The following is a 71,462-nucleotide window of genomic DNA, read 5'->3' on the forward strand; positions in this document are numbered from 1 at the left end:
TATTTCCTCACCAGACTGTGAGCTCCATGAAGGAAGGGGTCATGTGTGTTCCTTCACTCCTTTATTCCTAACTTGGGGGCACAAATAAGAGCAGGTCGCTGTCTGCAGGGGACTCACACTCTTATGGTAAAGGCACGTGCATGTTCTAATTGAACATCTAAGGCATCAAGGCTTTGAGCTTTGACAAGGTGCTAGGGAATGGCCAAGTTAGCCCAAGAGAGCTCCAGCTTCCCGGAGACGGCGGATGAACTGAGGTCGGTCAGTAGGCTGGCTATTTGGTCATGGTGCCTACTACACCTACAGCTCCTTCTAAGGGCCAGCTGCCCAGCTATGACCTGCTGAATGAGCAGTCATGACCTGTCTTACCCGACACCATTAACATTGCATGATCATGGGCGCCTGACAGAGGGCCACCACGCCCCTGGCTCTCCAGCATGGCATGGAGTAGCAATGCTCAGATTTTCGGTCTCGGGATACTTTTACATGATTAAAAATTATTGAAGACCACAGAGAACTTTCATTTATCGGGCTTATATCTATTAATATTTACCAAATTTTCTAATTCTGAAAATGTTTATTCATTAATTAACTCGAACATAAAAATAAACTCATCATATCCTAACATAAATAACATATCTTTATGAAAGACAACTAAATTTCCCAAAATAAAAAAAATGGCTCTGTTTTACATTTCTGCAAATCTCCCTAAGTCTGGTTTACTAGAAGACAGATTCTCATATTTGTTCCTACACGCAACCTGTTGTGATATTTTGTTTTGGTTGATACATACAAAGAAAATCCAGCCTCACATAGATATGCAGCTGGAAAAGAGGGGCGTATGTTAATAGCCTTTTCAGATTATTGTGGACAGCCTTCTTTAATACAATATCGAAACTCAACTCAAAGGTTTGTTGTGTTGTAGAACCTGAAACCGCATCAGTGAACTTTTCACACTCTGTTACATTCAAATCTATTGGTCTCTCCAGTACTTTAACTGGATCTTTTTACCCGGGCGTGATTGTGTAACATCCTGTCTTGGTCATTTGGAAAATACTGGTTTATTGACTTATGTAGATTTTTTCAAATGACACACTTTATTAAGCTATATCCAAAAAGTCACATTCATCAATATCACCACCCATCAGAAAAGTCTTTAAGTATTGGGAAGCTATCCAGTTCATGGTGGATACAAGTTTTCCAAAACCCTAATGTTTCCTCGGAACTTCAAATGTCATCATTGTCAACACCACCAGTTATTTTCTTGAAGTGGCAGGCTTGCTTCATCTACTTTCAAGAAAATATCTACAAAATATCAAATCTGAATAACCATAGTTTTTCTGTCCATAAATCTCACAAGTAAAATGATGTTCTATGAAAAAAGTGGTGAGTTCAGCTTGGAACTCAGTCACACAGTGCTTTTCCTGGAGATGACCACTGGACTTCAGTGTGTAAGAGAAGCACTATATGCGTCCTTCACACAGACTTAAAAAAGGCATGTTCTCAAGGGTCGAGATATAACCAAATTAATACTCTTTCCTGCTTCATCAAAGACATACTTTAGTGAAACTAGCTTTTTCTTTTTCCTGCGAGTGCATGGTGGCGAAAAATACGACTACTAGAATGGTTTGGTGGTATTGTCTTGATGTGTGCCAAGGTGCCAGCAGTTTTATCCATGATGCTTTTGTGCCATCACTGCAAGTACCACCACTGTGGAAAAGGCAAATGAAACTAGTATTATCATGAAAATGGTTTTAAACATATAGAACCCCTGAAAATGTCTCAGACCCCAGTGGCTCCATAGGCCATGCTTTGAGTACCACCAGCCCAGAGCAAAAATAATTACCTAGGACAACCAGATTCCCTCTCTGGAATTTTTAAACCAAGAAATACTGGGCCAATAAGGTAGTTGATAGTGAGAAGTGAACTTGAGAACAGCAGCACCCTTATATCAGAGCCAGCAGGGCCCCTATCCCAGGCCCCACACCTTAGGCTTCCTCTCTGATGCTTGAGACCTTTGGGGGCTAGCAATATCATCCAGCTGGGGCACCCCAAGCCTGGACTAGGGTTTTCACAGGCTCTGCTCCCTGTTTCTTTCCTTCAGAGTGCTCTAGAGCCTCCTATATGTGAGATTGACCAGATATCCTGAAAGCTAGAGGTCTTGCACCAATGCGATTGTCCCAGGTTTCCTAGGCAGGCCCAGGCTCCAGGAGGGCAGCCTGGCAAAAGCATTGCTTCTACTGGCCAATGTGGTATTTATTTCATGGGATTGTACAAAATTAGGTGGACAGAATGATACTGTCATATTTCTTTGGGTGACTCTCACTCATGTCAGACAAAAGATGAGCTCAGAACTCTACAGCACCAAAAATCCACCACCAGTCCTTGGGCCTGAAGGGGGCTGGGGGGGTATGCAACAGCTCTCACCCATCTGTATTCCATCCATGGTGCTGCCTTCAGTCTACAATACCCAAGGGCAATGGGGCACCCAAGCTCCCCTACCAGTAGCACACCACCCCACCCCACCCCACTCCCACAGATTCCATGCTTCATATCAGGCAGTCCTCTGGGGGTGGCTGACCCATCTCCTCCAAAGGTTTTAGGGATCACTGCTCCATATTGCCAATAGGCTTTTCCTAGTGATGTCCTCTCTTGATTCTGATGGATATTTCTCCAGGTTGGTCTTAAGCCAGCCCAGACAAAGGACTGCCCTTCCTCTTCCACTCACAGGTCCCTCATCTATCCTCCCTGTAGGTGGCATTGTATGGAATAGGAGTGAAGTCAATATTGAAAGAAATCATATTCTAACTTGCCAAGCAAAGTCAAAAGAAGGTATGCTTGTAAAATGTGCTGTTTAAAGTTTATGGTATAAAATTTCAAAGGATGAATTTAACGTACGTAATACAAAGTATTGTTCACAATCTCTTGAAGACTCTGGGTAAGACTTGCATTTGTGGTCATCATCAACAAAGCACAGTAACAATCTTTGAGAGAGTCATTAGAAGCCAGTACTCACAGGTGGTATGACAGATGATGCAGGGTCATGAGTAATGATGCAAACCAACCTTAACTACGTGGTATTAGGGAGTTCCAGAGGCAAGACGATTACATTGTTTCAATGAAAACAAGTTCCTAAGAGCCATGGAATTGTGCATAAAAATATCAAAGTTTCCTTTTTCTCAGTAGGAGATATAAAATTAGCCAGGAGCTGCAAATTTTACAATATAGAACACAAAGAGATGGCTCCTGGGCCTGAAGAGGAAGAGTTGATTATGAAGACTCTTCACGTGCCCAGACTGGACAATAAACAAATTCATAAGTACCTCTCCTTTTCCCATTATTCTAAATATTCACTGATAAATTACTGTACCTCATATGGGCCCATGAATTTTATAATACATTTTTACAATAGCTTTATTAAAATGTAATTCATATGACATTAAAATTCATCCTTTTAGAGTACACAATTCAGTCGTTTTTAGTGTATTCACAGAGATGTGCAACCATGAGAACTATCTAATTATATGACATTTTATCACCGCAAAGAAATCTTGTCCCCATCCTTTCACTCCCAAACCCTGGCAAACATTCATCTCCTTTCTGCCTCTGTAAATTTGCCTATTCTGGACATTTCATATAAACAAAATTACACAATATGCAGTTTTTCGTTTCTGGGTTCTTTCACTTAGCACAATGTTTTCATGGTTCACCCATCGTATAAGATGTATCAGTACCTCATTCCTTTTTTTTGACAAATAATATTCCATTGTGTGTTTATATCACATTTTATTTACCCATTCATCATTTGTTGGACATTTGGATTATTTCTGCTTTTTGGATACTACAAATCATGCTGCTATGAACATTCATGTATAGGTGCTTATGTGGACATATATTTTATGTACCTGTGAGTGGAATTGCTGGCTCATATGTTGACTCTATATTTTAGCCTTTTGAGAAACTGTAAAACTGTTTTCCAAAGTGGTTGCATCATTTTACATTCCCATCAGCAATTTATGAGTTCCAGTTTTTCTACATCCTCACCAAAACTTATTATTGTCTATTTTTTTTTACAACTTGTTTTGTGGACTAATATATGGTCTATCCTGGAGAATGTTTCACATGAACTTGTGAAGAAAGTATAGTTTATAATTGGTGGAGGGTTCTATAGATGTCTGTTAGGTCTAGTTCATTTATAGTGTTTTTACTATTTCCTTATTGATTTTCTGTTGAGCTGTTCTATACATTATTGAAAGTGGGTATTGAAGTCTCCAACAATTATTGTTGAATTGTCTATTTTCCCTTCAATTCTGCCAGTTTTTACTTCGTGTATTTTAGAGGTCTCTTGTTAGGTACATATATGTTTATAATTGTTATGTCTCCCTGAGGAATTGAACCTTTTCAGTATAAAGTTTCTTTCTTTGTCTAATAAATATTTTTGTCTTAAAGTCTATTTTATCTGATATTAATATAGTCACTCCAGCTCTATTTTGATTTCTTTTTGCATAGAATGTCTTTTTCCATCCTTTTACATTCAACCTATTGGTCTTCCTCTGTCTGACTTATTTCACTTAGCATAATGCCCTCAAGGTCCACCCATGTTGTTGCAAATGGCAAGATTTCACTCTTTTTTTATAACTGATATCTGAATTTTATATATAGATCCATATCGATATGTTATAATTTCTGTATCCATTCATCAATCGATGGACACTTAGGTTGTTTCCATCTTGGCTATTGTAAATAATGCTGCAATGAACACAGGGGTGTATATATCTTTTCAAGTTAGTGTTTTTGTTTTCTTCAAATAAATACCCAGAAGTCAAATTGTTGGATTATATGGTACTTCTATTTTTAATTTTTTGAGGAACCTCCATACTGTTTCCCATTGTGGTTACACCAACAGTGCATGAGCATTCCCTTTTCTCCACATCCTTGCCAATACTTGTTATTTCTTGTCTTTCTGATAATAGCCATTCTAACAAGAGTGAGGTGATATCTCATTGTGGTTTTGATTTGCATTTCCTTGATAATTAGTGATATTGAATATCTTTTCATGTACTTGCTCATGTATGTGATTTCTTTGAAAAATGTCAATTCAGATTTTCTACGTATTTTTTAATTGGAGTGTTTGAGTTTTGCTACTGAGATGTAGAAGGTTTTTTTTTGGTTTTGTTTTGTTTGGACATTAGTCCCTTATCAGATATATGATTTGAAAATATTTTCTCCTGTCTAGTAGGTTGCCTTTTCATTTTGTTGGTTGTTTCCTTTCCTGTGCAATATACAGGACTTTCACCTCCTTCATTAAACTATTCTTAGGTATTTCATTATTTTTGATGAAGTTGTAAATGGAATTACTTTTTAAATTTCTCTTTCTGATAGTTTGTTATTGTATAGAAATGCAACAGATTTTTGTGTATTGATTTTGTATCATGCAACTTTACTGAATTCATTTATTAGTTCTAACACTTTTTTGATGGAGTCTTTAGGGGTTTCTACAATATGTATAATATCATGTCATCTGCAAATAGTGACAGTTTTACTTTGTCCTCTCTGATTTGGATTCCGTTTATTTATTTTTCTTGCCTAATTGCTCTGGTTAGGGATTCCAATACTATGTTGAATAAAAGTGGCAAGAGTGGGCATCCTCTTCTCTTGCCATTCTCTGTCTTCATCATTTTGCCAATCTCTGCCTTTTGATTGTAGTGTCTAGTCCATTTACACTTAATGTAATTACTGCTAAGGTAGGGTTTACATCTGCATTTTGCTGTTTGTTTTCTATTCCTCTATTCCTCCATTACTGTCTTCTTTGCACTAAAAAGATATTTCCTAGTAGGCCACTTTGATTCCTTTGTTTCTTTTATTCTGTTTTTTGAGTTATTTTCCTAGTGCTTGCCTTGGTGATTACAATTAACATCCTAACTTAAAACAATCTATGTTGGATAAATACTAACTAAATTTCAATAGATTACAAAAACTGCTCCAATATAGCTCTATTCCTTGACCACTTCCTGTACTTTTACTGTCATACAAATTATAAATCCATTGAAACAGCCTTTATAAATCCATCCACCCTAATCTGAAAGAACATCAGTGAGGTAGAACTTGAGCCATGGCAAGCCAAAGTTATGAGGAAGCACAAACTATGAATAACATGAGGGAAAGGAAGCAGAAGCTATAGAGAGGATGAAAAAATAGACTATTGGGGAAGCATAAGTTACTTGGTAGAGAGTAGAGCAAGGAGTACAGTACAGAGAGTCACAGAGTCACTTAGTGGCCAAACATTAGAAGAAAGACACACAACTTTCTGCTGCTGCTGTCACTTCAGCCAGTCTGAAATCAGAACCACCCAACTGTTTTTCCTCCTTTTGAAACCTGTTCAGCCTCTCGTCGGGGTCTTTAAAATAAAATCCCTGTAAAATAAAGTAATTTGAGTGACTGCCTGTTCCTTCAAACCCAAAGAGGTAAATAAATCAGCCAGGAGAAAAAGAAAGGGAATTCCAGGCACAGAGTTCAGCATGTGCAACGAAACAGCCGAGTGATAGAATAGCTTAGAATGTTTTAAAAGATGAAAAATGAGGGCCAGAAAAGAGGAAAGGGCTGAGAAACAGAAGAAAAAAAGTAGAAAGGAAAGGATTGTATTTTGCAGTGCTTAGAGGAGATGCTGATGGAGGCTAACAAGAGTTTTCTCATGTAGTTTCTGTGAAGAGAGAACAAGGTACACAGCTTTATATCCTGGGTTTCCAGGAGTGTGTCAGGGTTTGACTCTCCCTTGTGAAATAAAATTCACATTTTATGGCAAGACAAGAAAAATTTAAACATAAAAAAATTTTCTCAGCCCTTTGGCCTCCTCTCTCCCCTCTGCTGTGCACTGTGCATCTGCATTATGCATCGACCAAACCTCTCCCATTGGCAGAAATACCTGCTGAACCATAAAGAGCAACATTCTCCTAGTACCAACAAGACGACTCCTTAAAAGAAAACATTCCTTCTTGCTTTTGTAAGGGGTCATGATGACCCACCACTTTGTACTTGCAGGTCTGAATTGTGTAAACTGTCAATAATACATCATTTAATATACAGACCTTTAAAGACACAGACATAGAGAATGGACTTGAGGACATGGGGAGGAGGAAGGGTAAGCTGGGACGAAGTGAGAGAGAGGCATGGACATAAACACACTACCAAATGTAAAATAGATAGCTAGTGGGAAGCAGCCACGTGGCACAGGGAAATAAGCTCGGTGCTTTGTGACCACCTAGAGGGGTGGGATAGGGAGGGTGGGAGGGAGATGCAAAAGGGAGGAGATATGGGGACATATGTATATGTATAGCTGATTCACTTTGTTATAAAGTAGAAACTAACACACCATTGTAAAGCAATTATACTCCAATAAAGTTGTTAAAAAAATATATATATATATATATAGAGAGAGAGAGAGAGAGAGACCTTTGTCTCAAAGGTCTCTCTCAAAAAACCTACATAACTGTGCTTTGACTTCTAATGGATGGAATTGTTCTCAGAGCTTTCTGAGATGCTTTTCCTGGGTTGTAATCTTCAATTAGGCTCGAATAAAATTTTCCATCTCTTTCTTAGATAGACTGATTAATTTTTCTTTCTTTCTTTCTTTTTTTTTTTTGGCTGCCTTGGGTTATCGTTACTGCACGCAGGCTTTCTTTGGTCGCAGAAAGTGGGGCTACTCTTTGTTCTGGTGTGTGGCCTTCTCCTTTGCAGTGGCTTCTCTTGCTGCAGAGCATGGGCTCTAGGCGCATGGGCTTCAGTAGTTGTGGCACGTGGGTTCAATAGTTGTGGCACACAGCCTTAGTTGCTCTTCGGCATGTGGGATCTTCCCAGACCAGGGATCGTACCCATGTCCCCTGTATTGGCAGGCAGATTCTTAACCACTGCACCACCAGGGAAGTTCCCTGATTAATTTTTTATTGACACCCTATATGGGGTTAACATCCAGAAAATCCAGACTGAAAGGACCTTGTTTTTTAAAGCAGAAATTCTCAAAGTGTGCTGCCCAGACCAGCAGCACCAGTGCCACCTGGGAACTCATTAGAAACGCAAATTCTCAAGGCCCACCCTAATCCTACAAAATCAGAAACCCTGGCAGGGAGGAGGGGTTGGGGGGCGTGTCCAGCAGTCTGCATTTTAATAATCCCTCCAGGTGATTCTGGTGCATGCTAAAGAACCACGGGTCTGTACGTGCAGGCTTCTGCTTGGATCTAATGGACAGAAGTCCAGGCAGAATGAAGGAGATACACATGCACAGAGCTTGGGAAGGTGATAACATTCGCCCTCTGTGGAGCCCACTGGAGTGTGACTGGAACTGAAGAAGCCTCACTCCAGGTCACAGGAGTCTGTGCATCTCTATCACTGGCTAAGTGTGGAAATGTGGAGGAAGGAGACAGAGAAGGAAGCATTGCGTGGGGTAAGGGCAGTGACCTCAGGCCACCTCAGTGAGTAGAGGGATCCAGGGATACAGAATATCCTAGATCCAGGCTCATCGTCACTTTATTGTAAGTTCCCACCTTAGCGTTCCACCTGATTGCAGGTGTACTCTGCTGATTTCAACATAAATTCAAGATTATAGATGCAGGACGCAAGTCCTCCTCCCCCAGGCTATGTCTCTTATCCCCTTAATCAGGAGCTGGGATGCTCGACCCTCCCACAGCCTTGGCCTATCCTGAGATGGTTCCACCCCTCTTCCAACCTCAATGGTCAGCCTCTGTGCAAGACCAGCTCACTCTCCAGCCTTCAGCAGCTTTGATCATGTAGTTTATTGACCACCAACATCAGAATCAATAGGGAAGCTTACCAATAAATTTGAAATCTGAACCCCATCCCGGAGCAATTAAATCAGAATTTCCGGAAGCAGGCCTGAAACCGAGCAGGACCCTGTGGGGCTCCTGGGCATGGAAGCCTTTCTGTTCCCTGTTTTTTGTAGGGAACAGACTCCAGCCTCCATGACCTTCCCTGAGTTCCAAAGGGCAGATTCGAACAATTGCTAATCAGGGAAGGGAGGGGATGCAGAGACAAGGGAGGAGCAGCCAGGAAACCACCTGAGGCCAGATTAAAGGAACCAGAGGAGCCCATCAAGATTAGGAGACACCTGAGACCAGATTAAAGGAGTGCAGACCCTGCACACACTCTTATCCTTATCAGCAACCCCACCCTTGAACCATTGTATAAAACTCCTCATCAGATCCCCTTGGGTTGGGACATACAGTTTTTGGGGTCAGGAGCCCACTAGTCCGCCTTTGCCAGGCAAAGAAATAAAGCTGTTATTTTCTACTTCACCCAAAACTCTGTCTCTGAGATTTGATTCGGCACTAGTGCGCAGAAGCCAAGTTTTCGGCATCAGGTCCAGCATTGGTATTTTTAAGGTAATTGCCAAGGTGATTCTAACATGCAACCAGGGTAGAGAACCACTGATGATTAAAGTTTCTGTATGAATTCCATCTTCCTTCCCTCGTCTCTGGTGCTTAAGAGAAGGAAGATCCCCTTTGACTTTGGGACCTAGATCCTTGGCAAGGCGGTCCATGAGACCTGGTTATTCTGCAGGCCATGACATAGCAAAAATGTCCAGTAATTAATATATATACAGGAAGTCCCCTACACACAAACCTTCAAGTTGCGAACTTTCAAAGACGCGAACGTGCGTTGCATCAACATCGGAGGTGAGTGAAATTGCAGCTTGCCCTCCGTCTCCTATTGCTGACGATCCTTCAGCTCTACCATCTCCCACCCCTCCTCCCTCCTGCAGTCAGTAACTCTTCTTGCCTCTTCACTCGATGCCAGCCCCTGGATGCCAGCTGTTGTACTGTACTACTGTACTTTTCAAGGTACTATACTGTAAGATTAAAAATGTTTTCTTTATTTTTTGTGTTTGTTTTTTATGTATTATTTGTGTGGAAAGTACTATAAACCTATTACAGGACAGTACTATATAGTGTGTTATTTGGGTAACTAGGCTAACTTTGCTGGACTTAACGAACAAGTTGGACTTACAAATTCACTCTCAGAACAGAACTCCTTTGCATATAAGGGACTTACTGTAATTACAGTTTAATGATATCCTTCATGAGGCAATCATTCCATAAATGTCTATTACATGTGCCGGACATTGGCGATACAGCAGCAAATAAAACAGACAAAAACTCCTACCTTCATGGAGCCTATGAAAATATATACTATGTTAGATGGTGATAAGTACTATGGGTAAAAATAAAGCAGAAAAAGGAATCAGGTATCCCCAGGGCTAGAGAGGGTTTGCTCTTTTTAGAACGGCGAAGACCTGAGGAGGGGACCCTGTGGCCATCTGGGGGAAGAACGATCCAAGCAGTGGGGACAGACCCTGAGTGTGGATGTGCCTGCAATGTGCTGAATTCTTTGCATACATCATCTTAGTTTATTCTCACAACGAGTCTTTAATGGAGGTATTATCCCCATTGTTACATATGGGATTCAGGAAGGATAAGTAGTCTGCCCAAGTTCACAGCGAGTGTCGGAGCTGAGATTCCAGGTCAGTGTGACCTCAGCGGCCCTGCTTTCAACCACCACTCTACTGCCCTGTCAGCATCACGCCTCACCCCTGCCAGGGGGTCATCACAGGTGACAATGTCTGGGGAGTGACGAGTCCCCCAAGGAGCAAGAGTGTGTGTACAGCCCCACCACCCCCATCCCCCCGAGTCTGGCTTCCACATGGACATGGTTGCTGCCCCTCCCTGCTTCTCTCCTCCTACTTCCCCATTTCCTTCCAACACACACACATGCAACTTTTTGAACAGACCCTGTCCTTCTTCCTGTCCTATCTGTCTATCCTGGTCTGCTGCCCACAGGGGGATTGCAGACCAGACAACCCAGTGTGTCACAGCTCACAGGGTTCCAGTGTGACTCCAGCATCTCAGAGTTTCTGTTTAGTAGGTAATACCATCCACTGGGGACTTCCTCATCCCCTTAGCAACTCTCCCGGGCCTCAGGAGGGGCACCTTAGGTGCAAGGCTCAGAGTACTCTTTACTCCGATCCAAAGCCGTCCCAAGCCATTTGATTCCCCACAAGTCTCTAAAGGGCAATTCCTCTAAAGGAAGGGCACCTGCAGCTTACTAGTCTCTAACAGGTCAGCCAGGGGACTGGCCCCAAGAGTGGGCACCTTCTCCTCTCACTCCTCTCTTGGACTTTCCTTCCTCCCTCTCTCCCCAGTTGGAGAATGGCTTCATGTCAGAACATGAGATGTGCTCTTAGGCATAGAGAAAGGTCATTTCCAGCAGGCACTTAATGGTGAAAACCCACATCGCCATCGCAGGAGCACAGGCAAGGGTCTCCATTTCCTAGGAAGCTGACTGGACACACTCAGCTCTCAGCTGAAGGCGATGAAACGAAGACACCAGTGCAAGGCACAGCCCTGGTCCCTTCCCTACATGTCCTCCAGACCTTCCATGCTCATCCAACAAACACTTACCAGGAACCAACTTGGTCCTTTCCACAGCTAGCTGGGAAGACAGAGTCCAACAAGGCAAAGTCCTTGCCTTCAGAGAGCACTCAGGACGGGAGGGGAGGCCAACAACCTCCCCTCAGAGGCGACCACCGTGACGCCCATGCAGTGTCAGAATCGTGTGAGCAGAGGTGCCAGGACACCAAAGATGAAGGTGTCCCGGGCGAGGGAGAAGTAGGTGTCAGGAAAAGCTTCACGAAGGAAGTAATCATTGACGAGTTTGAAGGATCGGTAGGAGGTGGCCTGGCAAAGGGAGGAGAGTGTGACACCGTCAGGGCAGGTGTGGGGAGGCAACTCTGAGAGCACACAAAGGGCAGCAGGTGAAGTTCAAGAGACGGAGTGAGGGAAACGGCACCAGAGAAGTAGGAGGACCAGATTTTGCAGGAGTCTGTGTACTTGGTTCAGGAGTTCTGACATTACCCTGAGGACACTGGAGAGAGCTATGGACAGACTTGAGACAGAGGAATGGCTCAATCCAATGTAGGTTTTAGGAAAATCAATCTGGTGGTGGTGTAGAGTGAGGGCCAGGTAAATCAGGGAGACCAGTGAGGGGGCTGAAGCCAAAAGCATAAGGGGAGATGAAGAGAGCCCGAGCTAAGGAGCTGTGAGAAAGAAGAAGGCTCCAGCTCAAGGACCATCAAGGAGGGATTCGGAGGACTCTGATGATTGGAGGAGGAAGGGAGGGAAGAGTCAGGATAACCCCAGGTTTCTGGCTTGGACACTGGAGGATGGAGGACGGAGGATGATTCCATTGGCTGGGCTGCGTGTAGGGACCGCCCTTTGTTGTCTGGTGCCCAGACCTGGGTGGTTAGTGGTCCAGGGTGTAAGAGCCCAGTAATGGAGCTGTTTGGGGCGTGGGCTCTGGAGTAGCTGGGTTGCATGTGAAAGGGGCACTTACAGGGGTGTTCTTTACACTCTCTAGGAACCGGCCAGCCCTGGGAGGGGCAACCCCCCCAGGGTCAGCGAGGCCCAGAGGTCAAAGCATCAGAAAATGAAAAGGTATGATTAATACAAGTGTCAGTTTATTTATCCCTGTTCTGTGTGCCTGGCACAGAGCAGCTGTTCAGTGGATGCTTGCAGAAGATGAAGAAAAGCAGCACAGGAAAAACTGTAATGGGTCTGGAGGACCAAGGGCGGGAATCGGATTGTGTTCTGTCCCCAACAGACCAGAAAGAATAGGCTGAGGGACAGGTGGCAGGAAAGGGGTGTTCTGGGAGGGATGAAGGCTCTTTAGAGCACAAAGTGTTTTAAGAGAGGGGCAGGGCTTCCCTGGTGACACAGTGGTTAAGAATCCACCTGCCAATGCAGGGGACACGGGTTCGAGCCCTGGTCCGGGAAGATCCCACGTGCCGCGGAGCAACTAAGCCCGTGCGCCACAACTAGTGGGCCTGCGCTCTAGAGCCCGCGAGCCACAACTACTGAAGCCCGTGCGCCTAGAGCCCATGCTCCTCAACAAGAGAAGCCACCGCAGTGAGAAGCCCACGCACCGCAATGAAGGGCAGCCCCTGCTTGCCGCAACTAGAGAAAGCCCACGTGCAGCAACAAAGACCCAATGCAGCCAAAAATAAATAAATAAATTAATTAAATAATTTTTTTTTTAAAAAAGAGAGAGGCAGTTTCAGTGGGACCCCACCACTAGGAAATACATGGAACATCTGGGGATTCAGGAGGGCTCCAAAGCCCATGGCCTCCTTCACTGCAGCCCTGAGCCAAGCCCCACTGAGTGGAGCCCCACAGGGCCTTCCCAGGGGTCCACATGGACCCATCATCTCCTTCTGCATAATTACCAACACCATCCTCCCTCCCCTATCCAATGTCTAGGATTCTGGCTAGAGCTGCGGTCCTCATCCCGGGGCCTGCCCTCGCCTTGAGCCCAGGCACCTTCCGTTGTTCCCTGGACTCGGCAGGCTGCCCAGGCCCTGAATCCAAAAATTACTTTCTTTCTTGTGCTGGCACAAAAGAAAGTTTTGCCTCTTAGATGGATTTTTCCCCACTCTCCCCCACCAGAACCAGACCAGCCCTGAAAGGAATTATAAACGACTTTTCTCTTGGCCGAATAGTGAGATCTTCATCGCATCTTTCAAGCCCATTTTGGGGATCAACGTTCTCCCCGAGATCCCCAGGGACGCATGTTCTGGAAGAGGGGAGTGAATGCACTGGGCAGTTTAATACTGATAATTCTGTCACCAAGAAGCTCCATGTGTAAACATGTCCCTGACGGTGACAAAGGGCTTCCGCACATTTGCTTTTCTCTGATATTCACAGCCTGGCGAAGGGGAAAGGGAGTGTATTATTCCCATGTTACCCATGTTGGAAACTGAGGCTCAAAACAGTCAAATAACTTGTCCAAGGTCAGGGCAAGGACTGAGAGCATCTGAGTCCTGAGGGGAACATTCCGGCCCTGGCCCTGCTGGGAGGCACTGCACCACCTGCTCCCGGGGTTCAGGAAAAGAGGTGAGCTTCTTGCCTTCTCCTCAGTAGGCAGGGGTAATGCAAAGAACACATTGCATTTGGGGCTTTGGGAACCCCCCAAAAATGTGTAGCTGAACGCTGTCTCTAACCCTCACCAGTTGTGTGATCTGGGGTGTGTTACTTAGCCCCTATGAGCCTTGGTTTCCCCATTTACACAAAAAAGAACAGGCTGCCCCCGGCAGGGTTTTTGTAAAGATTCAGTGAACCAGCATAGTTAACATGCCTGGCTCAAGTACCTGATACAAATGAGGTGTCCCCAAAAGCACTGGTTCCCTAGCTGTTCTGAGCCAGGGTCAGTGGTTTGGCCACAAGAAAAGGAGCCACACACTCAATTCTCAGAGCCATGGTTAGGTTGGAACCAGTTCCTTGCTCTTGCAGAAGCCTGAGCTTGGCATGACCTGGGAAGCTGACCCCTTGAGGTTTCTGGGCTGTGAGTCAGCGGTATGCAATCTCTGAGCACGATGCTCAGACTAAGCCCAGGAATGGGTACCGCACGCCGGAAGCTGAGAAGCCCTCGAGGGTCACTAGGCATCAGTGACTTGTGTCCACTTGGGTGCGCAATGGCACCAGGGGGCCAGGGGAGGGGTGGGCTGCTGAGCTTCACCGTGACGATCCCATGAACACAGGCAGCTTCCCTGCACCTCGCTGACTCCCCTTAATAGCCCTTTCCCTCCCGCTCCCCAAGAACTCATTAAATCCTTCCTTGATGCTATTCTCCCCCTCTGGCGTGAACACCAGAGATAACAAGCCCCATAAAATTGCTCCCAGCAGGAGATTCCTTTTGTTAGTCCTGAAGTAAACTCTTTCCAACTTCAAGGTGTGGAGACTGCTTTGAAACCTTGACAGACGGGTCAGCTGCCACCCCATGACCTGATTCTAGAGGGTGCTGGTCCTGTCAACCTGTGCGGCTCTGACTGACTTCATTTACTCAGTCTGTTCGCTTAGTGTTTGTTCTCGAGAACAGCCCGCCTGGCCTCTTGGGACCTTCCCTTAATAGACTGGGTTTGCAGTGGCTGCCCCCCACCACACGCACACACTCTGCTGTTTCCTATCAATTCAGCTGCTTTTCCTGTTCCCTTTCATTCCAGTCTCCTCTTACGCTTTGCAACCCCCTACCTTCGGTGGAAGCTTAATGGGCTCTTTCTCTTTACTTGGAAGGACCAAGGCCAGAAAAATAGTAGGTCTGAGGTGGATTCAGGAGCCAGGACCACATCACACCCACAGCCTCAGGATCCCACCAGCTTTCTGCACCGGGTCTGTCCCACCCTCTTGGTATCTTGGATCCTGCAATTAAAAGAGAAACAGAGGCTTCCTGGCTCATAGACCCACTAGGACAGTTTACTGACTTCATGATACCTGATACTTCATGATAGTATCGTGCATCCAGACCAGGGAGGGCTCAAGCACAGTTCCGAAGAGCACATTTCCAAAAAGTTCACATATATGTAAGTCGCCCTCCCCAACTGTATTGCATGTGGCACAGTTACTACTGAAACCCCATCCTGAATATCATCATAAGGACCTACCTTCTATGACTAGCACTGAGGGCATTATTGGGAAAAATTATGAAAAAATGCAATGCTCATTCCCAGTGATAAGATATTTGACCTCAGAGGTCTAATGTGAATTCTTATCTTCAACAGGCACCAGGGAGCATGGTGGTTAGGCATACAGGCTCTAGAGCCAGACCGTGAGTTCAAATCCCAGCTCTGCCACTTACTAGCTGTGTGACTTTGGGCAAGAAGATGCTTAACCTCCTGGTACCTCAATATCATCATCTGTAAAATGGAGATAATAAGAGCAATCATCCCATAGGTTGGTGCATACAAAGTACATAAAACAGTGCCCAGCATATAGTAGGTACTCAGTAAATGGAGCTGTTACCAGCTTCTTGTTGGTGGGCTTTTGTAGTCCATGGAATCTCCATAAGTGTATGCAGGTAGAATTTTCCAGATGGATGTGAGGTCTCTCAATAGCCTGACAGTTTGCTGGGATTCTCCTAAAGCCCGAAGATCATAGATCAGACAGGTACCAAGATTACACAAATGCCACATGTTGTTCATGGGAAAGACTAACCCTGTGTAGCCACCACACACACACACACACACACACACACACACACACACACACACACGCACACACATACATCCTGCCAGTTTTGAGAGAAGTGCCTCTCAACACCCACAACGAAGAAGTAGGTATTAGTGCAACTCTAACTGTCCAACTTCGGCCATGGTGAGGGCCAACTTCTGTCCCCCAGGGAATGACCAACACACACAAGCCACATAATACCCTTTAATCTCAGGGTAGGAATAATCTCGTGTATCTTCAGTTTCCATATGTGGCTCGGGATTTCTCAAATATTTGATTTAAATTTCATTTAAAATATATTAAAACCATCTAAAGCACAATGAAAATGTGATATGCCCAAGCTGGGTACATGGAGAACACCAGCCCATTTACTTAGGATGCCAAAATATCTCATTGCTACACAAGCCTCTGAGTTAAGTTTTCCCTTAATTAGAGACTGTCCTGAGACTAAAAGTCAAGCTGTGAAAAACCTACTGCTATTTACAACTGCTTAACTGTGAAAATCAGGATTTCTTGGTGCTATACGACTGTTCTGGACTAAATGTTTGTGTTCCCCCAAAATTCACATGTTGAAGCCCTAACCTCCAATGTGTTGGTATTTGGGGGTGGGGCATTTGGGAGATAATTAGGTTCAGATGAGGTAACAAGGGTAGGGCCCCCATGATAGAATTGGTGTCCTTATAGGAAGAGAAACCAGAACTCTCTCTCTCTCCATTAGGTGAGGACATAGTGAGAAGCGCACTGTCTACAAGCCAGGAAGAGAGGACTCACGAGAAACCAAACCCTTCTAGACCTCAGTCTTGGGACTTTCCATCCAGAACTGTGAGAAAATAAATTTATGTCGTTTAAGCCAGCTAGTCTATAGTATTTTGTTATGGTAGCCAAAGTTAAGATATTTTAACAAACTAAATCATAAATGAAAACACGTTTTACCATTTTGGGTACATTGGAGACCCTTAGCACATTAACTTAGAATACGAAATTAACACTTTTTTTTTTTTTCGGTACGCGGGCCTCTCACTCCTGTGGCCTCTCCCGTTGTGGAGCACAGGCTCCGGACGCGCAGGCGCAGCGACAATGTCTTGGGCCCAGCCGCTCTGCGGCATGTGGGATCTTCCTGGACCGGGGCACGAACCCGCATCCCCTACATCGGCAGGCCGACTCTCAACCACTGTGCCACCAGGGAAGCCCGAAGTTTTCCCCTTTTGATTAAAGAGTGTCCTGAGACTAAAAGTCCAGCCATGAAAAACCCATCTCTATTAGCAATTACTTAGCTGTATAAGTCAAGATTTCCTGGTGCTTTGCAACCAAACCAAAACCTGGATGTGAACTGGGTCCAGAAACTGATATAACTCTGCAATTTGATGCACGGCCTCTGACTTCAAATTCCTATGCTCGTCCAAACAACATTATTGCTCACATTGGTTTCATACTAAGTAGGTATCACCAGTTTGGTATACTAACAAAACATTGTTTCTGTCTCATCTATTTAAGGGTTCTAAACAAAGATTTTATTTTTAAAATAAGTTAGAAATCTGACTCTATCGGTTATGCTGGGTGCCTGCACCCACACGCGTGCCTCTCCCAGAGGAGCCTCTCCATTACATACGCACAGGTTCGCATAAGATCTGACTGTGACTCTCTCCGCCTTGAACGCTTTCAGTGACTCCTCCCCATTTCCAATAGAATAAAGTGAGGACTCCTTGGTTCATGCCCACATGTTGTTCACTGGCATCAGACCTGCTCCCGGTCCATAATCATAGAACCACTTGCACAGAACTACTTGGCATTTCCCAGAAATGTCAGCTATTTCACACTGTTCCCTTGACCCAAAACGCCCTCGTTCTTTCTTCCCCTCACAGCCACATCCGCCCCACCCCTGCCCCAACTCAGTTGACACTCATCAGTCAAGGTCCAACTCAAGTGGAATCTCCTTACCCAGCTCCATGCCTTATCCGTGCTCCTGCAGCACCTTATTCCTGGCCCTGTGCTGAAATGGTTGGTCCAAGTTCCCACGTGACTGTGAGCTTCTACTGAAATAGTGAGATATTTATCTTTACATCCACACACAACAGGTATTCAGTAACAGTGAAGGAAAGAGAGGCAGGGAGGAGGGAGGGAAGAGGAAAGGGAAGAGGTGAGAAGGGAGGAGAGGTAGGAGAGAGGAAGGGATGGTCCAAGGCCAGCAGGGGAGATCCGGCAGGACTGGGTCCTCCATGGTGACGGTACTGACAAGGCAGGCACAGAACTAAAGGCAGCCTCTCATGTCTTGCTGGCCCACCTCCTACAAGCATGGGAAAAGCCCTTCCGGAATGAGCTATGTTCCGGACTACCTGAACAACTACTCTGTTACTCTTTCAAGATAATAATACCTTTGATATCATTTCAGTCTCAAGACAATAAACCTTATGACGTAGTATTACTCCTATTATATAGATGAGGAAACCAAGACCCAAGGACATAAAGTGATGGGCCAAGGTTTGGACCCAGGGTTCCAAGAAGAGCCTGATCTGACCCCTCTGAGGGCCCCCGTTTACCCACCATTGTGTTTGTGTGTACGTGTACAGGAGCATGAACACTTTGGCCAGGCACTGGCAGTCCTGGGGGAGGGGCGCTTCGGGAAGGGAAGGGAGTTCATCTTTTCTATTAAAAAACATGATTCAATCAAGGCTAGCCATATTGCAAATTTGAGTCAGCATTTTGTCTTGGGCTTTTCATTCTCACAAATATGTTGATATGGAAACCACACTTCTGCAATTATGATCAAAACATTGTTGCCTCCATTGGCTTTCTTAAAACCTCACATGCTAATAGAGTAGGTGGGAAATTTCTACATTTACCACATCAATTCTTTCTTGGCAGCAAGCATCTGTCTGTAAATGGTAGTAAAGTATTTGTAGCAAACTCTTTCAAAATATTCCATATTTGTGCTGTTTAGCAAATAATAAATAGAACCCATTCTTAGTGTCTGTCTCCAACTAGATCATAAACCCTTCGAAGGTAGTGCTATTTTATTCAGTTCTGGGTGCTGAAGCCTTAGAAGGGTCGTGGTACCAAGAAGACATTCAATAAATGGGGTTTGACTGAATAGATATGACATCTGGCAGATTTGCCCCTACAGGTTGGAAACAATAACCTTTCACATTTGCCTAGCTCTATGCAATCTGAAAAGCCTTCTCATTACTTAATTTTACTGGTATTCCCATCTGCTCTGTGAGTTGCACAGGACATATATTATTAGTCCCATTACATAGAGGAGAAAATAGAAACTCAGCAAAGTCCAGTGACAGCTGGGCTCGGTTAACAAGCGATAGAAGACAGATTAGGACCCAGACTTCAGGGCTCTGGGGCCAGCACTCTTCTCTCCTCCCACCCAGCCTCCTCTAAATGCGTCCCACACGTGGTAAAAAGAATAACTGAGCCACAGGCTCCATATGAGACTGGAACACCCTGGGCTGCTCTTGTGTTGATTCTACTGTTTTATGAGTGTATTTTACAGTGGTTTAGTTTTCTATTAAAATGCTAGGGGTGCTGTAACAGAAAACCACAGACTGGGTGGCTTAAAGAACAAATCTATTTCTCACAGTTCTGGAGCCTGGAAGTCCAAGATCAAGGTGCCATCACAATGGGTTTCTGGTGAGAACTACCCTCCCCGCTGCCAGATGGCCACCTTCTCACCGTGTCCTTACATGGCCTCTTCTCCATGTGAATGAGGAAGGAGAGAGAGCTCTGGTGTCTGTTCCTCTTCTTATAAGGACAGCATTCCTATGGGATTAGGGCTGCACCCTTAAGACCTCATTGAACCTAAATTACCTCCCTAAAGGCCCTACTCCAAATACAGTCGCATTGAGGGTCAGGACTTCAACACATGCATTGGGAGCAGGGAAGTGGGGACGGGGCGGGGGTGGGGGAAGACACAATATACATCTATTATACACAAACCTATACATCCTTTTCCCTAATTAGCTTTGACTCTCCTTAGTTTTTATTGAATTCTGTGAGAGGCTTTGGAGGTACAATCTATTTCTACACTAGCATTTTTCTCCATGTTTATCTGAATTAATTTCTTTTTTTTAACATCTTTATTGGAGTATAATTGCTTAACAGTGTTGTGTTAGTTTCTGATGTATAACAAAGTGAATCAGCTATATGCATACATATATCCACATATCTCCTCCCTCTTGCATCTCCCTCCCACCTTCCCTATCCCACCCCTCTAGGTGGTCATAAAGCACCGAGTTGATCTCCCTGTGCTATGCAGCTGCTTCCCACTACCTATCTGTTTTACTTTTGGTAGTGTATATATGTCTATGTCCCTCTCTCACTTCATCCCAGCTTACCCTTCTCCCTCCCCGTGTCCTCAAGACCATTCTCTCTGTCTGTGTCATTATTTCTGCCCTGCCGCCAAGTTCACCAGGACCATTTTTTAAATTTTAGATTCCATATATATGTATTAGCATACAGTATTTGTTTTTCTCTTTCTGACTTACTTCACTCTGTATGACAGTCTCTAGGTCCATTCACCTCACTACAAATATCTCAATTTCATTTCTTTTTACGGCTGAGTAATATTCCATTGTATATATGTGCCACATCTTCTTTATCCATTCAACTGTTGATGGATACTTAGGTTGCTTCCATGTCCTGGCTATTGTAAATAGTGCTGCAATGAACACTGTGGTACATGACTCTTTTTGCATTGTGGTTTTCTCAGGGTATATGCCCAGTAGTAGGGTTTCTGAGTCAAATGGTAGTTCTATTTTTATTTTTTTAAGGAACCTCCATACTGTTCTCCATAGCGGCTGTATCAATTTACATTCCCACCAACAGTGCAAGAGGGTTCCTTTTTCTCCACACGCTCTACAGCATTTATTGTTTGTAGATTTTTTGATGATGGCCATTCTGTCTGGTGTGAGGTGCTACCTCATTGTAGTTTTGATTTGCAAATCTCTAATGATTAGTGATGTTGAGCATTCTTTCATGTGTTTGTTGGCAATCTGTATATCTTCTTTGGAGAAATGTCTATTTAGGTCTTCTACCCATTTTTGGATTGGGTTGTTTGTTTTTTTGATATTGAGCTGCATGAGCTGCTTGTATATTTTGGAGATTAATCCTTTCTCAGTTGCTTCATTTGAAAATATTTTCTCCCATTCTGAGGGTTGTCTTTTTGTCTTGTTTATGGTTTCCTTTGCTGTGCAAAAGCTTTTATGTTTCATTAAGTCCCATTTGTTTATTTTTGTTTTATTTCCATTTCTCTAGGAGGTGGGTCAAAAAGGATCTTACTGTGATTTATGTCATAGAGTGTTCTGCCTATATTTTCCTCTAAGAGTTTTATAGTATCTGGCCTTACATTGAGGTCTTTAATCCATTTTCAGTTAATTTTGTGTATGGCATTAGGAAGTGTTCTAATTTCATTCTTTTACATGTAGCCATCCAGTTTTCCCAGCACCACTTATTGAAGAGGCTGTCTTTTCTCCATTGTATACTCTTGCCTCCTTTATCAAAGATAAGGTGACCCTATGTGTGTGGGTTTATCTCTGGGCTTTCTATCCTGTTCCATTGATCTATCTTTCTGTTTTTGTGCCAGTACCATACTGTCTTGATTACTGTAGCTTTGTAGTATAGTCTGAACTCAGGGACCCTGAATCCTCTAGCTCTGTTTTTCTTTCTCAAGATTGGTTTAGCTATTCGGGGTCTTTTGTGTTTCCATACAAATTTGAAATTTTTCATTTTGTGAAAAATGCCATTGGTAGTTTGATACAGATTGCATTGAATCTGTAGATTGCATTGGGTAGTAGAGTCATTTTCACAATTTTGATTCTTCCAATCCAAGAACATGGTATCTCTCTCCATCTGTTTGTATGATCTTTAATTTCTTTCATCAGTGTCTTATAGTTTTCTGCATACAGGTCTTTTGTCTCCCTAGGTAGGTTTATTCCTAGGTATTTTATTCTTTTTGTTGCAATGGTAAATGGGAGTGTTTCCTTAATTTCTCTTTCAGATATTGCATCATTAGTGTATAGAAATGCAAGAGATTTCTGTGCATTAATTTTGTATCCTGCAACTTTACCAAAGTCATTGATTAGCTCTAGTAGTTTTCTTTTAGGATCTTTAGGATTCTCTATGTATAGTATCATGTCATCTGCAAACAGTGACAGTTTTATTTCTTCTTTTCCAATTTGGATTCCTTTTATTTCTTTTTCTTCTCTGACTGCTGTGGCTAAAACTTCCAAAACTATGTTGAATAACAGTGGCGAGAGTGGAGAACCTTGTCTTGTTCTGGATCTTAGAGAAAATGGTTTCAGTTTTTCACCATTGAGAACGATGTTCGCTGTGGGTTTGTCATATATGGCTTTTATTATGTTGAGGTAGGTTCCCTCTATGCCTACTTACTGGAGAGTTTTTATCATAAATGGGTGTTGAATTTTGTCAAAAGCTTTTTCTGCATCTCTTGAGATTATCATATTTGTTAATATGGTGTATCCCACTGACTGATTTGTGTATATATTGAAGAATCCTTGCATTCCCGGGATAAACCCCACTTGATCATGGTGTATGGTCCTTTTAATGTGCTGTTGGATTCTGTTTGCTAGTATTTTGTTGAGGATTTTTGCATCTATGTTCATCAGAGATATTGGCTTATAGTTTTCTTTTTGTGTGACCTCTTTGTCTGATTTTGGTATCAGGGTAATGGTGGCCTCGTAGAATGAGGTTGGGAGTGTTCCTCCATCTGCTGTATTTTGGAAGAGTCTGAGAAGGATAGGTGTTAACTCTTCTCTAAATGTTTGATAGAATTCACCTGTGAAGCGATCTGGTCCTGGGCTTTTGTTTGTTGGAAGATTTTTAATCACAGTTTCAATTTCAGTGCTTGTGATTGGTCTGTTTATATTTTCTATTTCTTCCTGCTTCAGTCTCAGAAGGTTGTGCTCATCTAAGCATTTGTCCATTTCTTCCACGTTTTCCATTTTATTGGCATATAGTTTTTTGTAGTAATATCTCATGATCCTTTGTATTTCTGCAGTGTCAGTTGTTATTCTCCTTTTTCATTTCTAATTTTATTAATTTGAGTCTTCTCCCATTTTTTCTTGATGAGTCTGGCTAATGGTTTATCAATTTTGTTTATCTTCTCAAAGAACCAGGTTTTCATTTTATTGATCTTTGCTCTTGTTTCCTTCATTTCTTTTTCATTTATTTCTGATCTGATCTTTATGATTTCTTTCCTTCTGCTAACTTTGGGGGGTTTTTTGTTCTTCTTTCTCTAATTGCTTTAGGTTTAAGGGTAGGTTGTTTATTTGAGATTTTTCTTGTTTCTTGAGATAGGATTGTATTGCTATACACTTCCCTCTTAGAACTGCTTTTGCCACATCCCATAGGTTTTGGGTCATCGTGTTTTCATTGTCATTTGTTTCTAGGTATTTTTTGATTTCCTCTTTGATTTCTTCAGTGATCTTTGGTTATTTAATAGCATATTGTTTAGCTTCCATGTGTTTGTATTTTTTACAGTTTTTTTTCCTGTAATTGATATCTAGTCTTATAGCATTGTGGTCAGAGAAGACACTTGATACAATTTCAGTTTTCTTAAATTTACCGAGGCTTGATTTGTGACACAAGATATGATCTATCCTGGAGAATGTTCCATGGGCACTTGAGAAGAAAGTGTATTCTGTTGTTTTTGGATGGGATGTCCTATAATTATCAGTTAAGTCAATCTCATTTAATGTATCATTTAAAGCTTGTGTTTCCTTATTTATTTTCATTTTGGATGATCTGTCCATTGGTGAAAGTGGGGTGTTAAAGTCTCCTACTATGATTGTGTTACTGTTGACTTCCCCTTTTATGGCTGTTAGCATTTGCCTTATGTATTGAGGTGTTCCTATGTTGGGTGCATAAATATTTACAATTGTTATATCTTCTTCTTGGATTGATCCCTTGATCATTATGTAGTGTCCTTCTTTGTCTCTTGTAATAGTCTTTATTTCACAGTCTATTTTGTCTGATATGAGAATTGCTGCTCCAGCTTTCTTTTGATTTCCATTTGCATGAAATATCTTTTTCTATCCCCTCACTTTCAGTCTGTATGTGTCCCTAGGTCCGAAGTGGGCTTCTTGTAGAAAGCATATATATGGGTCTTGTTTTTGTATCCATTCAGCCAATCTATGTCTTTTGGTTGGAGCATTTAATCCTTTTACATTTAAGGTAATTATCGATATGTATGTTCCTATTACCATTTTCTTAATGGTTTTGTGTTTGTTTTTGTAGGTCTTTTCCTTCTCTTGTGTTTCCTGCCTAGAGAAGTTCCTTTAGCATTTGTTGTAAAGCTGGTTTGGTTGTGCTGAATTTTCTTAACACTTGCTTATCTGTAAAGGTTTTAATTTCTCTGTCGAATCTGAATGAGACCCTTGCTGGGTAGAATAATCTTGGCTGTAGGTTTTTCCCTTCATCACTTTAAATATGACCTGCCACTCCCTTCTGGCTTGCAGAGTTTCTGCTGAAAAATCAGCTGTTAACCTTATGGGGATTCCATTGTATGTTATTTGTTGCTTTTGCCTTGTTGCTTTTAATATTTTTTCTCTGTATTTAATTCTTGATAGTTTCATTAATATGTGTCTCAGCATGTTTCTCTTTGGATTTATCCTGTATGGGACTCTCTGTGTTTCCTGGACTTGATTAACTATTTCCTTTCCCATGTTAGGGAAGCTTTTGACTATAATCTCTTCAAATACTTTCTTAAACACTTTCTTTTTCTCTCCTTCTTCTGAGACCCCTCTAATTCAAATGTTGATGCATTTAATGTTGTCCCAGAGGTCTCTGAGACTGTCCTCCATTCTTTTCATTCTTTTTTCTTTATTCTGCTCCCTGGCAGTTATTTCCACCATTTTATCTTCCAGCTCACTTATCCGTTCTTCTGACTCATTCTGTTATTGATTCCTTCTAGAGTATTTTTAATTTCAGTAATTGTGTTGTTCATCACTGTTTGTTTGCTCTTTAGTTCTTCTAGATCCTTGTTAAATGTTTCTTGTATTTTCTCCATTCTTTTCCCCAGATTTTGGATCATCTTTACTATCATTACTCTGAATTCTTTTTCAGGTAGGTTGCTTATTTCGTCTTCATTGCTCCTTCATCTGTTACATATTTCGTCTTACCTTGCTCCTTCATCTGTAACATATTTTTTTGTCGTTTCATTTTTTTTTTTTTTTTTTGGTGGGTGGTGCTGTCTTACTGGTTGTTTGGCCTGAGGCGTCCAGCACTGGAGTTTGCAGGCAGTTGGATACAGCTGGGTCTTGGTGCTGAGATGAGGACCTCTGGGAGGCCTCACTCCAACTGACATTCCCTGGGGTCTGAGGTTCTCTGTTAGTCCAGTGGTTTGGACTCAGAGCTCCCACCACAGGAGCTTGGCTGGACCTCCAGCCTGGGAACCAAGATCCAGCAAGCTTCGTGGCACGGTAAAAGTAAAATAAAGAAAAGGAAGAAAGGAAGAAAAAAAGGAGGAGTACAATATCAAAGAATAAAAAACAAAATAAAATTAGAAAGATAAAAAAGATATTAGGAAAAATAAAACTATAATTGAAACAACTGAGACAAGGTAAAAAAAAACCACAATAGAAAAAAGAAAAAAGGGGAGGGGGGAGAACAAGCCAAAAGGAGAGAACAATAATAAAGTATAAAGAATAAAATAAAAGATTTATTAGGAAAAATAAAAATATAAAAGAATCCACAACAATGAATCAACAAGGTAAAACAGAACCCCAATCTAAAAGAGGAAAAAAGAAAAATCAAAAACCCTTGGCGATGGGGGCAGAGTTTAGGCGGGGGGTGCAACTTAGGCAGGGGTGGGGTTTAGGGTCGGGCGGGACCTAGGTGGGTGGGGGGTGACGTTCAAGCGTGTGGCAGTGTCTCTGATTAGGACCTGCAGGGGAAGGGGAGAGGCGGCTCGTGGAAAGGAGGGCGTCTGGAGTGTGGCGTTCTGGAATTTGGAGGTAGGGCCCTGGGTGAGGGTGTGTGTGTGGGGTTTATGCCCAGCGCGTTGGAGGGGGTGTCCGAGTGTAGAGGTGGGGCCCCGGGTGGGGGTGTAGGGGCGGGGCTTGGGCTCTGCACGACAGGAGGGAGGCTCCGAGGACAGAGGATCAGGCCCAGGGGCCCAACAGGCTTCCTGATGCCTAAGTGGACGGGGAAAGCACTGGCAGCATTCCCTTCCGTTCCTTCGCGCCCCTCCCCCCTGTTGACGCTGGACCCCTAACCATGGGTGGGTCCCGCTGGGTGTAGGAACTCCTCCCCTCCCCCAGCCGCCCCTCAGGGGTGCCGGTCCCAGAGGTCCTGCCTTTACTTTTGCTCCCCCTTCCCTCCCTCCCCCTCCCTCAGGACCCACATAGCTGGAGGGGGCCTCGGTGGGCAGAGGATCAGACCCAGAACCCCAGCAGGTTCTCCTAGAGGCCCAAGTGGGCAGGGGAAACCTGGCCACGCTCCCTTTTGATCCTCTGCCCTCCCAGGGGTTCCCCAATTTCCCCCTTCGGGCGTGGGATCCCTTCCCCTCCCCCAGCCACCCCTCAGGGGCGCCAGTCCCGGCCCGCCTCCACTCCTCCCCCCTTCACTCCCCCCATGCCCCACGTTCTACCTGGTCACTGGGAGTTCCTCCCATACCCTTAGGTGTGCGTGGCCCCCACTGGTGCCTGGTAGATGCCCTAGTTGTGAGGAGACGCGAATTCCGCGTCCTAGTAGCCATCTTGACTCCGCCCACCTATCTGAATTAATTTCTGAGAGACCTCGTGAATGGGAATCATAAAGAATCACTCTGGGCATTTTTCCACTGGGTATGAGCCCAGGGACCATCACGGGGGCAGGGCTGATGGAAGTGGGGCTCCCTGAAATGTGGCCAGTTCTTCAGAGGAGAGAGGGTGCTCAGAAGAGACCATCTCCTTCTGGCATCTTACCTCTGTCTCACTTGATGGACCAGAATAAATTTCAACTCCCATGGAGACCAGACAAGAGAAGCCCTCCCTGCTCTGTGATGCTTACTTTATAGGACTGTGTCCTGTAGGGCCAAGACCAGGGTGAGGCAGGAGCCAGCTGGCCCTATGGGATGCTGAGAGCCATGCCTCACTTGCCTCATCCTGTCCTGGCCCTTTTTGACCAGACTCTCCCTGAGGGGAGAAGCTCACAGGACTGAGCTAATATGCCCACCCAGAGCCCATGTGCCCCCTTCTAGACCCTGGGATTCAAGTGGCCCTGAGATTGCACAGGCCTCTGTCCCTGACGGCAGACCCCACTGGTGGGCGCCCCCCTCAAAGCAGGATTAGTGCCTCACGTGGCTCCCACAAGACCCTGGGTAGGACCAGCTCTCCCGACGCCACCATGCTCCGGGACAGAATCCAAAGACGCAAGGATTCTAAATTCACATCTGGCCTTTCACATCCTTAAGAAAGTATATTTGTCATGGCAAGAGGAGAGAACTTTCTTTCCTTTTTTTATTTTGGCCGTATCCCATGGCTTGTGGGATCTTAGTTTCCCGACCAGGGGTTGAACCTGGGCCCTCGGCAGTGACAGCACGGAGTCCTAACCACTGCACCGCCAGGGAATTTCTAGGAGAGAACATTTTTAATTTAACAATTTTTTAGTTTGATGTCACTTTTAACTATTTAGCTATATGGTGTTTGGCCTTCTACCCACACAAATGGTAAAGTGGGCCCGAGGGAAGCAGTCTGGAGAGGGTGACAAGATTCAGAAGCCCCTTGGATTTCCCTGGTGGCGCAGTGGTTAAGAATCCGCCTGCCACGCAGGGGACATGGGTTCGATCCCTGGTCTGGGAAGATCCCACATGCCACGGAGCAGCTAAGCCCGCGAGCCACAACTACTGAGCCCGCGTGCCTAGCGTCCGTGCTCCGCAGCAAGAGAGGCCACCGCAATGAGAAGCCCGTGCACTGCAACGAAGAGTAGGCCCCACTCACCTCAACTAGAGAAAGCCCGCGCGTAGCAACGAAGACCCAATGCAGCCAAAAATAAATAAATAAAATAAATGAATTTATTAAAAAAACAAAAAGATTCAGAAGCCCCTGTGGGGAAATGACCGCACCCCTCCCTCCCCCCCACACACGCACTCACACACACACTACTACAAGTCTGTATTTCTGGTGTATGACCACTGTGGTTGATTCTTTCTGGTAATTTATGACTAGGTCTGCCAGGTTAGCGTGTTGAGGGGTGTGGGGTTAGCATGGTCACCCTGAAGGATGAGGACTTTTTGGTGAGAAAGAAGCATGGTAGTCTGCGTGAGAACTCCCCTGACATTGACCATGGAGGGGGCAGTAAAGGTGGTAGGGGCCCTGTATGTGGAAACTGGCCAGAGTCTTGAGGGTTAGGGGACAAATTCTGCAGAGCCTTCCCCAGACTCCTCACATTTCTCCTCCTCCCTCCTCTCCCCTCAGGTTTCCCACAAAACACACACACACACACACACACACACACAAATACACAGGCACTCACACAAAAATACACCCAGATACACACACAGACACATACAAATACACAGACGTATACCCAGACACACACAGACACAGAAACACACAGGCACACAGGCATCCATACACACACAGTACGGATGACATCCCCTCCCAGGGGCCACCCCCCGTCTCTCAGACATTCCTCTCTTCTCTCTCCCACCACCAGACCCATTAAAACTGACTTTGTACAAAAAGTGGCCCATTTTTGGTGGCCCCAAGAGAAGTACGATGTCATCAAGAGAGAGCTGGGTGGTGTAGCCTTGGACACACGTGCAGAGGCGACACTGGATCCTGTCCACAGCTACTTTCAGCTAAAAGGTTCTGGATCCCAGCCCCAGGCCAGGCTAGGCTGTGGTAAAAGTCATTTGCTGACTGTGTCCATTACCAGGGCCACGAGTGACAGCCGAGCCCACCCTGGGGCCCTTTCTTTCGGGGTCCCCACTGGCAGCACTGCCTGTCAGGCCCAGCACGTATGTGCCCCTGGGGTTAGAGATTCAAGGACCCAAGCTGCCTGCCGTTGGTTCCTGCAGGGGGAAGGCTGGAGAGTGGGGGGAGGGGCACTCTGGCCCCTGGTAGTTGGAGAGTTGGCCTAAGCAGACCCCTCCCAGCCTCACCTTCAATTGCACCCCACAGCCTTTGCAAAAAGACTGACAAGGGTCTGACTTTCTCCGAGCCCCAGCAGCATCCCCACCTGCTCCCGCCTCTCCTCCCCCGGATCCACTGTACAAATACAGGGCTACTGCCAAGCTGTGGGAACAGTAAATCTTCCTCACTCTTTTATTCATGCCCTCGCGTCTGCAGACAGTGCCGAGGAAAAACAAACCCCACCAAATCCCCACGGACTCCAGCAGTCTGGCAGCCTCTTCTTTGCTCCTCTCTGATCCCCTCCAGGAGGCAGAGGCCAGGAGAAGAGACCGACCCAGCTCTGATGTGGGTGGCAGCTCCCCCCGCCCCCTGCCGCCATCCCCTCCTCCTGAGGGAGCTCAGCGAGCACCTGTCACATGCTGAGCCCTGTACCACGCTCTGGGGAGCGGAAATCAGTGAGACCTGGGGAAACTGGGCGGTCAGTATTCCTGGCTTCCAGGAGAAGCTTGCTCAAAACATTTGGCAAGATGAGTTGCGGCTGCCCTGGGTGCCGTCTGAGGAGCCACCGAGGGGAAGGATGGGGAGCCAGGTCAGCTGCGGCCCCTGTGGAAGGAGGGACTCTCGCTCCAACAGCCTCTGGACCAAGGCAGCATCTCTGCAAAAGAGTCCAGATCTTGAGAATTCCTGGGAGCCTCTCCTCCTGCAACTCTGGGCCACCAGGGAAAGCTGCTTTTAAGCTCAATCAGACCAAAGGGGGACTGGAGGGGGCCAAGGGGAGCTGGATTTTGCCTTTTATACAGAAGAGAGGCGATGGACTTAGCATGACCCACTGTCTTGTTTGCCCAGGACTGCAGGGTTTCTGGGGACACGGGACTTTTGGTGTTACAACTGGGACAGTCCTGGGCAATCTGGGAGGGTTGCCCCCCCTAACTGAGGGGCCATGGGAAAGGCTCCACCCTCTGTGAGCCTGACATATGGCTCGGGACAGAGGACAGCTTGGACCCAAGCTGCCTGGTAATGGTTCTGCGGGCGGAAAACTTTCTTCACTACTGGGCCACGTGCAGGAGGAAAGGCTGGAGAGCAGGGGGTCCTGTGGGCAGCTCAGGAGCTGTCAAGGGAAAGTAGGCAGAAGAAAAGTGTCTGCGGACTTCAGGGCAGGGAGGAAATTCCCTCACTGTCTCTAGGGAGCTGGCACCCATGGGGCCCCACCCAAAGCCTGGGGTGCTGGGAAGTGAGCTGGGGAGCCCCTGAGAAAACCTGTCCTTGAACCCTTCACCAGTGTACATGGGACATGGGGAAAGATGGCTTTAAAATCTTCTGCCTGTTGCCTCATCCTCCCAGGACCCAGAGGGCAGTCAGAGTGCTGTCCTGGAGAGGGCCTGACACAGCAGAGCAAGCTTGTTCCTTTAGATCTGTCCCAGGGAACAAGCTCTTCTCCATGGGTGTCCCGACTGGATGTTGGGGGTTGCAGAGAGATGTCTCCAGAGGCAGCAGAGGTTTGTGTTAAAGGCGGCCTGATAAGGCAGATCCCACGGAGACGCCCTCACCCAGACACCTTATTTGATAGATGGGAGACCAAACTCCAAGAAGGCTGAGTCACTAGCTTAGGGCAGCACACTCTCCAGTGGTTAAAGACCCAGACGGGACTGTCCACCATCAGATGCCACAGCCAGAGATTCCTTGGAAGGGAGGATGCACAGAAGATAAGCCCAGGCCTGTGAAGGCCACCGCCTTCCTGTCACATTAGTGACAGATCACGCCTTCTGGAGCCAGGACTCCTCTCTCCATTCTGTTGAGTCCCCAGCGTGGTCCAGCCCAGCACCAAGCCCAGGAGAAAACCCACCAGCAGATTTCCCTGCACTGCTCGGCCCTGGGGCTCCGGGGCACAGGAAATCTGCAGAGGGTGCCTGCAGGCTCTGCCTCTCCCTTTCCTGGCCTCAGAATGTGTAAGAAAGACCAGCTTCACCTCTCAGTAGGAAGCTGCTCCCTACCTACGATAAGGAGCCTTCCTGGAGGTGGAGGTATTTAAGACACGGTTTAAAGGGCCATTAAGCATACTGGGCTGCAATGAGTTTAGCAGGAAGCAGAGCCCCAGTGACGCAAACACAAAGATACATTCTGGTGTGTCTAGTAGGGAGGTGGGGAGGGATCCAGACCCAGGATGACGAGGGAGGCGCAAGAGTGGGAGCAGGTGTAGGTGGGTTCTCTTTTGAGCAACCAGGAGGGTCCTAAGTACATGGCCAGGAGAGGGCAGAGAAGGAAGAAGAGAGAAAAACAGTGGAGAGACTCAGGAAAACCATCTCCTGACAGCTACTGTACCGCCCTCTAGCATTTACAGCATTTCCAGTTTCGTCCTATTGTGGGTGAACCCAACACTTCCAAAAATAAAATGCAGGAAACAGCCCGAGAAATGTTTCCGAGGAATGACAGGGCTGCCCCCTCGTTCACAGCAACTCTCCTAGGAGAAGCAGGACTCCATGGAAAGTCTAACAAGGAGAGAGAGCCTGCACCCCGCTGTACCCTCCAGACCCCCAAAGCACAGAGAAGGAGTAGATGAGAGAAGGGCTCTACCCTGGGCCTGGCAGCCAGGAGCCACCTTCCTGGGAAGTCTCAGGAGGCTGGCAAGCTCTGCCCAGGCAGGTGGGATGCTGAATCCCTGGGAAGAGAGACAGGTTTCCTGCACACAGAAATGCCCTGACTTAGTCAACAAGAGGCCCTTGGAGCTCTCTTAGCAATTACTGCCGCACCACTCAGCCTCGTGCCTGGCTAGCCGCTAATAATTTATTGCAAATACGTCTCATGGCTCCAATAAGGCAGCCGCTTCTCTGCCTCTGAATTCCCTGCAGAGCGTCACACAGCTGGGCACCCAGCTGGTCCTCATTAAAATCCTTCCGGACCTGCATCTTGTCACCCTTCTTTGCTCCCATCTCCAGCCCTGCCCTCCAGCAGCCGGCCCAGGGAACCCACTTTTCCTCACTTTCCTAAGGGCTGGATTGGTAGCTGCCAATACAGGAAGGGCAGGTGAGAGCCTCTGAGTCTGTAGATCTGACTCGTAACCTGGTGAAAGATACCAGGACCTTCCATAGGTAAACAGGGAATCGTTATTAGCAAATTCTCTAATTAGGATTCTCTTTATCGTCCTCCTGTGGAAAATACTCATTTGTAACATTTTAAGTCAGACCACGCAGAACTGGAAATCTGTAAGAACGTTGCCCAGGAAGGGTCTCTGGCAGGAGCCTCTTCCCAGGTTTTGGTTACCTCACCTATAAAAAAGAGGGATGGCAATGCCTTACTGTAGGCAGGTGACTAAACCAACCTTCCCATTCTATACTTCTGTGCAATATTGGACCATCTCGTTCATCCGTGTGCAAAACAATGATGTGGATTTGGCGTGAAAAGACTCGAAGTTCCCATCCTGGCTTTGGCGCTTATTAGCGGGCTGGTCCTGGGGAAGTCACTTCAGCTTTCTGAATGAATTTTCTCACCTGTGAAATGGGCACGATAATAATATCTTCACCACATAGATGGTGTGAGATCTAAATGGGATACCACGTGTGAGCAGGATTGATAAACCGTAAAATAGTATCCAAGTGTTACTGGTTATTAACAGATCATAATGACTGTGGTAAATAAAAAGCTCCCTTTAAATAAGCAAACGCCTATGGGCAACAACAGAAACACAAAAAAGATCATCGCTGATGGATTTGCTGGTAACTCTTCCCTGCCCAGGGAGATCGGCAGCCCTGAAACCGCCTCTTGAAGTGGGGACCCACCAGAGTCGGGTAGTAAATGCTGATCTCGGGATGGAGGCTGGAGGTCGGGGCTCTCAGAACACAGGGTCAGACTACCCACCACCTGCCAGGGCCTCACCCACGTTGCTTCTGCAGTTGGGCAGCAGACTCCCAGCAGCCACTTCCCCAGCTGTTTTTAAACGACATTAAATTGTGGCCCTTTTTTTTCTAATGCACTTCTTTGCAAAGGAAGCAGACCCTCCAGGAATGAATATTCATTTGTACTACCCCTCAAAAAAATGCTGATAAACTCCCAAAAAAGTTGTGTTATTGCTAAACGCTAATTGCATTTCCTTGGGTAAGCACCATAAAAAATTCATTGCAGCTTTTAGAAATAAGATACCAATTGCATTTTAATCGCTGGAGAGGAGAGAGTGGGGGAGAAGCTTAACCAGGAAAATGCTAACTGGGCAGAAACTCAGAAAGACATCTCCCGAGCCAGAAGGCCCAGTCCTGAAACAAGAGCTGAGGAGAGATGGGTCTCGTGGGGAAGCCAGACCCTCCCGGAGGGCGCACTGACTCAGTGGCACTCAGACTTGCAGCATCAGAGCACCTGGAAGGCTGGGGCTTTCTGTTGTCAATCATGACATGTACATTTAACAAATGTACAGAATTATATGAGCAGGAGTCAGTTCCAGAGCTTTAAGAAACATGTATGGGAGGAAAATTGTAATTCTACTACCCCTTAATGTGGGTGTGAGAGAAAGAGAGAGAAGGGGGGTGGGGGGAGGACGGGACCAAGGCCATACATCATTTCACTTTAATACCAGAAGACCTGGACCAGTTCACAGAACTGTCATTTAAAACCTACACCCTGTTCCAACACCAAGCAGAGGGTTCTTACAGTGCCCCCGCCCCAGCAGGGCCAGTCAGAGCCAAGTGAGAGCAGGAAGTAGGTGAGATCGACAGAAGAGTAGGGCGGATCCTGACTCCATGGGCTTCACCTGGGCTGGTCCAGCCTTGACCCCATCTACCCAGGAGCTTCCCAGCCTGGGTCTGTAGGGAGGCACTTCCCCCACCTGAAAGCACAGGGAGAAGGCAGGCCCAGGGCATCCCTGAGCATCCTCCCAAAAGATGCGCACAGGGGCTGGTGTGGGCGGGGGGCAGAAGGGCAGGCTCCCGACTGCCGCCAGCACCCTCTTCCTCTCCAGCTGCTCCCTCCCCACCTCCCGGCTCCCCGACCTTCCCAACCCAACCCCAGCTTCTCTCCTGTCATTGAGGCTCTCTGGTGAGATAGAGGGGCTGGAAATCAGGGCTGGAGGGGAGAGGCCCTGTGGCCTGGAGGCTGGCCGGTGGGTGGTGACTGTCTCTTGTGCAGTGATAAGAGATCCACACCTTCTGCATCCAGGGCTGCTGCTTCTCCTCCATCTAGTGGACCTGCCAGAGACCCCAGGAAACATGAGGCTGGTATGCAATGAGACTGAGGAAACAACAGGACCAGGGGAGGGAGTCCTGGGCTGAAAGAGAAAGGAGCTGATCTACAGAGTGGCTCCACCCTCGGTTAGCCGAGTAACTAGCATTTTAATAAATCACTTGACCACTCAGAACCTTCATTTCCACTTCTATCCAATGGGGCTAAAACATCTGCTTCTCTAGGTTTTTTGTAAGGTTTGAATGAGAAGGTGGATGCGTAGGTCACCTGTAAACTCTACAGTTTATTATCTACCACCTGCCCTGAGCCCAGCCTTGCAGAAGGATGCTTCCCACGATCACACCCTGCATTTGTAAAGTACTTCATACAGATCACGTGCTTTTATACACATTCTCTCACTTGGCTCTTCCCCTGAACGGATGAAGTGGAGTGGCCGGCCCAGGATCACACAGTTGCTGAACTCAAACTGCTAAATGCTGAGCTCTCTCCCTAGGGCAGGGAGAGCAGGCACGACCAGGGATGAGTAATGGTCATAAGTAAGTACGTAATAACACCTGGATCACTCACTCTAAGCCTAGCGCTGGGCAGGCCTTAACTCATGTCATCGTCACATATGACGGCATATACGGTAGCCACGACGGTTACTACCAGGACACTGAGGTTTACCAAAGTTAGGAATTTGCCACAGGCCACACAGGAAATGGAAGATCTGGGCTACAAATTCAGGTTAACTCTTCCTTAGTGAATGCTTAAATTGATAGAATGGATTCAACGTTATAAGCATCACTTCTTCCTTCTCCCAGTCTGGGAATATTCCCCAGCTCCCAGCAGGGCCCAGGCCCGAGGGATGAGGGTCACGGTTTCCGAGGGTTACTGGTCCTTCACAAACAGGTCTGCCCCACCTGCCCCCCGACTCACCTGCGCCGTGTCCTGGATCCAGTCCAGGAATTCGGCAACCTTGGCGTAGACGCCGGGGTGGTTGGGCTCTGCGCAGCCGCGGCCCCAGCTGACCACCCCCACCAGGCGCCACGTGCCCTTGTCCAGGCACACCAGGGGACCCCCGCTGTCCCCCTGCGGCATCCAGGCACCGGGACACAGAGTAACAGGCAGTTAGTCCTTCCTGGTGGAGTGGCGGCAGACCACTCCCCAACCGCCGACCCCGGGTCTGGGAACACAGGCGGTCCTGCTTCCAGGACGATCCCGTCTTGCCTCGCGCCCCTCTTCAACCCGCAGCGCGCTGCCCACTTGCCTGGGCGCCCCGCTCGCGGAGAGGGTGTCAGCCGGGCGCCCGGCCGCAGGACCCGCCCACCCCACACAGGGCCCCCGCCCACCCACACCTGGCACGCGTCGGCCCTCTGGTCCAGGTAGCCGGCACACAGCATGCGGGGCGTGAGGGCCCCGCTGTACACGCAAGAGCTGTTGCAGAGCTGGGTGCTGAGCAGGGGCACCACCGTGTCCCGGAGCGTGTCCGACCTGTGGGCTGCGGGAGGCAGATGCGGAGATGGAGGGGCGCAGAGCAAGGCCCGGGAAAGCAGGGCAGCAAGAGGGCCTTAGAGGCCCCGGAGGTGCGGAGGCCCAAAGAGGGGAGCCCAGGATGGGAGCTGTGGACTCTGGGCGAGGAGGCAGGGGTCCGTCAGACTTGGGGGCTGGGAGCAAAGAGGAGTAGACCCCACACATACACCCTGATGCTGAGGCCGTGGCCCTCCTGGGAGAAGGGGAGGGGGAGGAAGGGGCCTGGGTTTAGGGGAAAACACCAGGTTGTTCTCCCAGAAAGACCCAGGCAGGGGAGACTGGGGCCCCTGGGTGTGGCCAAGGGTGATGCCAGAGGAGAAGGGGGCTGCTGCTGCCCTGTGGCCAGGGAAGGAGGAGGTGCCTCACCTTGGGAAAGGATGCCTCCCCGACACCCACACCCCTGTGCACCCCGGGCCCTGGGAGCTGACTCACTGTGGCTGGGGTCAGTGTGGCCCCAGCCAGACACCCAGCACTGCGAGCCCCTTGGAAAATCCTGCTCTTCAGCCGGCAGGCACACGGCGCCCACGGTGTCTGTGGAGAGGCAGGGGTCCCGGGTCCCACTCCGGCTCGGCCTCCCTGCCCGCGAGCCTGGGAAAAGGACCAGGGCGGGCGCGTCCTCCACGCCCCCTTCTCAAACAGTCCTGGCTCCGGCCTCCCGTACAGCCTTGCGGGTCAGGTACTGCCCCCCCGGGAGCCACCATTCACGCAGAGGACAGTGTGGAAACTGCAGTGTGCCTGGTGCCCTAGGCCGGGCGGTATACACACGGTGCATCCCCACCTAGGGCTGAGGGGGGATGGAAACTCCTTCTGGGTGTTTGTACCTAACTTCTCCTAATGAGGACCCATTTTGGATTTTCCCCAGGGTGTGTGGACCCTCTTGGGACATGGTTTCCAAAAGTGTGCGACCTGTCCTGTGGGCAGAGCCTGAACCTGATTTTACGTAATGCATAGACCTGCCGTTAGATAAATGCCACTTCGCTGGGAGAAAGTATTTCCTCTTCGGTTTTCTTTCAGCCCCTCTTCTGCACCAAGGAGAAAGCGTCTGTCTGGTGCTACTCTGTGCCTCTCTTCACGCCTGCCCACTCCTTCCAAGCACAGAGAGAGCGGCCTGACGCGGCAGTTCCGCAGAGCACAGCGCCTAGCTGGGACCTGAGCACTGTTTTGTTTTCACTCTGTGCATTTTTGTGGTTATTATCTATTTAATATAAGTCATATGGATTCTCCAATTAGGTAGTACCCTAACATTTCCCTTTAAACATATTCATGTCAATTTAGAAGCATTAACTGTTGAACAACGGTGCAGAGAGCACCCATATACGGTAGAATTTGTGAACGGCATAGAGCAACCACTGTTGCTGGGGAAACCCAAGGCTCCAGGTAGCAATGGGAGGAAGGAGTGCTGTGTGTGTGTGTGTGTGTGTGTGTGTGTGTGGTGTGAGAGTAGGTGTGCACAGGAGTAGGTGTGCATACTTATGTGAGCCTTGCATGAGTGTGTGAGCGTGTGAGGGCATGCACACGTGTGTGTGTGTATGTGTGAGCATGTGTGTCTGTAGGTGAGTGCACTTGGCATGTGCATGTGGAAGAGCTGCCCTTCAAGGGCAGATGCTGTGGAGGAGACGCTCTGCCCCGGGAATTGTTTGCCTCGTGAACTTGAAGAGAGTCAATTCGCTCTCTAAAGGTCAACATCCTTATCTACATACACCAGCCTCAGCTCCCCGTCAGGTTTGTTCTGAGGATGGGGTGAAAGAATATTTGGTAAGGTAAATCTTATTAACCGTAACATGGTGCTAGTTATTAACTGTTATCCTATTAACTGTCAATACATAGTTAACTATTATTCACTATAGCCCAGCTGGGACCTGGCACCAGCAGCCTGTTGGGAGATGGAGCCACTGAGAAGCTCTTCTTGGGACCTCGAGGCAAATCCCGCCTGCAGCCCAGATGGGAAAAGGGCCAGAACCTTTGTCCCCAAAAGAGTGTGTAGAAGCGTTGGCGCCACCCCAGGTCCAGGTGATGCCAGAGTCCACGACGGTCACCAAATGAAGTGAACGTTGGCTTCACAGCACAAGGGGGTCTTAGGAACTCACGGGGCTCTCGCACTCCCTGTGCCACCCCTCTCACCACAGCCTCACCTGAGAAGTGGAGCGGGGTCCGGAGCTGCAGGAGGGCCACGTCGTAGTCGTGGCTCTGGGCACTGTACAGAGGGTGGGCGATGATCCACTCCACCACAGCCCCCTGGTGCGGCCTGACCGTGCTGTGGCTGACCAGCCCCGCATGGACCCGCCAGCTGGACCGGCGGGACAGCCTGAAACTGCACAAGGGAGCTGAGCTGAGCCTGGGGGAGGAAGGGGCCGGAGACGTTGACATAAATGAGTTGGTGGGGGGAGGGAGCCAACAAGCACGGCTGTTAGTGGGGGCCCCATCACCAGGCTGCAAGCTCCCAGAACCCAGGCCTCTTAGAATCCCCCAGCAGCTGGCAAGACACTGGGCATGCAGTAGGTGCTTAAAAAATGCTCAGGCACCGATGGAGAGAGAAGTGAGACACTATGATCATTGGCCACCACCCCTGCACTCTCCGGCATAACCCCCTTCAAGTTTTACAGCAAACATGGAAGGGCCTTGTGTGATTATCATAGCTCTAAGCCCAGTCAGCAAAGCTTTCCTCAGTGCTGTCTCCCCACTTCCCAAGTGTGATGGCTGGGGAGGCACTTCGGCTCTCCCAGCCTCGGTTTCCTCACTATAAGATGAGGATTACATCACCTGCCTTGCCCGCCATCACGAGAAGAGGGCCGAAGAGCTCATTCATTCCTTCCAACCAGCATTTATTAAGCACCTACTATATTCCAGGCCACGGGGACAAGGCAAGGGAAAAATCAACAAAGGGATTCAGTGGTAAACAAGAGTCTTCCCTGCCCCCATGGAGCTTCCAGTGTAGAGGGGAAGAAAGACATTAAACAAATAATTACATGGAAATTGATTTAATTACAGTGGTGATAAACGTTAAGAAGCATGGAGGGCTGTGAGTGCGAAAGCATTTTAAAAACGTAAAGACTGAACAAAACTAAAGAACCAACAATTGTATTATGACTGCTATTTAGGCAGAGCTGTTCTTGGCACTGAACAGGGAGAATTTCACAAACACCGCCCGGGCCCACTCTCAGCAGACGTGGGAGGTGGACAGTTGGACATTGTATACAGGACACACCAACGGCCAAAGAGAAAATGCCAGGGGGAACCCTCCCCCCGGCAGCCCCCAGCCTTGCCTGTGCACACAGTGCGCCGCGGTCACCACCCAGTGCGGGGCCAGCACGGAGCCCCCGCATGTGTGCCGGGCACCCAGGGCCACGCTGGCCTGCCAGGGCCAGCGCCCGGGAGCCACCGCCTGCCCGCCCACTATCTGGGAAGCCAGGGGCCTGGTCCCACACTCTGCAAACAGACAAGCACGGGTGAGATGGAAAGAATGCGGGGTGGGTGTCAGCACTGTGCTGACTGTCGAGGCCTGTGGTGCAGCGTGGACGGCTCCCATTTATCATTCCTGGCCCTAAGCATGGGGCGGGAAGCTGGAAAGGTTGCTTACATCCACCTGCCCCACCAGGCGGTGCGCTCGCTGAGAGCAGGGGTGATGCCTGCACCATCTATGGAGCCCCAGGATCTAAGAAAACGCCTGTCCCACAGGAGGGGTCAAATGGTGGCATGTGGACAGACGCGTGCAAGGACAGATGAAGAGATGGCTAGATGACCGGGAAGGCGGGTGAAAGGCACTCTGCAAACTGTCTCTCACTTGGCCCCTCTTCCCCACCATCCTTAGTCTCCAGAAGCTGCTGTTTCCCCTTTCCCCAGGGGCCAGGGAACGTCGGAGGCCAGGGCGGGGAGTGAGGCAAGGAGGTCATCCACCCAAACCAGTGGCTGGTGGCGAATGGGACAGAGGTGTAGATGGGGCTCTGTTTGGGCAGAACTCTGTCTGCAAGAAGGGGCCCTGCAGGCAGGTGGGCAAGGACCCCTACCCCAGACCCAGCTGAGCTTCCCACTGGGGATGTCCCACCCTGAGGGCACGGGGGAGATGCCCTCCTCCCACTGCCTCCTTCCCGGACCCAGGACAGGACTCACCAGAGCATCTGAGGGAAACAATTTGACCAGAAGTACAGCTGCCCCTGCAAAACAGAGGCAGTGCCAGCAGGAAGCTGGGCGGGGCCCACCCCAGGCTGCACACCCACCCGAGGACCTGGGGGAGGGGGTCGTTGTTGGGGGAAGCAGTGGGGGCCTCTCTGTAGCCACAGCCACCTGCTTCCTGACCCCACCCAAGCCCCCAGGCCCCTGCTTGTAGCAGGCCTCTGGGACAGCAGCTGTGCTCTGCCCAGTGGTCCCGGGCACACAGGACTTCGTGGTCCTCCAGTTGGATTTGGGCAGGACCCAAAGTTACAAATGGAGCGTTCGTGAATGTGAAAATCCGGCTGTTCCCACTAAGGCCCATGAGTAATGTGTACTCAGCGGATGAGTGGGTAAGAGAGTGAGTGAATGGACTCAGTTCTTCGCCCCGTGCTGCGGCCTCAGATGACTCCACTCTCTCCCAAGCCCTTCGCCCGGCCCTGTGTACTCATATCCCTGCTCTCCTCTTTCCCCTCCTCTTACTTAGCATAAACCTCAACTCCTGGGAGTTCCCTGGCGGTCCAGGGGTTAGGACTAGACGCTTTCACTGCTGAGGGCCCAGGTTCAGCCCCTGGTTGGGGAGCTAAGATCCCACAAGCCAATAGTGCGGCCTAATATAAATAAATACATTTAAAAACACACTGTTAAAAAGGAAAAAACATCAACTCCTTTTGGAGCAAAGCCCTCTTTCTTGACTTCTCTCTTGCCCCCAGCATCCTAATGCCTGGATGCTACTAGTTTCCAAAATCCACGGCCCCCCGGCTCTCCTGGCAGAGTCAGTCCCACCCCTACTTCCCTTTGCCCATCAAGGTATCTAAGACAGGGACCCCACGTTCCCCTGATCGGCCCACAGGGGACAGGAGCTGGACAGGAGGGTTCTGAGATTCAGACGGGAACAGTGGTGAAGGGGTGAGAAGGCTTTAGAGCAGGGACAGGAGGAGGCTGCTGGAAAGCTGGAGGACACCGAGGCAGGGTGAAAACCCGCTCCGCTTGCACCCACCCCCAGGATTTGGGGAAGGGGCCATCCCAGAGCCCTCTCTTCTCTGGAGGGTCTCTAGGGTCCAGACAGTTAGCCATCTCTCTCCTGAGATAGCAGAATTATCCAAATAAAGTGCGGCAGTGGGGAGAGGGACTAGTTTGGAGACAGGAACCTCGTTTCAAGACTTGGTTTGGCCGCTTATCAGTTCTGTGACCTTGCACAAGGACCTTTACTTCATTGAGTCTCAGTTTCCCCACCTGTAAAATGGGAATAGCAGTACCATTTCAAATCCTCTGACAATAACACCCAATCCTGCCGTTCTTGCGAGGGGCAAATAAGATGATGTATGTGAAACTTTGGTGGGCGGGGCTCCTGTGAGCTGAGTCAGCAATTTCTAATTGGGAAATAGTCCTCTTTGTTGTCCTGTCTTACACCTCCAGTGTCCTCGCCACCAGGCTCTCATGATAGGAATATTTTTGCTGCATTGTTCACCGGGAAGTGAGGGGCATCACTCAGCCCCCTGAGAAGCCCTACCTGGGCTGCCATACCTCCTCCGGGAGGCCTCCCAGTCTAGGAGAGAGCTGAGCAAACTGCCTGGAGCTGTTGAGCCTGATGTCAGACAGGTTCACTGCCTTGTGGTCTGTGAGTCTTGGCAGGAGAAGGGAATAAAACGGGAGGAAATCAGCTTTAAACTGACGATCAGCGCGAGAGATGGGGGTTAAGTATAACCGGAATGTGATACTATACCAGTGAACAAGACTTTGACAATGACCTCTTCTGGGATTTATATTTGTTAAAAATCAAGGATGTTCAAAGGAGAGAAACAGACCGGGGCACCATCATGCCCAGAGGCCAGGAGATGACCAAAATGACCTCCTGAGTACTTCGATGGTGACAGACAGATAGAGGTCTTCAATGCTCATCCCCCACCCACCAGCTCTCCACCCACCCCAGGCCCCACTTCTGGCCCCAGCTACCTGAGATGCCCAAGGCTCCGGCAGATCCGTACCCCCAGGGCAGAGCTCCAGCCCTCATGGCAGACCAGGAGCCAGTCTGGCCGGGCCCTCACCTGCACTTCCAGCAAGAAGTCCTCGGTGTTTATTCTGAAAGACACTGAAACCACAGCATGAAAGCCACATCCCACCTGCTGCGGGATGGAGGGGCGGCATGGGCAGGGAGAGCCGGACCTGGCCACCACGGGACCTAAAGAGGCCTTCACGATAGCATCTGGGTCACCCCATATCGAGCTCCCTGTTCCCCAGGGAGCCAGCCGGTTCCGAGAGTAAAATAACCCCTCTTTGCGCAGCCTTTTAGGTTTGTGTTTTAACCAAGTGCTTTTAAACGTGCTCCATCACTAAGTGTCACAGCAACCCTGTGGGGTGAGAATTCCCATCCTCCACATTCTGCAGAGGGAAGTAAGGCACGGAGGTTAAGCGACCCATCCTAGGTCACAGGATCTGCAAGCGATGGATCCAGGTCTTCTGATTTCAAATCTCATGACAATACTAGGGATGGTTCCTGTTCGTTGAGCATCTGCTTTTTCCACGCTCTGTGCTAAGCCCTTTTATTTTATGCTCTTATTATGCTTCCAACTTCAGGCGGTAACTATTTTCATCTCCACTTCATGGAGAAGGAAACGGAAGCTCAAAGCAGTAATGGAACCAAAGGCACACACAGCTAGCAAAAGCAGGCTCCAACCTGACCCTAACTAACCTCTGTAACTGATTCTACCCGCAGCCTTAGCAGCACCGTATCTGCTGACCCTCAACTCTTACCTGGAGGCGAGGGGACAAGGTTTGGGTGCGGGATGTGGAGACAACGCGGCGAGACGTTCCCAGCCCTCTGTATGTTCTTTGCCCTGGACCCAGACCCTTGCCGGCCCCGCGCTGGCCCCCGCCCCCCACATCTGGCTTCTCTTCCCCACACCGCAGCCTCACGCTGCCCAAAGGGCGAGTCGCCATCTCTCCTGGCAGCCTGGGCTCTTGCCCATGCCCCCGCTAGAGATCAAGACCGTCCCCCAGGAGTGCTGAAAGCCCTAAATCAGAGATCAGCTCTACAAGGCTGGGCCGTGGCTCCACCCTCACAGTACGGGAAACACAGGTGGGTGGCAGCGAACTCGTGGCCCTTCAGTTTGGTCCTCTTGACCCAAGCCAGAAGGGAGGATCCCACAGCTGTGCAGGGGCCCGGGGCCCAGGTAGGAGTCCTGCAACCTTGGGGCGCGGCCCACCTGCTCTGGGAAGCGAGGGGAGCAGGGCTTCCTCACCGCTGGCCTCCGAGCAGTTTAAGCTCATATCCTCATCCTGCAGGGTCCCGGGAACAGGCTGAGGGGCAGCCGGCCACAGATACAGCGCTTCAGAGGACAAAGACAAGGAGAGGCTGGGGGAAGGAAGGGACTCCCCTAGGAGGGGGCCAAGGAGCAGAGCAAGGGACCTGCAGCAGAGGGAGGCAAAGGCAGCCTCGGGGGGGCTTCTCACCGCCCTGCCCGAGGCAGGCCCCCCGCAACGTGCAGAAGAGAGCCATTGCGCTCTCAATGTCTCTGTCTCTGTCTCTGTCTCTCCCTCTGACTGGGAAAGATCTCTTGGAGAAGTTTGACAAGGGCGTCCCTGGATCATCCACTTGAGCACATTTCTCACTGTAGGGCTGAAATGTTCTTTACGGAGAGCCCGAGTCCCTCCTGCTGGCCCTTCACCCCGTTTCTACGTGCTGTCTACTCAGACTAGATGGAAAAGACGCTCATCCCACCTGCCTTGAACACCTGCTCAGCATCTGCTCCACTCTCCCAGCATCCCCCAGATCCTGTTCGTTGCCCCTCCCCTGCCACTGAAGGTCCCAGCACTGACCTAGAAGCCAGGAGCCAATGCTTGCACCAGCCAGCAACGCCAGGGCTCCGAACGCCGCCCAGCCGCGCCGCCCTGTGCACCAGTGCCCTGCCCAAGAGACTGTGGGGGAGGAGGGCAGAGGAGCATCTGGGGACCCTGCCTCCGCCTGCCAGCCGCACTTCACCCCGAGGCACCACCCCGGGACCAGGCAGCCGCCGACTCGCAGCGGTAGTCTGCCCCACTGCACCTGCCCGCCTCCCCCGGCCCCATCATCCTGGGGCGGGTAGGGGGCAGAGGTCTGATCACGGGCGCCTCGGAGCCCACTCAAGCCCCCAAATGGAAAACAGCAAAAGCAAGTCTGTGATAAATAGTGAGATAGCCTCTCCCCATCAGTCATTTAAGGCTGACCTGGGAAGATCTGGGGAAAAAGAATCTGGAGGATGTAGGAAGATTGTCCCTTCACTGCCCCCACCCCGTCATTCCCCGATGGCCCAGTCTGGCCTACTGGGTTGCTGCTGGGCCTCGGGCCTCCGCAGTGGGTCTCCTGGCTCTGCTCTGAAGATCCAGGATCCTGGACTCTCCTCTGCATACTGAGCCTCCATGGGGGCTTGGCCATCCAGCATCAGGCTCTGGGGAAATAGCTGTCAGTCACTCACCAAGGAGAGAAATCACCACCGACCACAAGAAGTCCCCACTCTCTAACTCCAGCCGGGCCCTCGTTGCCACTTGTGAGCCTTTTTTCATCTTGGGGACTCCATGTGTGTTCCCATAGATGCCCCTAGGGCCTCCCTGCTCTCCTGGAGCCCCTAGCCCCACCCACCTTTCTCTCACACAGCCAGTAAGTGTCAGAGCAGAGACCTGAGCCCAGATCGGGCCAACTCCAACGCCCGCACTCTTCACCACCCCCTTGGAAGTGGTGACATGGTGGCATGGAAGACATCCACTGAATCCCTGAACATCCCTCCTCAGATCCTAAGATCCCATCCTTCCTCATTCCCTCCTATTTTGGAGGAAAAACTGCCCCTCCCCTACGAACCATGCATTCATTCACCCAGTAAATAGTGTTCAGCCCAAGTGGACAGTCCACGGTGGGGATACTGTAAGTCCAAGGTAAATTAACATGGACCTCCACAACCACCGCCTCAAAGAAGCTACCTGTGAGTCCTGAAGATAAGTCATGTAAACAAAGCAGCACAGGTTCAGTGACAGAAGAGGAGTTCAGTTTAACTAACATTGGAATTCCAAAGGAGAGCTTACTTCTTGTTGGGGAGATCAAGAAAGGCTTCCTGGAAGAGGCAGCCTCTGAGACAGGCCCTCATAGATGAATAGGGTTTGAACTGACATATATGGTCATTGGGTGTTCCAGGAAAAAGGTGTTGAGGAGGCAAAGGAATGGGAGTAAGAAAGCATAGAGTGGGGTAGGTCAGACATTTGCCTAAAATTCATGTGCCATGAAGAAGAGTAATGGAAAGTAAGATCTCGGCAAAAACACTGGACCAGCAGTTCAAAGCTAAGTCTACAGCCTACTATATGAACTTGGTAACTCATCAGCCCTCCAAATGTCAACTTTCTCCTTTATGAAATAAGACTGATAACCCCTGCTGCCCATTGAGGAGTCTCCCCCATCTAGCTTTGCCTCCATTCCTTCTCCATGCCAGAGCAATATTTCTAAAATGCAAACATTAGCAAGTTAACACCGTCTTTAGAGTATCTAATGATCTTTGTAGCCTTCAGGGCAAATCCAAATCTCCCTTGCATAGCTCACAGCATCCTCTGTGATCTCGCCCCTCCTCGCCTCTCCATCCTCACCTGGCAGCACTAACTCCTCCACGGCGTAACTCAGGGTGATACTAACACACATGCCTGTCCTCAGCATCCTCCCACTCTCAACACGGAGGCGTGGCACCTGCTGTCCCCTTCCCCGCAGACTGTCTCCTATGACCTTGCAAGATTCAGCTTAAGTGTCATTTTTCCAGGAAGCTTTCTTCAACCCAGGTAGCACCTATTGTGACCCTCTATTATGCTCATTTACTTCTCTCTCTCTCCTTCCTCTCTGGTCTAGGCATCCCAGAGTCTAGCTCAAGGCCTAGAACAAAGTGGGAATTCAGTTAATGCACACTGAATAAAAGGAAGGAAGGAAGGAAGGAAGGAAGGAAGGAAGGAAGGAAGGAAAGAAGGAAGGAAGGAAGGAAGGAAGAAAGGAAGGAAAGAAGGAGGGGAGGGAGGGAGGGAGGGAGGGAGGAAGAGAACAGATTTTGTGGCTGCAAGGGTTTTATAAAGTACAACACAAATATTAAGTATAATAAATAATATATTAATAAGAAATACATATAAACTATGGGTCCTTTCTTTAATGAACTTATAATCCAGTAAAGTAGAAAGAGTCACTTAAAGTTGAAGTAAGTCCCGTCTCCCCTGCAAACCACCTTCCCCTGTCAACACAGCCTGGTCTAGAGAGAATTCCAGAGCGTGCTCAGCCTTTCTTCCTGTCTCAGTATCAACGGAGCCTGGCTTGAAGTTCAGCCTCTGAACAAACTGGCCTCACCTTGGGAGCTGCCCCACTTCAACACTCACCTGTCCAAGGCCATGTGGTAGCCTGCAAAAATGGTCTTTAATGGTACAGGACTTCTTCGTCCTTTTTGTGAGGAGGAGTTCATGTAATAATGATTCGCTAAGTGCTGCCTACAGGCAAAGTACCTGGCTAGGCATATGGGGGACAAGAGTGGGAAATAAAAGCCACACCTGGGGAAAATCAAACCAGGAGGTTGACCACATGGGTCCCCTCTAGAGCCCCCTCTCCTCTGCACCAGAGCTGCCAGAGGAGATTCCTTCCAAGAGCCTAGAATTCCAAGGGTGGGGTCAGGGGTGGGAGTAGAAAGAAAGAGAGGGCAGAGCAGGGTATGGCCTTACCATATGGGTCCGTGGCACCAATGCAAAACCTCAAGGTCTGCTAGGTAATGTTCTGCTCCTGTTCTTGGATCAGCATTGATTAAATAGCCCGGCCAGCTTGGTTAGAAGATGAGGGCTCCCTAGCTCACACATGGCTTCTCCCTTCACCGTCCTCCACACACACACACACACACACCAGAGAGACAATGAACTCTGCTCAGAAACCATGAATAGATCCCTTGTCGCAGGAAAGGGAGTCAAGGGCTAGCCTGGGCTGGGCAGCCCCAGCCCCTCCCATCAGCTAACTGGAAGCTTAGAAGCCGAGAAAAAGGTTAGGAGGAGGAGGGGAAGCCAGCTACTGTTGCTTAGCAACAAGATCCCTTGTGCCAAAAAGTGTGCCCCATACATGCTGGCACAATCCCCCCACTTCCTGCTGACAGGGCTGTATTCAAGAGACTGATATTAGCATTTGTTCAAATGTTTGAGTCCTCTGGACGATAACTCAGTTCTGTGTGGGTTGGCTTTTCCAGCAGTCTGGGGCTATCACCATGTTGAAACTGGGATGTTGATGAGGGATCTTTGTGACCTGTCTCCTCAGGGCTGCACCGCTCACTCCAATGCCAGGGAAATGGGGCCTCTCCACCCCACTGCCCTGGGGACCAGTTCCTATAGGAGACCTCAGTGCTATGTTGCTTCAAAGCACAAGGTGGCCCAGCTGAGCCCAGGATGGGCTGGACACACCTGGGAGCCATATCTCTTTAGTCAAGGAGGAAGAAGAGGTCCCAAGGAAGGGAAAGACTGGTGTGGCTCCCCTTCCTCCAAATGCCTCTCATAGATCCCTCAGATGAGACAGTTAAGAACAGGGGCTTTAGAGTCAGGCCTTCATCCAACCCCAGTTCTGCCACTTCCCTTACTCAGCCTTACCTGTAAAGTTATGATATTACCTACCTCATAGGGTTCATGCTAGAATTAAATGAGCTATTGAATATAAAATTCTTAGCTTTATAGCTAGTATCTAGCACAGACTCTATTCAGTAAATATTAGCTGCTATTATTATTAACGATTACTGTTGAACCTCACTCACAATGAAGGGACAGAGGTCAGCTATGAGTCATAGAAGTAGGAGGAGAACATGGTGGCTGGAGCTGAGAAGCTCTTGGCTAAATGCTGAGGTCTCCTAGGACGATACTCTTCAGCCTACAAATCTGTATACTTACGGTGTGTCATGAACTAGCCTGGGCATGGGGAATGAATAAGTCACAGGCTAGGAGCTTGCAGGCTGGGAGGAGAGAGAGGAACAGATATAAAGAACTGTTGTTTCTTGTTTTTTGTTCTGTAAAAAGTGAAATAACAGAAGCTTGAACACAGAGGTATAGGAGAATAAAGGAATAGTTGACTCCTTTGCTCAGAGGACCCAGAGAAGCCTTCACAATGGAGGAGACATTTGAGCTCAGTTTTGAGAAATGAGAAGGCAATCACATAGAAGGGCATTTCAAATATAGTGCAGAGATGTCAGTGAAAATGGGCAAAGTTCCCCCCAAATTGTCTCCTCCATAGCAATGAGAAAACTGCAAAAAATTTGTCAGAATTAACTTTTTTAGAACTCTGGAAATTAACCAAAGGCTTATAACAATATGGGAAGAGTTTATTAGAGAAAAATGACAGACCACAGCTAACATCATACTCAATGGTGTAAAGCTATAAACTTTTCCTTGAAGATAAGGAACAAGGCAAGGATGCCCACTATTGCCACTTTTATTCAACATAATATTGGAAGTCAAGTCAAGTCAAACTGGGCAAGCAAAAAAAAAATTAAAGGCATCCAACTTGGAAAGGAAGAAGTAAAAACTGTCATTATTTGAAGATGACATGATATTATATCTAGAAAGCTCTAAAGATTCCATCAAAAAGCTGTTAAAATAAATGAATTCAGTGAAGTTTCAGGATACAAAATCAATAAACAAAAATCTGTTGTGTTTCCATAGACTAATAGCTATCAGAAAGAGAAATTAGGAAAATGATCCCATTTACAGTTGCATCAAAAAGAATAAAATGCCTAGGAATAAATTTAACCAAGGAGGTGAAAGACCTGTACACTGAAAACCATAAGACATTGATACAAGAAATTGTAGAAGACACAAATAAATGGAAAGATATTTTGTGCTCATGGATAGGAAGAATTAACATTGTTAAAATGTCCATACTACCCAAAGCAATCTACAGAGTCAACACAATCCCTATCAAAATTCCAATGGTATTTTTCACAGAAATAGAGCAAACAATCCTAAAATTTGTACAGAACTACAAAAGACTCTCAAATAATCAAAGCAATCTTCAGAAAGAAGAACGAAACTGGATTTCAAACTATATTACAAAGCTATAGTAATCAAAACAGTATAGCACTGGCATAAAAACAGACACATAGATCAGTGGAATGGAATAGAGAGCCCAGCAATAAACCCATGGTCGATTCATTTGTGACAAAGGAGGCAAGAATATAAAATGAGGAAGGGTAGTCTCTTCAATAAATAGTGTTGGGAAAACTGAACAGCTACATGTAAAAGAATGAAACCAGACCTTTATCTTACACCATACAGGAAAATCAACTCAAAATTTATTATAGACTTATATTTAAGACATGATACTGTAAAACTCCTAGAAGAAAACACAGGGAGTGAGCTCCTTGACACTGGTCTTGGTAATGATTTTTTGGATTTGACACCAAAAGTAAAGGCAACAAAAGCAAAAATAAACAAGTGGGACTACAGAAAATTAGAAGGCTCTGCACAGCAAAAGAAACCATCAATAAAATGAAAAAGCAACATGTAGAATGGGAAAAAAATTTAAAAATCATATATTTAATAGGAGGTTAATGTGCAAAATATACAAGAACTCATACAACTCAATGGCCAAGAAAAAAAAACCCAATTTTAAAGTGGGAAGAGGATCTGAATAGGCATTTTTCCAAAGAAGACATATAGATGGCCAACAGGTAGATGAAAATGTGTTCCACATCACTAATCATCAGGGAAATACAAATCAAAACCACAATAAGATATTACCTCACACCTGTTAGAATGGCAGGCAACAAAAAGACAAGAGATAACAAGTGTTGGCGAGGATGTGGAGAAAATGGAACACTTTTGCACTGTTGGTAGAAATGCAAATTGGTGTAGCCACTATGGAAAACGGTATGGAGGTTTCTCAAAAAATTGAAAATAGAACTACCGTATGATCCAGCAGTCCTGCTTTTGGTTATATACCCAAAGAAAATGGAAACAGGATATGGAAGACATGTCTGCACTCTCATGTTCATTGCAGCATTAGTCACAGTAGCCAAGATGTGGAGAAACCTGTGTCCATCAATGGATGAATGGATACTGAAGATGTGGTCTATATATACAATGGAATATTACTCAGCCATGAGAAAGAAGGAAATCCTGACATTTGCAACAACAGGAATGGACCTTGAGGGCATTACGCTAAGCGACATAAGCCAGACAGAGAAAGACAAACACTGCATGGTATCGCTTACATGTAGGAGCTAAATAAAAAGTCAAACTCACAGAAACAGAGTAGAAAAGTGATTCCAGTCTGGGGGTGGGAGAAATAGGGAGAGTTTAGTAAAAGTGTACAAAATTTCTGTTATATGATGAATAAGGTCTGAGCATCTTATTCCTCTTATAATTAATGTAAGTTATAACATGGATGACTATAGCTTATAACGATGTAATATATAACTGAAATTGGCTGAGACAATAGAACTTAAATGTTCTCACCAAAAATGAAAAGGTAAATATATGAGGTGATAGATGTATTAATGAACTAGATGGAAGATACAGATAGCAAATCATGAGGTACACTTTAAATATCTTACAATTTTATTGGACAATTGTACCTTAATAAGACATTTTTCAAAAGAGTGATTCTAGATTAAACTGAGGTTAGCCTCTTCCTGGCTGTTGTCTCTGCCTGGCTGTCCAAGAAGTCTCTCTTCTTTATCTCTCTGATACTCCTTCCATCCAAGATGAGCCATTCTGTGTTGCCCTGGCCATTTCCCCGGTTTGGACAGAATATTCACCTCTAGAGTGAGGTAGCAGGAGCCTAGGGTTTGAAATTTAAGGAGGCACTCACTAGCAAATGGACTGTCAGCCCTTAATTACCTTAAGAGTGATGCCTTCTTAAATCATGTGCCCTAGTGTGCCTTATCGGAAACGAGCTGAAGCAGAACCCCTCTGTGTTCTTCCCCTGGTAATTCAGATGCAGTCTCACATTAGTCCTGTCCCTGCTCCCTGGCCTCCTCCCCACTGATACTCCCTGACTCCCCATACTGTCTACGGATGAGCCTCGACTCCTGAGCCTTGACACACTTGCTTTCTCTCCTTCTTCAGCCACTACTCTCAAAAACAACAAGGGCCATTTGCAACTGCCCTTCAGCTGTGCTCTGACACCTCCAGACAGATAACACTGTGATCTTTCTCCTCCACCCAAATGGAAAGACCCACGTGCAAGTTATACAGAATTCTCAGACCTATAAAATTCTCTTTTTCTTTAACATCTTTATTGGAGTATAATTGCTTTACAATGGTGTGTTAGTTTCTGCTTTATAACAAAGTGAATCAGTTATACATATACATATGTTCCCATATCTCTTCCCTCTTGCATCTCCCTCCCTCCCACCCTCCTTATCCCACCCCTCTAGGTGGTCACAAAGCACCGAGCTGATCTCCCTGTGCTATGTGGCTGCTTCCCACTAGCTATCTGTTTTACATTTGGTAGTGTATATATGTCCATGCCACTCTCTCACTTTGTCACAGCTTATCCTTTCCCCTCCCCATATCCTCAAGTCTCTTCTCTAGTAGTTCTGTGTCTTTATTCCCATCTTACCCCTAGGTTCTTCATGACCTTTTTTTTTTTTCTTAGATTCCATATATATGTGTTACTACACGGTATTTGTTTTTCTCTTTCTGACTTACTTCACTCTGTATGACAGACTCTAGGTCCATCCACCTCACTACAAATATCTCAATTTCGTTTCTTTTTATGGCTGAGTAATATTCCATTGTATATATGTTCCACATTTTCTTTATCCATTCATCTGTTGACGGACACTTATGTTGCTTCCATGTCCTGGCTATTGTAAATACAGCTGCAATGAACATTTTGGTACATGACACTTTTTGAATTATGGTTTTCTCAAGGTAGATGCCCAGTAGTGGGATTGCTGGGTCGTATGGTAGTTCTATTTTTAGGTTTTTAAGGAACCTCCATACTGTTCTCCATAGTGGCTGTATCAATTTACATTCCCACCAACAGTGCAACAGGGTTCCCTTTTCTCTACACGCTCTACAGCATTTATTGTTTCTAGATTTTTTGATGATGGCCATTCTGACTGGTGTGAGGTGATACCTTATTGTAGTTTTGATCTGCATTTCTCTAATGATTAATGATGCTGAGTATTCTTTCATGTGTTTCTTGTCAATCTGTATATCTTCTTTGGAGAAATGTCTATTTAGGTCTTCTGCCCATTTTTGGATTGGGTTGTCTGTTTCTTTGTTATTGAGCTGCATGAGCTGCTTGTAAATCTTGGAGATTAATCCTTTGTCAGTTGCTTCATTTGAAAATATTTTCTCCCATTCTGAAGGTTGTCTTTTGGTCTTGTTTATGGTTTCCTTTGCTGTGTAAAAGCTTTTAAGTTTCAGTAAGTCCCATTTGTTTATTTTTGGTTTTATTTCCATTTCTCTAGGAGGTGGGTCAAAAAGGATCTTGCTGTGATTAATGTCATAGAGTGTTCTGCCTATGTTTTCCTCTAAGAGTTTTATAGTGTCTGGCCTTAATTTAGGTCTTTAATCCATTTTGAGTTTATTTTTGTGTATGGTGTTAGGGAGTGTTCTAATTTCACACGTAGTTGTCCAGTTTTCCCAGCACCACTTATTGAAGAGGCTGTCTTTTCTCCACTGTATATTCTTGCCTCCTTTATCAAAGATAAGGTGACCCTATGTGTATGGGTTTATCTCTGGGCTTTCTATCCTGTTCCATTGATCTATCTTTCTGTTTTTGTGCCAGTACTATACTGTCTTGATTACTGTAGCTTTGTAGTATACTCTGAAGTCAGGGTGCCTGATTCCTCCACCTCCATTTTTCGTTCTCAAGATTGCTTTGGCTATTTGGGGTCTTTTGTGTTTCTATACAAATTGTGAAATTTTTTGTTCTAGTTCTGTGAAAAATGCCAGTGGTAGTTTGATAGGGGTTGCATTGCCCACTCTCACCACTATTATTCAACATAGTTTTGGAAGTTTTAGCCACAGCAATCAGAGAAGAAAAAGAAATAAAAGGAATCCAAATCGGAAAAGAAGAAGTAAAGCTGTAACTGTTTGCAGATGACATGATACTCTACATAGAGAATCCTAAAGATGCTATCAGAAAACTACTAGAGCTAATCAATGAATCTGGTAAAGTAGCAGGATACAAAATTAATGCACAGAAATCTCTGGCATTCCTATACACTAATGATGAAAAATCTGAAAGTGAAATTAAGAAAACACTCCCATTTACCATTGCAACAAAAAGAATAAAATATCTAGGAATAAACCTACCTAAGGAGACAAAAGACCTGTATGCAGAAAATTATGACACTGATGAAAGAAATTAAAGATGATACAAACAGATGGAGAGATATACCATGTTCTCGGATTGGAAGAATCAACATTGTGAAAATGACTCTATAAAGTTCTTTTAAAGAGACCACTGAATCTACCATCTCTCCTATCAGAGGAGAAAACTGATGCTCTGAAAGGTGAAGAAGCCACAGCATATTGGAGGCCATCCAAGCCCAAGTCTCCTGACACCTGGTCCAGGGTCTTCCGCACTCCCATACATGCCCCACAAGCCACTTTTTCACTAAGCAGGCAGGCTTAGAGAGAAGAAATTCCGCCTGTGGACCACAGCTCTGGCCAGTGCCTATGGAGTTCCATCGTGATCATGATCTCCCCTTCGTGTCTGCAAGTGAATGACAGCTTCAATCCTTGTTTGTGGATTTAAGCCTGCCCGTGATCTTCTCTGACTGCCTCCCATACGGTTTTCAGACTTGCTTAAACAGCCTCCATAATCACTCTCTCTTTATCCTCTGGAGAGGGAAATGTTAGTGCTCCAGGTGGAAAGCATGCATGATGTAAGATGCAGTCTAGAGATTCTGGAACACTCTGTACATCCCCCTCAGTGCCATCCTACTCCCTTCTTTGGCTTTGTTTACCAACAATACATCCCCCATCTTCATCCAGTCTATCTGTAGCATGTATGCACAGTACCCCTGGATCCCCTCAAACAGCCGCCACCTCCTTCAAGTTCAGTTTGGGTCATCCCACTGAGGTTAGTTCAAGCAACAGACCCTCTACTGCCATCCCACAGCCTAATGAGGCCCAGGCACATACCCTTTCCATCCAGCCCTCTGGAGAGTGGTTTTCTCAATGAAGAAATGAATGACTCCTAAGTCTAATAAGAGGGAAGCTTTAATGAGTGAAAATTGGGAAAACGCTAGATCCAGTTACCTTATTCCAGACCATTACTGCATATCGATAAGCAGTGAAGAAACCCCAAGTGTCTGTTGCCATATTGCTTGCTTTGGATACAAAGAAATGGATAAAAGTGTATTTAGAAGGAAAAGAAATCTCTGTGGTCTCATATGGTAATCAGCTGCTTACTCATTAGCATGCTGTCTCTGAGCACTCTCTTCTGTCTTGTTATTCTGACTGAAGTCTAGAATGGGGATGCCCAAGGAAGTGTGGAGGGCAGCCCCTCAGAAGGGTCCTAAAGGGCCTGGAGGTGACACCTACTCAGTCTTCTCCCCTCACTGCCCCCTTCCCTCTCCAGCAAGACCCCACTGGCAAGAAGTTTGAATTTTTCTTGGCAAGTAGAAATCTGGAATATCTTGGGCTCATCTTTGCCTGCTCCCAACTCCTCACCTTCCATTAGTCATTCAAACTGGTCATCTCTCAAATCTACCCCTCTCCCAGACCCACAGCCCCCTGCATGACCAGCCTCCAGGATCTTCCCCAGAATGACTGTAACAGCCACCCAGTTGATCTCCTGCCTCCAGTCTATTCCATTCTAATCAGTCTGTACCTTTACTTCTTTTCAGCCAATCCAGATGCTCAAGTATCAATATGGAAGGATAAACTAAATGAAAATGGACCCTTCTTTTTTCTACCGTGCTGCCAAAGTAACATTTCCTAGAGCAAGTCTAAATAGATGAAAAACCTTCCATGGCTCCCCAAGCTCCCATGATAAAAGCATTCATTCATTTACTCATTCATTAATTCAGCAAGTGTTTGTTGGTCCTACCAAGTGCCAGGCACTGTTCTAGATTCTGGAGTTACATTAATGAATGAGTCAGGCAGAGCCCCTGCCCTCAAGGAATTTATAGTCTAGCTCTGTCAAGCCAACAATTAGAGTGCAGTCTCTGATGGGGAAGAACAGGGTGTGGTGGGAGCACCTAACTTGCACCCAGGGTGTCCTTAGCATGGCACTGAGGGTTCTTTCCAAGTTTACCCAACATGCTTTTCTAGCCTCATCTTTTTCCTCCCCTTAAGCCAGTCACTAGTCCTTCTTAGACTAAACCACAGCACCTGTGTTCATGCGGTCCCCTATTCCTGAAATACCCTTCCCCCTTTTACTAATTAATTATTTTAGTCCATCAGTCAGCCAATGTATATTTATTGAGAATGTACTATGTGCCAGGCACTGTGCAAACACCAAAGATGCAATGCTGAGCAAAACCAGACACGATCCCTGCCTGGTTGGAGTTTGCCGGTTAGTGGGAGGAGACCCACATGAATCAAAGGACCACAGAAAGTGCACAGTTACAGCTCTGAAGAAGTGCTATGAGAGGTACAAGGTGCTAATGAGAGCATGTAATAGACGTATGACTGAGTCTGAAGACTCAGCAAAGACTTCTCCAAGGAAGGGGCGATTGGGCTGGGATCTGGGGGTGGCGAGAGGGCTCCAAGCAAAGGCAACAGGCAAATTCCCTGTGGCAGGAGAGAGTGAGGTGCCCTCAAGGGACTGAAAGAAGCCAGAGTGGGTGAGTGAAGAGAAGAGATGAGCAGAGGCTGGAGCGGTGGGTAGGCCAGATTAGGCAGAGCCTTTAGAGCCAAGGTAAAGATCGGTCCTTATCCCCAGAGCAATGGCAATCATTTTTAAAAAGCAGCCCAGGGACATGATCAGCTTGCCACCATCCTTTAAGACCCAAGTCAGATGTCCCTCTACCTTCCCAACACCCCAGACAGTCCCCACCCTGGATCGCCCCTCTAGCAGCCCATGCACCACGCGCACATGTGACATGTGAGGGTTACTCAGTGGCAAGTCCTCAACATCAGGGACCCTGTCCTCCTCATCTTTGTCCTCACAGCTGCACACATCTCTAGCACATGGTAAGTACTCAGTAAAGACTTGTTGCGGCAATCAACCAATCAACATGTGTAGTTGCCAATTTTATTTCCTCCCCTCCACCGTCCTGCCCAGCCAGGAAGGTTCTACCCGACTGCCTTAGTTCAGACTCCTATGATCCCTCGCCTCCTAAGCAATCTCCCCGCCTCCCTTCTTTCCCCCTCACAATCCATCCTCCAAGTGGCTACCAGGTTTCCTTCCTAAACAAAGGTCAGACCAGACCACTCTGCTCCTTGCATAAGCCTTCACTGACTCCCCATTGCCTGCAGGATCAAATTCAAATTCTTTAGGCTAACTATTCAATGCACTTCATGATCTAATCTCAAACTAATCTTTCGGGCCTCATGTTTCATTGCATCCTTCCTTCCCTGGACCCTATATTCCAACTACAATCAAAATCCTAGAATACTCCTTAAGCAGACCTCCACTCCCACCCCCATGTCTCTGCTTGGGCTGTGCTTCCCTCATGTTTTCATAATTGGAAAACTGCTGGTGCTTTAAGATATAGCTCAACTGCTAACCTATCACAAAGCTTCTCCTCTCATCCCCCAAATCCAAAATGAATGGCTTCTTTTTTGTATAAATAGAGTTATTCCTAGCACCAGGCCCAGTAACCAACACATCACAGTCCCATTCTGTCCCTGCTCTGCACTCTCCCTCATCAGCCACTAAGGCAGTCCTGAAGAGTGGGAAGGACAGGAAAGCAGCTCTCTCTCCCCATGTGGGATCCTGCATTCCTAGGAGGAAAGAGAAACAAAGCCACCCTTGTTCAAATCTTCAGACAAAAAAAAATGACCCAACCCATATTCTAGGAAATGATTTCGAAGTCTACAAAGAACCATCCATTGTTTCTGAACGATTTCTCAAGCTCAGAAATAAAATACCAAGTTTGTAATTTACACACTATAAATAAAAGTGACACCCCCAAATTGCTCATTTTGTTTAGCAAAGACTTCTTTTTCACTTTGTTTAAAAGTCATTTACTTTGGGAGCTGTTCAAATTTATATCTGAAGACCTAAACTAAACCTAAATGCTCAGCTGAATATGGACTGTGAGGAGAATTCCCCACATGGTGAGTCAGTGCTGTCACTATTGGACACAAAGGACATTTTTCATCTGCTTTAATTAAGACACAAAGGAGTAGCAAAAAATATCAATTATGTGGTTGATTAAAAGTACTTTCCTAAACATCTGCTCCAGGTCAGCAATAACTAACACTTTAAGTCAATGTTTAATGACTGACATGACTGTAAAATCTCGTGCAGAGAAAATAAGTCACTCTCTCCATGTGCAACTTTCTTTGATACCCACTTTGGCACCCACTGGTCTTTTCTTCTCCAAGACTGGCTTTCATCAATTATCCAAAGCCCATCAATGGCTGACTGCATGCAATGGGGGTGGGGCGCTGAGCAAAGTTCTCTGCTCTCTTGGAATTCACAGTCCAACGCAGACACGCACATGCAGAACAGAGTCAACAAAATGGCCCCAGTAATATGTCATATTGTACATCTGCAAAATCAGATTTTTCTTTGTTTTTACATCATCGTGTGTGGAGACAGCTCCTTTGAAGTTTATTTTGTTTACATGACCACCCTGGGAGGTAAGCTAAGAAGGGACTTCTATCTCCATTTTTTTTGTTGTTATATTTTTAAGTAATTTTTATTGGAGTATAGTTGATTTACAACGTTGTGTTAGTTTCTACTATACAGCAAAGTGAATCAGCTATCTGTATACACATATCCCCCCCTTCTTTGGTTTTCCTTCCCGTTTAGGTCACCGCAGAGCATCGAGTAGAGTTCCCTGCACTATACAGTATGTCCTCATTAGTTATCTATTTTATACATAGTGTCAATAATGTATATATGTCAATCCCAATCTCCCAATTCATCTCCCCTACGTTCCCCCTTGGTATCCATATCTTTGTTCTCTATGTCTGTGTCTCTATTTCTGCTTTGCTAATAAGATCATCTATACCATTTTTCTAGATTCCTCATATATGCGTTAATATACGATATTTGTTTTTCTTTTTCTGACTTACTTCACTCTGTATGACAGTCTCTAGGTCCATCCACGTCTCTACAAATGACCCAATTTCGTTCCTTTTTATGGCTGAGTAATATTCCATTGTATATATGTGACAGATCTTCTTTAGACATTCATCTGTCGATGGACACTTATGTTGCTTCCATGTCCTGGCTATTGTAAATAGTGCTGCAGTGAACATTGTGGTACATGACTCTTTTTGAATTATGATTTTCTCAGGGTATATGCCCAGTAGTGGGATTGCTGGGTCATATGGTAATTCTATTTTTAGTTTTTTAAGGAACCTCCATACTGTTCTCCATAGTATCTGCATCAATTTACATTCCCACCAACAGTGCAAGAGGGTTCCCTTTTCTCCACACCCTCTCCAGCATTTATTGTTTGTAGATTTTTTTGATTATGGCCATTCTGACCATTTCAAGGTCACGCTGGTGGGCCAAGTGACGGGGCAACAGGTAAGCCAGAATCTTATGACTTTAGATCCAGAGCTCTCTCCCCCATCTCCAGGGCTGCCTCCCACAGACCTGGAAAGACCACAGAGAGACTGACAACATCAGTGCCCTTGGAGTAAGAAGCAGGTCTAGGGCTGGGGTTTAGGTGGGGGAGACAGGAAGAGGCTTGAAGAACTTGGCCAGCTTGGACAGGCAGGGTGGAAGCACCTGACAAATCCAGTTGAAGGGGATTTTCAGAAACCTTTTAAATTATGGAAGAGAACGGACTTGCTATGTGGCAAGATGAGGAAAGAGGCAGATGAAAATGCAGGACCTTGACTTCGACTGTGGTTCCCATATACTTTTAAAAGATACATCCAGGGTAGGAAATTCCAAATGCCAGTTCATCTTCCCTCTCTTTTCCTGCCAGAACAGGAGCTAAGTTCTTAGGGCTTGGAGCTGCATCAGGGATGCCTGGGATCAACAACGAGCTCTGCCAGTCTCATCTCTGATCTCTGCCAGTTCATGAGCCAGAGTTATGAAGCAGCTGTCCCACTAACTTGGCTAATTAAATTAGAGCCTGCTGAATGCTTTATTGACCTCAAGCTCACTCCAGTGAGCAGGCCCACTTGGAAGGTGACGATGTTCATGGCTGTTGGTTAACAGATTAAATAGAATGGTCACAGACAATAAAGAGTGATGGGAAAAGTCACCTCACTGTAAACAAAGCATCTAAAATGCAGCAGCTATAGTGTGACCTGGAGGTGATTTATCTGATGTTATGGGTTGAATTGTACACCCCCCACCCCCGCAAATAAAAATACTTCAAATGTTGAAATCCTAACCCCAGTGCCTCAGACCGTGACCTTATTTGGAGACAGTGTCTTTATACAGGTAACCAAGTTAAAATAAGGTCATTAGGATGGGCCCTGATCCAATATGACTGGTGTCCGTAAAAGTGGGGGAATCTTGGACAGAGGGAAGACAATATGAGAGACATGGAGAGAAGATGGCCAAGGAGAGAGACCTGGAACAGATCTTTCCCTCAAAGCCCTCAGAAGGTAGCAATGCTGCCAACACCTTGATTTTAGATTTCTTGCCTCCAGAACTATGAGATGATACATTTCTGTTATTTAAGCCACCAAATTTCTGGTGCTTTGTTATAGCAGCCCTCACCAACTAATATATCTGGGGACATATGAGAGCCAGAAAGACCACTGGGTGAGAAGGAAGTTGCATGAGAACAATGAAAAGAGCATCAGCTCTGGAATCAAACAAACTCGTGTTGGAACCCTGACTTTGTATTACCCACTGTGTGTCCTTGGGCATGACACTTAACCTCTCTGTGCCTTGATTCCTCATCTGTAAAATCAGGACAGTAGTATCTTTCTCAAAGGAGTGTTCTTAGGATTAAATGTGAAAATGTAGTCTTTGGCCTCTACAGATCTAGGTCGCACATGGCCCCTCAGCAACTAGGTGCAGTCACCAGCATAAATTCTGACCAGCTAACAACAAAGATGATAATGGACGTGAGTCACTTGTATAAAATAACTACAAAGTGGACAAGAGCCTGATATCACCACACCCTCTATGGGATTCTGTGAACATTATGATGAATGCTTCCCTTCTCTGTTTTTTCTGCCCCACTATATTTATCACACACTTGCTCTTTCTCCCTCACTCTCTGACTGGAGACTTCAGATTTATGCTCAGAAGTCCCTCTCCTTCTCTTCTCCTGCCAGACTTGGGCCAGAGGAGAGTTCATTCAGCAGCCCCCAGGGCCTGCCTCTCACCACTTCACTCTTGAGCTCACTCCTGCAGACAGCCAATAGATTTTGAGAAAAAGAATGCATTTTGATTTGCCTTTTCGGTTGCCTGGTTTTAGAAAAAATAAAAAGCTTGTTACTTAAACCCTTCCACCTCCACCCCAAAATAATAATCATCATAACAAAATCAAATGGAAAACAACTTCCAGTAACAATAAGGTCATATATTAGTAAAGCCCTATTTGTCCAGATTTCTTGGGAGATTGGCTGTTTTGGTTGACTGCCCATTCTATTTAAAAGTTATCCTGGAGAGGGCAGACAGCAGAAACAAGAAGAACTACAATCCTGCAGCCTGTGGAATAAAAACCACATTCACAGAAAGATAGACAAGATGAAAAGGCAGAGGGCTATGTACCAGATGAAGGGACAAGATAAACCCTCAAAAAACAACTAAATGAAGTGGAGATAGGCAACCTTCCAGAAAAAGAATTCAGAATAATGATAGTGAAGATGATCCAGGACCTCGGAAAAAGAATGGAGGCAAAGATCGAGAAGATGCAAGAAATGTTTAACAAAGACCTAGAAGAATTAAAGAACAAACAAACAGAGATAAACAATACAATAACTGAAATGAAAATTACACTAGAAGGAATCAATAGCAGAATAACTGAGGCAAAAGAACGGATAAGTGACCTGGAAGACAGAATGGTGGAATTCACTGCTGCTGAACAGAATAAAGAAAAAAGAATGAAAAGAAATGTAGACAGCCTAAGAGACCTCTGGGACAACATTAAACACAACAACGTTCGCATTATAGGGGTCCCAGAAGGAGAAGAGAGAGAGAAAGGACCAGAGAAAATATTTGAAGAGATTATAGTCAAAAACTTCCCTAACATGGGAAAGGAAATAGCCACCCAAGTACAGGAAGCACAGAGAGTCCCATACAGGATAAACCCAAGGAGAAACATGCCAAGACGCATAGTAATCAAATTGGCAAAAATTAAAGACAAAGAAAAATTATTAAAAGCAGCAAGGGAAAAACAACAAATAACATACAAGGGAACTCCCATAAGGTTAACAGCTGATTGCTCAGCAGAAACTCTACAAGCCAGAAGGAGTGGCATGATATACTTAAAGTGATGAAAGGGAAGAACCTACAACCAAGATTACTCTACCCGCCAAGGATCTCATTCAGATTTGATGGAGAAATCAAAAGCTTTACAGACAAGCAAAAGCTAAGAGAATTCAGCACCACCAAACCAGCTCTACAACAAATGCTAAAGAAACTTCTCTAAGTGGGAAACACAAGAGAAGAAAAGGACCAACAAAAACAAACCCAAAACAATTAAGAAAATAGTCATAGGAACATACATATTGATAATTACCTTAAATGTAAATGGATTAAATGCTCCACCCAAAAGACACAGGCTTGCTGAATGTATACAAAAACAAGACCCATATATATGCTGTCTACAAGAGACCCACTTCAGACCTAGGGACACATTCAGACTGAAAGTGAGGGGATGGAAAGATATTCCATGCAAAGGGAAATCAAAAGAAAGCTGGAGTAGCAATACTCATATCAGATAAAATAGACTTTAAAATAAAGAATGTTACAGGAGACAAGGAAGGACAGTACATAATGATCAGGGGATCAATCCAAGAAGAAAATATAACAATTATAAATAAATATGCACTCAACATAGGAGCACCTCAATACATAAGGCAACTGCTAACAGCTATAAAAGAGGAAATCGACAGTAACACAATAATAGTGGGGAATTTAACACCTCACTTACACCAATGAACAGATCATCCAAAATGAAAATAAATAAGGAAACAGAAGCTTTAAATGACACAATAGACCAGATAGATTTAATTGATATTTATAGGACATTCCATGCAAAAATAGCAGATTACACTTTCTTCTCAAGTGCGCATGGAACATTCTCCAGGATAGATCACATCTTGGGTCACAAATCAAGCCTCAGTAAAGTCAAGAAAATTGAAATCATATCAAGCATCTTTTCTGACCACAATGCTAGGAAATTAGAAATCAATTGCAGGGAAAAAAACGTAAAAACACAAACACATCGAGGCTAAACAATACGTTACTAAATAACCAAGAGATCACTGAAGAAATCAAAGAGGAAATCAAAAAATACCTAGAGAAAAATGACAATGAAAACATGATGATCCAAAACCTATGGGATGCAGCAAAAGCAGTTCTAAGAGGGACGTTTATAGCTATACAAGCCTACCTCAAGAAACAAGAAAAATCTCAAATAACCAATCCAACCTTACACCTGAAGGAACTAGAGAAAGAAAAACAAACAAAACCCAAAGTTAGCAGAAGAAAAGAAATCATAAAGATCAGAGCAGAAATAAATGAAATAGAAACAAAGAAAACAATAGCAAAGATTAATAAAAACTAAAAGCTGGTTCTTTGAGAAAATAAACAAAATTGACAAACCATTAGCCAGACTCATCAAGAAAAAGAGGGAGAGGACACAAATCAATAAAATTAGAAGTGAAAAAGGAGAAGTTACAACAGACACCGCAGAAATACAAAGCATCCTAAGAGACTACTACAAAAAACTCTATGCCAATAAAATGGACAAGCTGGAAGAAATGGACAAATTCTTAGAAAGGTATAACCTTCCAATACTGAACCAGGAAGAAATAGAAAATATGAACAGACCAATCACAAGGAATGAAATTGAAACTGTGATTAAAAATCTTCCAACAAACAAAAGTCCAGGACCAGATGGCTTCACAGGTGAATTCTATCAAACATTTAGAGAAGAGCTAACACCCATCCTTCTCAAACTCTTCCAAAAAATTGTGGAGGAAGGAACACTCCCAAACTTATTTATGAGGCCACCATCACCCTGATACCAAAATAAGACAAAGATACTACAAAAAAAGAAAATTACAGACCAGTATCACTGATGAATATAAATGCAAAAATCCTCAACAAAATACTAGCAAACAGAATCCAACAACACATTAAAAGGATCATACACCATGATCAAGTGGGATTTATCCCAGGGATGCAAGGATTCTTCAATATACACAAATCAATCAATGTGATACACCATATTAACAAATTGAAGAATAAAAACCATATGATCATCTCAATAGATACAGAGAAAGCTTTTGACAAAATTCAACACCCATTTATGAAAAAACTCTCCAGAAAGTGGGCATAGAGGGAACCTACCTCAAAATAATAAAGGCCATATACAACAAACCCACAGAAAACATCATTCTCAATGGTGAAAAAGTGAAAGCATTTCCTCTAAGATCAGGAAGAAGACAGGATGTCCACTCTCACCACTATTATTCAACATAGTTCTGGAAGTTTTAGCCACAGCAATCAGAGAAGAAAAAGAAATACAAGGAATACAAATTGGAAAAGAAAAAGTAAAACTGTCACTGTTTGCAGATGACATGATACTCTACATAGAGAATCCTAAAGATGCTACCAGAAAACTACTAGAGCTAATCAATGAATTCGGTAAAGTTGCAGGATACAAAATTAATGCACAGAAATCTCTTGCATTCCTATACACTAATGATGAAAAATCTGAAAGATAAATTACGGAAACACTCCCATTTACCATTGCAACAAAATGAATAAAATACCTAGGAATAAACCTACCTAGGGAGACAAAATACCTGTATGCAGAAAACTATGACACTGATGAAAGAAATTAAAGATGATACCAACAGATGGAGAGATATACCATGTACTTGGATTGGAAGAATCAATATTGTGAAAATGACTATACTACCCAAAGCAATCTACAGATTCAATGCAATCCCTATCAAATTACCAATGGCATTTTTTGTGGAGCTAGAACAAAAAATCTTAAAATTTGTATGGAGACACAAAAGACCCCGAATAGCCAAAGCAGTCTTGAGGAAAGAAAACGGAGCTGGAGGAATCAGACTCCCTGACTTCAGACTATACTACAAAGCTACAGTAGTCAGACAATATGGTACTGGCACAAAAACAGAAACATAGATCAATGGAACAAGATAGAAAGCCCAGAGATAAACCCACACACCTATGGTCAACTAATCAATGACAAAGGAGGCAAGCATATACAATGGAGAAAAGACAGTCTCTTCAATAAGTGGTGCTGGGAAAACTGGACAGCTACATGTAAAAGAATGAAATTAGAACACTCCCTAGCACAATACACAAAAATAAACTCAAAATGGATTCGAGACCTAAATGTAAGACCAGACACTAAAAAACCATTAGAGGAAAACATAGGAAGATCACTCTTTGACATAAATCACAGAAAGATCTTTTTTGATCCACCTCCGAGAGTAATGAAAATAAAAACAAAAATAAACAAATGGGACTTAATGAAACTTCAAAGCTTTTGCACAGCAAAGGAAACCATAAACAAGACAAAAAGACAGCCCTCAGAATGGGAGAAAATATTTGCAAACGAATTAACAGACAAAGGATTAATATCCAAAATATATAAGCAACTCATGCAGCTCAATATTAAAAAAACAAACAACCTAATCAAAACATGGGCAGAACACCTCAATAGATGTTTCTCCAAAGAAGACATACAGATGACCAAGAAGCACATGAAAAGCTTCTCAACATCACTAATTATTAGAGAAATGCAAATCAAAACTACAATGAGGTATCACCTCACACCAGTTAGAATGGGCATCATCAGAAAATCTACAAACAACAAATGCTGGAGAGGGTGTGGAGAAAAGGGAACCCTCTTGCACTGTTGGTGGGAATGTAAATTGATACAGCCACTATGGAGAACAGTATGGAGGTTCCTTAAAAAACTAAAAATAGAACTACCATACGACCCAGCAATTCCACTACTGGGCATATACCCAGAGAAAATCATAATTCAAAAAGACACATGCACCCCAATGTTCATTGCAGCACTATTTGCAATAGCCAGGTCATGGAAACAACCTAAATGCCCGTCGAGAGACGAATGGATAAAGGAGATGTGGTACACATATACAGTGGAATATTACCCAGCCATAAAAAGGAAAGAAAATGGGTCATTTGTTGAGACGTGGTTGGATCTAGAGTCTGTCATACAGAGTGAAGTAAGTCAGAAAGAGAAAAACAAATATCGTATATTAATGCATATATGTGGAACGTAGAAAAGTGGTACACATTAACAAGTTTGCAGGGCAGAAATAGAGACACAGATGTAGAGAACAAACGTGTGGACACCAAGCGGGGAAAGCGGCGGGGGGTGGGTGTGTGTGTGATGAATTGGGTGATTGGGATTGACATGTATACACTGATGTGTATAAAATTGATGACTAATAAGAACCTGCTGTATAAAAAAATAAATAAAATTAAATTTAAAAAATAAAAGTTATCCTGTCACAGCTGAAGACCAACTTCCAGAGAATTAGAATGTAAATCAAATATGCTAAATTCCAAGTGCACTGGGATGGTTGGCTCTTTCCTGTTTCAGAAGCCTTGCAGAATTTGGCAGTGTTTTAGGGACACTGTCAGGCCTTCAGTTAGTGCTGAAGAGTCCTGATAACAAGAACTGTATCTCCAGGTGGTATAAATTCTAAGCAAACAGGCTTTTATACATGTACAAAAATACAAATATCCACGCACAGCCAAGGGAAGAAGCTCTCCTGGGACCAAAATCAAACACTTCCAATGTTAGAGATCTCATGGGCTCCTTACAAGGACACTCCAGCTCACGCCACAAAGATGCCCCACTTCTCTCTTCATTTGGGCCACATTGTCACACATTGTGTGGGGCTGAATTCAAACCAATCCATAATTATTGATTAAGTTTACTCTGTCCAAGAAAAGCATTCGACACCATTCCTACCCTCAAAAAGTTGCAATTTAGTTAGAGAACCACGTACATAATTAAACTCTAAATTGAGTGCACTGAGCTTGAAGCGCTAGACACTAGAGTTAACATGTTAACACAGATCATTCCTCTGTGCCAGGCCCTATGCTATGTGTTTTACATAAATTATGTCACAGAACTAAGTAAATGTGGACTTGGATATGAATCCCAGGTCTGTGTGACTCCACAGCCCACGCTGGCTCTTCACCCCCCAACCCTGCCTCCTCTGCCCTTCCTCTTATCCAAGTCTCGGTCGACCAGCTGGCTGCCACAAAGATCCTCCAAACAATCAGAGCTCTTCCTTCCCTTCCCTTTTCATCCCCACACACTCACCCATAGCTCCTACTACTCTTTTCCCAGAAAAGCAAAACAAAAAAGCAGAGAACCAAGATTAGGGGCTTCTCAGGAGCCCCTTTCTTATACTCTGAAGCAAACTCCAAGGGGAAATACACTTCAGTGCAAATCAAAAAAGGTTTTTACTGTTTTTGCTTCATGGAAGAATAACATTACTTTCTTAATGAGACCGTGACTTTATAAAAAATTAGTTGTCATATAGGTCTGCTTCTCCTCTAAATGAGCTACCCTTTGCTTCTTACTGATTTGCGGGCAGAAATTAACAAAAAACAAAACCAGAAAGATTTCATTGAGTTCTCAGGGAATCCCAAGTTCAATTCTCATAGGTTAATAAAGTGAATGCTAAACAACCAGGCACTTGGAGTAAAGAGAAACAGAAAATTAGAAATAATACTCCACGTGCACGCACCATGGCACCACCCAGCCAGATGGAAGAGGTGGCTGATAATTTTTTTTAATGAATAAGAAGATGACACAGGGATATAGGGGATTTCAGCTTTCCATAAGTCTGTTAGAGGTCCCACTCTGCTAAAAACCAGAATGTCCCATGAGTTTTTTAATTGCCTTGCTAATAATCGCTTTTCAGAAAGCCAAAGAAGCAAAGAGGGGAACTTTTTATCCAAAACATCAGTTAGAGAATGACTGCAAATTTCACAACAGGGGAGGAAGAAATGATTTGACCTAGGCACAGGCCCTGGCTTTAGGAAAGCATATTTCAAAGAGCACCAAAAAATGCCAGAAATAATCTCACGGCCACAGACTCTAAAAGAAAGACATCATCTAGCACTTATATGTGGAATCTAAAAATATAATAAAATCAACTTATTTACAAAACAGAAACAAACTCACAGACATAGAAAACAAACATACGGTTACCAAAGAGGAAAAGGGAAGGGGAGGGATTAAATTAGGAGTATGGGATTAATAGATACACACCACTATATGTAAAACAGATAAACAACAGGGATTTACTGTATAGCACAGGGAACTAAATTAAATATCTTATAATAACCCATAATGGAAAAGAATCTGAAGCTGTACACCTGAAACAAACACAATATTGTATATCAACTAGAGCTTAATAAATAAAATAAAAATAAAAAGACATCATACTATACGGGCTTCCCTGGTGGCGTAGTGGTTGACAGTTCGCCTGCTGATGCAGGGGACACGGGTTCGTGCCCCGGTCCGGGAAGATCCCACATGCCGCAGAGCGGCTGGACCCGTGAGCCATGGCTGCTGAGCCTGCGCGTCCGGAGCCTGTGCTCCGCAACGGGAGAGGCCACAACAGTGAGAGGCTCGCGTACCGCAAAAAAAAAAAAAGACATCATACTATAAATGAAAGAGGAGGGGTGTATTTAAAAACTGAAAATCTGACTATATAATAAATATGACAACACAATTAAAAAAACAGGAGTGTGGCTGCAAATGAAAACAAGTGATGGGTTCAACAAAAACAGGCCCTTCATAAGCAAAAATATAAGAATGGCCTGGACATGAAAAAATAGTGTCAGAAAGATCAAAGCCCAGAATATGATGAAGTTTATGAAAAACATGATCTCAAGGAATTTAGGGGCACAGGGAAAGAGGATGGTCAGTGAAAGAAAAGGAACAAAAAGGATTTGGCTATACTCGAAGTTGACAATGTGATGTTAAAAAAAATGACACAAAGAGAACTGAACAACTCAAACACTATTTTGCTTCCCTGTTCCTATCAAGGAGAATTATCTTCCACCCGGAAAGGCTGGAACAAACATTTGAGAGGAAAATGAAAGCTAAGATAGGTGAAAAGATAGAAAAAGAAAACCTGGATTTTAAATGAGTTCACAGTTCTACACTCAGGGGAATTATATCTCATGGGACTTAGAAACTTCAGATGTAATCACAAATCCAAGTTACATAGTCCTTGAGATGAGCAAGTGTCCCAGTTTTCAAAAAGGGGGCAAAAGACCTACTGCTACTTCAGACCAATGTGATTAAAGCTAATATTACAAAAGAAAAGATTACTAAATAGATAGAGGGTGAACAAGAAGTCCTAATTTTTTAGTTTTGAATAATAATAATGTAGATATGGATATGGCAAACAAACTAGAGTATGCATTTAGGGACAGAACTTAGTACGGAAAGTAAGTGAAATTTATAACAAAGTTAACCTGACATACTTAATGCTATGCATAATTTTTATCATGCTGCATGGTAATCAAGCATAAATGGAGCCCTTCATGCACATGAAAATAATTAATATTCTTTTGAGGCAGCATTTCTAAAGTCAGAGAGTGGGGTTGGGAAACAGAAGCCAGCCAGCAGCTGCTCCACTCCCGACACCACTCCACCCAGACACCCCTTAGGGAAGGCGGTTGCTCTGCCTTAAACCAAGGCAGTCCCGGACTCCAGCCAACACCCAATAGCTGGCGCTGGGTCGCCATGTCTACTGGGATTCTCTGTGAGAGGAACCCAGGAGAATCTGATTCTAAGGGGGCAGGAGATATCCCTTCTGATGAAACAATCAGTAAGAGGAATCCTTTCCTGGGCAACTTTTTTTTTTTTAAAGAAGATGTTGGGGGTAGTAGTTTAGTAATTTATTTATTTTTGCTGTGTTGGGTCTTCGTTTCTGTGTGAGGGCTTTCTCTAGTTGCAGCGAGCGGGGGCCACTCTTCATCGCGGTGCGCGGGCCTCCGACTATCGCAGCCTCTCTTGTTGCGGAGCACAGGCTCCAGACGCACAGGCTCAGTAGTTGTGGCTCACGGACCTAGTTGCTCTGCGGCATGTGGGATCCCCCCAGACCAGGGCTCGAACCCGTGTCCCCTGCATTGGCAGGCAGATTCTCAACCACTGCGCCACCAGGGAAGCCCCCTGGGCAACTGATGAACACCCAGAAACCATGGGATTGGGTTAGCTGGAGCAAGTGGCTGAGCAGAGGGAAGGAGGATGCAAAGGGGAAGTGGTAGTGAGTCAGCTGTCAACTGCATTTAAGATGTTTGTTATTTGATACCCAGTGTTCAGGGGATGGGAGTGGAGTGGATACAGGCTGAGCCTGAGTGGGGAACTGAGGTTGGGGAAAAAGGGAGGGAGGCGGGCAGCTAGAGGACAACTCCTGCCGGCAGAGGAGAGGAGGGATGACAGGAGCTGAAAGAGAGATGGAAAAAGAGAAAGCTTCGCAAGAAACAACATTCACACTTTTCACAGGAATGAGCCCTGGGTTTAAAATGATATGCTGTCTGGCATTTGCTTCAACAATTCAGTGTGTGTTTGCAGGAGCAATGGGGTGGGGGTGACCGGGGGGCACAGATGAAACAAGATTGGCTGTATGACCACAACTGCTGAAGATGGGTGGTGGGTACCTAGGGGTTCACCACGCTATTTTCTCTTCTTTTATACATTTCCTTTTTTTTTTTTTCTAAGCTACTAGTTTCCCATCTGACTCAGAGTAAAAAAAAACCAAAATCCTTCTAATGGCCTACACAATCTTGCCCCCTCCTCTCCTGTTATCTCTCTCACCACCTTTCCTCCTCCTCTCTCCCTCATTCTCTGCTATTCCTTCACCAGACACACTCCTCCCACCTTAGCGCTTTGCAAGGGCTGGTCTCTCTGCTCAGAGTTGTCTGCACCCAGACATCCACATGGCTTACCCACTGTCTCGAGGAGGTGTCCTCTGACCATCCCATTCAGAATGTCAGCTCACTCCCCTTTCCTCCAGCCCTGGAATTCCAGAGGAGTTCAGATTTATCACCCTATGTTTATTTTTTCCATACACTTAAAATCTTCAGACATACTATCTAATTTACTTACTTCATGTTTATTATCTGTCTTTAGCACCAGAATTTAAATCACCAGAGAAAAATAATTTTTGTGGGTTTTTTTTTGGGGGGGGGTGTTGAGTGACTGGAACAATGCCTGGCACCCAGTAAATGTAAGTAGAATAAACGTAGGAAGTTTTAGAACCACTTACAAAGCTGAGACAAGGGAGGGAGAAGGTGTCTTCGGCCCTGGTACTAGTGCCTACTTCAACAGCAGGAGTAGCTAAGACCCATCCACTCCCGCCTCGCTCTCTCGCACTACGCAAGAAATCTGGGGCACCCGATTGCTGAGGAGTGAACTTATACATAGCTCCTCAGAATCATTGCCCTCCTCCCCAGACTTGAGGCAGAGATTTCATAACATGGTTTTGAGACATCTAAGCCTAGCTCCAGTTATGTCACGTGACATCCCAAACTTCTCAACCAAACTCCTCATGACAAGGAGAGGAATTTCTGTCTAAACCGTATAATTGAAAAACTTCTCAAAATTGGGGCTTTGTAACTTTCAGGAAACTTTAGGCTTTAGCTAAATGCCTATTTTTAGGAGGAAGTTATCACAAAACCAATGTTCAAAATCAGTTCCATGATTAGGAAGAACGTGGGCATCAAAACCCAATTTAAAAAGGCTACTTTGTGCCAAGACTTTTTATATGGGAGGCAATTTCCAAAAGCCTTATTCCTTCCTGAATTTACAGCTACCTCCTTCACTAAGAAGTCACTCCTATACATGCCTTCATTTCTCCGTGGCACAAACTAGCTGTGGAGCTTGGGCAAACTACTCCTTTGGGCCAGTTTTCTGATAACAAAAACACCCCCAGAGGATGTGTGTGTACCTCTCAGAACTTTCAGAAGATAGACATAATCTTCGGAAATCAAATAAACAACAGAATGAAACCCCACAAAAGGCTGGGAGGCGTTGCCTTAAGTGATAGCATGAGTATTGGCAGGCATGGGAAGAGGATTATCCGTATCCTTTTTAACAATGTTATTAATCAAAGAAAATACTGTTTGATCTATTCACAAGTGATTGTTCAGTGATATGTCACCGTTTACAATATAGATGCATGCAGAGCCTGGATGACCCTCCTGGGC

The 71,462-nt window shown here is 45.8% G+C and overlaps 1 protein-coding gene across 6 annotated transcripts; it reads right to left on the reverse strand.

The window, feature by feature from the left end:
* Positions 1-33,591: 33,591 nt before the first annotated feature.
* On the reverse strand, positions 33,592-46,849 carry TMPRSS5 (transmembrane serine protease 5). Of its 6 annotated transcripts, XM_067751064.1 has the most exons (13): positions 46,670-46,849; positions 44,265-44,388; positions 43,781-43,879; positions 43,168-43,290; positions 41,918-42,053; positions 41,475-41,588; positions 39,923-39,966; positions 39,079-39,241; positions 37,948-38,126; positions 36,248-36,346; positions 35,641-35,783; positions 35,222-35,374; positions 33,592-34,388 (listed from the first exon to the last, which is right to left on the reverse strand). In XM_067751064.1, the coding sequence occupies exons 1-13, from the start codon at positions 46,670-46,672 to the stop codon at positions 33,801-33,803; spliced, it is 1,968 nt and encodes a 655-aa protein (XP_067607165.1). In that variant the 5' UTR covers positions 46,673-46,849; the 3' UTR covers positions 33,592-33,800. The 6 variants fall into 6 exon arrangements, with proteins under 6 accessions (XP_067607165.1, XP_067607163.1, XP_067607164.1 ...); XM_067751062.1 differs by lacking the exon at positions 39,079-39,241 and having other exon boundaries at positions 33,592-34,308; positions 36,248-36,403; XM_067751063.1 differs by lacking the exon at positions 39,079-39,241 and having other exon boundaries at positions 33,592-33,950; positions 34,267-34,388; positions 36,248-36,403; positions 43,781-44,388.
* Between the last annotated feature and the right edge of the window lie 24,613 nt (positions 46,850-71,462).

This window comes from Pseudorca crassidens, chromosome 9 (genome assembly GCF_039906515.1).
Source record: "Pseudorca crassidens isolate mPseCra1 chromosome 9, mPseCra1.hap1, whole genome shotgun sequence".
Taxonomy (NCBI): Eukaryota; Metazoa; Chordata; class Mammalia; order Artiodactyla; family Delphinidae; genus Pseudorca; species Pseudorca crassidens.

Bases quoted from the DNA above. Each gene is read 5' to 3' on its own strand.
- TMPRSS5 (XM_067751064.1), bottom strand. The intron at 43,291-43,780 runs GTCAGTGCTGGG...TGTCCTCTGAAG, and splicing joins CATTGGCTCCTGGCTTCTAG to CGCTGTATCTGTGGCCGGCT. The intron at 41,589-41,917 runs GTAGCTGGGGCC...TCTCCTGCCAAG, and splicing joins CGGAGCCTTGGGCATCTCAG to ACTCACAGACCACAAGGCAG.